The sequence below is a fragment of the Pezoporus occidentalis genome, unplaced genomic scaffold (genome assembly GCF_034315485.1).
Source record: "Pezoporus occidentalis ecotype Australia unplaced genomic scaffold, CSIRO_AGI_Poc_V1 ctg12, whole genome shotgun sequence".
NCBI classification, from domain to species: domain Eukaryota; kingdom Metazoa; phylum Chordata; class Aves; order Psittaciformes; family Psittacidae; genus Pezoporus; species Pezoporus occidentalis.
The window spans coordinates 1,527,044-1,599,132 of NW_026912994.1; the positions used below are offsets into that span (position 1 = coordinate 1,527,044).

At 38.1% G+C, this 72,089-nt stretch overlaps 1 protein-coding gene across 1 annotated transcript; it reads left to right on the top strand.

The window, feature by feature from the left end:
- The first annotated feature begins 46,138 nt into the window (after positions 1-46,138).
- Positions 46,139-49,544, top strand: CXCR4 (C-X-C motif chemokine receptor 4). Its single transcript, XM_062606185.1, has 2 exons — positions 46,139-46,297; positions 47,933-49,544. The coding sequence occupies exons 1-2, from the start codon at positions 46,259-46,261 to the stop codon at positions 48,992-48,994; spliced, it is 1,101 nt and encodes a 366-aa protein (XP_062462169.1). The 5' UTR covers positions 46,139-46,258; the 3' UTR covers positions 48,995-49,544.
- The last annotated feature ends 22,545 nt before the right edge of the window (positions 49,545-72,089 follow it).

A 72,089-nucleotide genomic window follows, 5' to 3' on the forward strand; every position in this document is an offset into this window, starting at 1 on the left:
TCATCTTCCCACTGCCTTTTAGACAAACAGACTGGGTTAATGCATTCAATACCCCAATAATATACAGGTTAATATACAATATCCAAAAATTATTGTAAAGCAGCTTCAAACTCTGTCATCTGTTTTCAGAGCTTTGGTAGCAATCATATATTAGAGGTACATAATTTTAAAACACTAAAAACATTTTAAATAGGCTGCCCAGTTATACTCTCAACTCCCCTGTTACACTGTGATTTCCTCTATGAAAAAGATTTAAAATACATATTAAATGATTAATTTTGCCTCTGCAAAGACGGAGATAACTTGCCGGATTGAGGCACATTGAGAAACTGAGGTGCAGGGTTCCTTTTGTTAACTTCCCTTGTTTTTGTTTCCTAGACAAAGTTCTCCAATGAAAGCACTATCTTCTAAAATGCCAGAGATCTGCAGGCACTAATAGGTCTTAATGACCCTGACCCTCCTCACCTGGGACCAACTCCCCTACCTCTGGGACTAGGGGCTCCACTGAAGTCCAGGCTTCCAGCCCTTATCTGAGCTGTTTCGCAAATATGCTTGTTTCCAGGTCTGCCTCCTAGCTGGACCTTGGATCTCCATGGTAGGCAGCTTGTTGGCTGCACACCTGCTTCAAATGTATGTTATAGATCATCTGTAAGTCCTGTCTTTGGTCTCATCTTCTGGCTCTGACACCATGGTGAGACCCCAGAGGACTGTGTTGACATCACTGAGGGCACTGCCTTCACGTGGGTCACCCTCTTCACCAGGCTCACCTTCCCTTAAGTGGTAGCAGGCCCTTGCTGACACAACACAATAACCTATAAACGTGTTCTGATAGCAGCAGTAATGATTTAGCTTTCAATCTTGGAGAAAAGTAAACCAAAAACGTGAAACTTACTTGGGTTTCCTCTTTATACAACTGAAGGTGAAATCAAGTGTTTTGAAGTCCTACTCAATCCTGTCAACAAAAGTGCCTTCTGTTCCAAGTGATTAAGACAGATTAGCTCCCATAGGTATCATTTCATATGTGCTATAATTATCAAAAGCTGTAAGTTTAACTAAATTATGTCCAAAAAAAGGACATTAGCCTGTTACAGCCCTGAAGGTTTGATCCACCGATCGTTAAAACTCCTCCAGATGAAAATAAAGAGCTGGAATTTTCAAGTCACAAACTTTCATCATATGTAGGATTTCACTGAAAAAAATCATGTGAAAATCAGGCATTCAGGATGAAATTCTGTGGCAGATTCTGTGGTCTCCTGGGTCCTCTGCTTTCTTTTCTGATCCCACAAGTCGAGGATGGCTGGCAGTCACATCCAAAGGTCACTTACCTCAGAAAAAATAACACTCATTTTAACTAAGACACACGCATGATCACCTAAATAAGTTGACTCTATTGACATATATGGAAAAGCACATATGTTATTAAGGGGTGAAGTGAACTTTCATGATTGGAAAAAGAGTCAATTTTGCCTCCTTAAAAAATGCCATTGCATGTCAGCACAGTGCTTATAGAAGATGGAGATTTGTCCCAGCATTTGTTTCTTTTCTTTGAAACAGCATATTTATGCTGCACAGAGCACCTAAAGTTTAAGGATTTGTATTGTCATGTACAATTTGGAGGAGACAAATGAGAGTCAGGTGTCAAATTTTCAGTAAGCAATATTGTATACAACATAATTTTGTCATTTGTTAGCAGAATATTAGTTATTTAATAACTTAATATATCAGCATATGTAATCAATGTGTATGTGTTGACGTACAGATACGCTCCTTAGACATTTTTGTCAGCAAAAATGGTAGGCCTCTATCCATCAATGAAAATCTAAACTCCATTCATGTCAGCAGTCTACATGTGCCACCTAACTGTTCAACTCTGATGGGAAGAGGCTCTTCTCATAAAAGTCACATCCTGCCCCATTATGAACTGTTGTAAAATTAGTCACCCCACTGATTTTAATGGTGTTATTTTTTCATTATGTGACCACCTGAGAGCAGAATTTGCTTCTGTATGACCTCAGAGCATCACTTCATATTGACAGAACTACACTGACTGTTTGCCAAACAAGAAATTGATTTTTAACATTGTTTTAAAGGCCTATGAGATTGTGCATAATTTCATAAGTTATCTATTAAATTGAATTGCTGACTCTAAGCTACTACTATCATTCAATTCTGATCTATTGATCATACAAAAAATGCAGGCTAAAAATATGTGCAACACTTGCTATAAATCTCTATATACCAGACACAAAATGCACTGTTGGTCAAGGTTATGAAAGCTGAATGAATGTACTTCTTTCAGTCTAAAGAACTCTATTCCTGATAACTTTATCCTCACAAGCAAAGACAATTTTGTATCACAGAAACAGAGTCATATTTTATTTTATTAGAAAGTCATTTGGAATGTATTTGTATATGTGATTCTTTGTACATTTGAATGTTGAATTATGATGAGTTGTGTCACTGATAAATTGTTTTCTTTGCAAGGTCCAGCATAGCTTTTACAGACTGATACCACTTTAAGTAAAAAAACACATTTCAACTTCAGAGAAAACAGAGGTACTCTGAAAGATAATTAGATAATCCCCGTAGTATTTTGTTAGTGACATAGACACATGGTAAAGATGACCATATGGTCACATTCATAAATACTATCATTTTACAAAGATTGCCATAGTATTGTGACCCAAAGATGACAAATAGTATTAAAGCATTACAGACAAGCACAGAATTCACTGAAATTACAGGGAAGATCAGCAGAGTAAACACTTCCAGCCTTTCCAGGCTCTCCTGCTAGATTTGTTTAAGTAAGAGAGAACATGGAGACACTAAAAACAAATGGGAGAATTCACAAGACTTGGCAGAACCTCCTTAACTGGACACACCCTAGGCTTCCCCAGTGTCCATTCATATTTACCTAAGCATCAGTAGACGCCTGTTATTTAGTCAATCTTTTGGACTACAGGTTCTTAGTTTACCATCTGTTATCAGCAATGGGCCCAGGAATCCCAAGCCTGTTTGTTTCAAGTAAGTCTCTTCTCTCCAGCACGTTCCCAAGAGCAATCGCCATTCGCAGTTCTAGACAAAATAACAGATTATTACTTGCATTTCTAAGCTTAGTGTTTTCCTCTCTTTAATCTTCCTTAGAGTTCACTCTGACTCTTTAAAGAATCCCGATCTCTTACTCTAAATTTTGACTGGGGATCTGTGAAGGCTCAGTCCCATGCCTACTGTCAGTGCTCACCCATACTGTTGTTTGTGTTCCTCCCTTCCCTGTACCTCATATCCTTGAGTTCCCGTTTGCCCAACAACTCCCTAATAAATCCTAATAGGTGATTTGTACTCCTCATCTGGTAATCCCTGAAGAGTACCATCTCTGTACTTCTTATACTAAAGAACATTTCTGATAATCTGTGTTCAGGCTTTGGTATAAACATTCCACTGTAAGTGCTTGAGCTGGGGAAATGTTCTCATCTTTACCCATGATTTGGATTGCTGCAGGCAGCCATTATCAGGGAGAGAGGGGTCACTTTCTGCTGTTGCTGTGTCTCTGGTCAGACAGCACAATACTTCAGTACCACACACTGGGCCACACTGGTGCCAGGCCTTGGCCAGCAATCCCAGCCCGGAACTGCACCAAGCACCGAACAGGCGACACTGCCCCCCACTTTGCCCCATGTGACAGAGTCCAGAGAACAGCCAGATAAAGAGCAGATCCAAATCATCCAAAATAGGGATGTCTGGGTAGCCAGAAAGAACTGCCTCTGTTTCTACTGATTTTTCTTTATTCTTGCTGATTATTTCCTCCGTCTCTCACTTTTTCTACACCTCAGCTTTGGTCCTCATCCATAGCTGTTAAAACACCCTTCCTTTATTTGTCTCCCTTGCACAATTCCTTTCACTTTCCCCTGTGCAGACTCATGCTTCTAATGGAAAGCTTCATAATTTCCCTCTCAAAAAATCCAGCTTTTTACTTGCACTCAAATTGTTCCTTCAACTTGTATAACGTCTGCCTTGTGTGTATCTTACTTGCTTTGGATGGTCCTTGGAGTATTTGAATCGTGGTTGTGAGCATGACTATAATAATGAAAATAATAATGATAATAGTAATAATAATGATGATGAAAGATGGTTTAATTGCTTATGATAAAGTATTATTCCAATAGACCAAATGAAATGTTACCATCCTATGGTTGTGTTTTACTCCTAAAGAAGACTAGAGCTTGGACAATGTGGCTAAATGTAGACCTAGTTTGCAATTACAAAAAAGGCTGTCAATAACACTCCACAACTGTCACTTTTATTACCTGACTCCCCCTCCCCTAACACTACCTCATTTGTAGCCATGGTGAGATGCCAAATTGCTTTATTTCCAAAGTGTATGACTACATTTTTAAAAAGCCTTTGTGTGCAATATATTCCACAGTGCTTAGTCTCATTAGTATTGCCTCAGCATGCATGGATTCATGACCAGCATCCTTATTTCATAAGGAGGCATCCTTTAAAGAAATGCAGCTAAAGGGTCTATACATCAATGTTATGATGCTGTATTTTTCATGAAATCTGTAAATAAGGTCAACAGGGCAGGGATATACCAGATGACAAAATCCCTAATAGTTTTTGAGGAGCAGGCTGTTTCCCTCTAAAAAGTCAATTTTCTTTTGACCCATGCCTATTAAAAAGCATACTTTGTATAGCAGAGGGAAAGCTCAATTCCAGCAGTTTTCATTGCTTTGGGTAAATACTGTTAAGATGATGTATGCAAGACTATCTGCCCATAGCCAAAGTAAGGTAATGAGGACTCTGGATCATTGTAAGTGGCATTGTTTGACCCTGTATTTTAGGGTCTCAAACATGACGAATTCATGACTAAGATAGTATGGCAAGAGAGAATAAACAGCAGTGTTGGCCTTGTGAAAGCTATAATTTAGAGAGCCAAGAATGCCATTTCTGTTGCTCCACAGGAAAATTTAAAGAGCCTAAGCTTCTTCCAAGACTTTGGACCCAATCCTGATTCCCTAGGATTCACTGACTTCGGTAAATGGAAGGTCAGACTCTATTTCACAATAGAAGGATTTGTAGTTTCTCCTCCCTGCCCCTGTCAGCAGCTAATCAGAACCCATTACAGAAAAAGACATTGAGCTCAGGTCAAAGGTATAAATGGGATCCAGGTCACCAGTGACTGAAAATCACTACAACTGGGCAACTGAGAAGTAAATTGGGGAGTGAAACTAGTTCAACAGCTCTCCACCATACAGAAATCATGACCATAATGAGAGTGGCAAAGAGGGGGAGAAACAAAAACTGATTGAAGAAGAATACAGAGGTGTGAAATACACAAGCAGATATATAGGCAATCAAATTAGTCAGGCAAAAGCAGAGCATAAACCCCAATATAATTCATTATAGTTTATGGCAGAGTAGGGTTCTTGTTTATCTCTCATTCCAACATCCAACAGCAAGCAGATCAGATATTCAGGCAGATATCATTCTTTGTCTTAGCTAGAATGCAAAAAATGAGAAGAGGAAAACTAAATTAACATGAACAAAAGTGAACAAAATTAAAGTGACCAGAAAAGGGCAAAATAAATTAGATGAGATTATTTATAACAAGAAGGATTTAGTTCCACAGTCCATCATACACCTGCTTTCTGTCCCATTCTTACAAAGTTCACTCCCTTCTGTCACTAATGGACTTGCATCCTGTAACTGGCCCCAAAGCACGGGACATTGGAACAACAGACTAACAAAAAAAAATAGGTTAGCATTAATAACAAGAAAGCTTTGTGTTTCTGCTAATGAATTATTACTGAACAGTTGGTCCACAGCAACTTGAGAAGTGGTTTCTTTCAAGACAAAAATGACAGGCCAGTGAACAGTGAAATTATCCTCATCTTTTTTTATTTACAGTTCTTTTTGACAACACTGTTTTTTTCCATCCTAGTCCGAAATTTCTTACTCCTTAAAAATGTACTTACATCTTGTTTCTTTCTTTCAAGATTTTATCTCATGGCTCAGGCTCTGTCTGTTAGCCCATCCAAAACTGTTTACCTTCCTTTTGTTCTGAGATGTAGCCAGGATGTTCCAGGAACCATTCAGGTGGGGAACCCACCTGCTGAGTCTTGGAGCCAGTTTGACTAGCATTTCCTTTCTACACCAAAGAAGCCACATAATCACTTTGTCACTTCCAAGGCACCTCTTTTACTGCAAAGGACTTTCCCTTTTAGAATCCCCCCCCTAATTCCTTAATTGCTGTCTACTAAAGACCACTTGTTTTGCAGTACTGATTAGCCTTGGTGATTATATAATCCTTTGGCAGAGCAAGATTTTTGTATGAAACGTGCATAAGATAAATCTCTCCCCCGTATCTTTGGCAGCAGTATCTTATACTCATCATTGCATTCAGCTGAGTCTATTACCACCAACACCAGCAAATGAATATCGTAGCCTAAACTCAGTCATCAGTACTCTATATTGGAGAAAGACACAGAGAGAATAGTTGACCTACAGAGAAACTATTACTGGCATTAGCAGAAGTTAGACATATTAGTGGCACCATTAAATCCCTCTGCTTTCAGTGGATTTCAGGATTCGAACTGCGACTTGACTATTCAACCATCCCTTGTTCCAAAGAATCATAGGTCTCAGGTTTTCATCCATACCTAACATACTAATTAAATCTTATAATCTCAGCCAGTCAGCTAAGTAATTTTACAAAAGAGATAGCAACTTTAGGCCTGAAGATATCATTCCACTTTTATTCTTGTATGATTATTGCGGTTGGCACACAAAAATTAACTGATTTTCCTAAATAACCTTTTCCTACCTAATCTTTCCACTGTGTGGGATATGACATAGCTTCATATCCAAGAAGGCTATAAAAGTGCCACTTCCATGGCTGAGACTTGAACCCACCTCCATGAACACTTTCTTCATTTTAGCATTGTCTTGTAGTATCTCATTCACCACATTGTAGTTTATGTTTATTAAAGGAATATAGGAATTTATCATTCCTGGTCAATCAGACAAGTGCCAGACAGTTCTCTGTCAGTCCTTCCAGGTATCATCATCTTCTGGGAGAGACTAACCTTAAAGACAATGATAAAGAATAGTCTGTAACTTGTTAATGTTTTTATTCATTTATAACTGTCAATAGCAAAGGAATGTTGGCAAATACAAGTTTACTCTTGCAAGAGTTTTGCTGAAGTTAATATTCCCATGGTGTACAGGCATAATGAAGCAGTAACTTCCAAAGTTACAGTGTTGAACAGACTCAAGAGTCAACTCCTCTGCATATTTTGGATAAGTTTCTCAAAATTAAATCACTTCTTTGAGACTCAGGGTCTGTTTAACAGTCCTTCAGCACCTTTTGAAGTTCATAGGCATCTGCAGTTAAGGAGTCCTAAACAATTCTATTATAAGTTGATCAGAATAAACATGTCTGGGTGTCAAACTCCTGAGCTTTATTTTAAATGAACCTTTGGATAAAAAGCTGTTACACAACTATTAAAGTCAAGTGGAATCCTTTCAAAATGACGTCTGATTGAGATGACTGGGTGTTCAGCTTTTTATCTGTAGGCCAGTAATATAGAAAAAAAAAAAAGTCTTTAGTTTGTATGCCCTTTTTATATTCTAACAAAAAATATTTAAAAGTCTTATCCTGATGGTAGTTCAGTCTTTGTTGGCATTTGGCATTAGATTTCCTAATGTATTTTCTGGAGCCCTTCCAAAGAAGAAAAGAAGAGAGAGAGAAAGAGAGAAGAGGGGGAAGAGAGAGGAGAGAGAAAGAGCAAAAGAGCATTTGATTTATGTTATTTCTTTGTTTTAATCACTTCTCTCTAAAATAACACACAATGAACTACAGGGTTTCAGTGGCAAATGCTGAAATATTATAAGCAGTTCGAATGGCTGGGGATTCTTCTCATCTGTCATGGACTGCAACTGAGCACTCTAACAGAAAAGTGATATTAGTTTCAAACTAAAGATAAATCATCAAGCCAAGTCTTTATCTTTAATCCTACCTACACTGCCCTACCAGTGACCTTCTCATGGCAAGGACAAATCATATTCTATAGCGAATTTGTAAATGTAGTCTTCATACTGGCTCATTTTGATTCTCCTTGTGGGAGAAAAAAAACAATCTCAGATACCTCATACTGAACCCGCCACATTAATATTTCAGACTTTGGCAGTGTTCAGCGTTTCTGCTTCACAGTCTAGCCAGACTACTTTCATATTTAAGATCTGAACTTGTCTACAAGGAGTTTAAGAGGGCTAAGGCACTAGGAACTAATGCCTGTCCCTAAAGCATTCATGAAAGCAGAGGGAAGAATAATGGAAACTCACTCCAGACATGGATAGCAAACATGGAAATACCCTTTCATAGGTAAAAGAATAACTGCAAAGACAACTTCTGCATACATTTAGCATCCTCTTCCAAGGCCTAGATAGGTGCACTTACAAGGAATAGTAAAAATCACTGAACACTGTTACGTGAGGAAAAATCACAGCTGCTTCTCTTTCCTACACAACTGATTCAGGCCAAGCTATATTAATTTTTAAAGTTCTATTCACCCTGCTATAATCTTTGTGTTAAATGACATTCATTATGTATAACCTTCATTTATAAATGAAAACGGTCTGATTAGTTTGTATGCTACTTGTTTGAAAAAGACAGCACTAAACAAACCCAGCAATTAGAACCTATTGGTAGAAGAAAACAGAACTTCCTTCTTATGTTAAGAAAACCGCATCAATGGTCCAGAAAATGGAAGCGAAAAAATGTTCCGCACAGTGGGCTAGTACATGAAAACAAAGTATTTATGATATATTGCCTTGCTTTAAGACATGATTTTTAGAGTAAGAAACAACTGAAGTTTCTCACATATGACAACTAGAAGTCCAGATATGCAAAATATCTGAAAAAAAAGAAAACCCCACAGGCTTAAGGTCCCTATTGTGCCTGAAAACAGAAGCACCCAAAAGTACAGGCTTTTAAAAAAAAATTCTTTATGTGACAAAGTCCAAGGCCAAACAAGATGTTTGTGTTTGAACCTAGGAAAGAACTCAGACTTCCCAGATCCACATCTTAAACAAATGATTTGCCTTTGTTTGCTTCTTCTGAAAATGCTAATTTGCACATACAAATTACTAGTGTGCACCTATGTCCCCATGTATTTGAGATTGCTTTCCCAAAGCTAACTCATGAATCCAAACTTACACGAAAGTCTCCACACAAAAGATAAGTTTCTGAATATAAAGACTCACAATTTCTAATCGGTTTCATTGATGTTCGGTGGTTTTGGTTACCATAGTAACCAGCGCACACAATAAATGGTGTTTTGTTTAATTAGTCATGAGAAGTCTGGGCATGATGAATCAGACTGATTCAGAAACAGTTTCCTTTACTATCCTAATCAAAATAACTTCAGTGTAACTATAGGACAATTCAAATTGGTAAGACAGGATCAGGCCATGAAATTCAGATCTCAGTCCTGTTTTTAAATACTCCTCTCAGAAGCTCACATGAAAGTTTTACTTCTATTTCAAAGACAGGAGTTTATGTAGGATAGAATTTTGTTCAAGGTTCAAACTTTATCTGTCTGTACTGTGGGTAGTTTATATCAGGCTGAAGTCCACCAGAGAAAATAGGTGTTCAGAGCCAAAAAACTCAAAGTAATTTCAGGCTTACATACTAACTGGAAAAAATATGAGAAAATAATTCTTTAATGTTAAATAGGGAAAATGTCCCAGAGTTAATACAAATAAAATTTCATTACTCCCAGTTAATGCTTTAAGGCATTGATGGCTGGATTCTGCTTTGCACCAGTGGAAAAAAAAACACATAATTACTATCTAGTTATACATTTTTAAAGAGAAAAACAAAGATCATGTAAACTAAAGGGCATTGAGAAGGAAGGGGTTTCTGACACAGCCATTCTTAGAAAACAAGTATAAAATTGGCATTCATGTGGCTGGCCCTAAACCAATTGTAGACTTGAAAAGGATTGCCTTGATGTACGAAGATCAAAAAAAAAACCCATTTCTTCAGGTAATAAGATCTCTCTCAGATGGATTTCAGTAATATGAACATGTTTTCTATAGCATGGTAATAAAACTAAAAAAATGCAATAAAACACAACTAGGACTAAGTCAGTCATTCTTGAATTCTTAGAGGAAGGTCAAACAAACTTACAGTTGCTGTTTACAGTTTTTAATGTAACAGTCATACATGAGGAAAAGTTATAAAAACAGTGTGAGTAATAAGACTTGAAATAACTCTGATGTGGTGACCTCATAGCAAGCTTCATCAAGTGGCCTGTGATGTAATCAGAACTCTAACATTTTTTTCCTGAATGTCAGTTTTTAAAGGAGCTTTGGGAATGCGGGTGGAGAAGGAATATAACATAACATTTTTCTTTTTATCTGCTCAGCATATACCGTGTACGTTATTCCCTTCTCTTTTTAATTATACCATGTCGTTCTCTGATCTCCCCTCATGAAGGCACTAAAAAGCCAGTCCGAACATTATATCACAGCCATTGCTTTCATCACAATTACAAGGAAGTGTATTTTTTTTCAAAAAAAAAAAAATAAAAAAAGAAATAAAAAATTAACCGGGTATTTGATCTTAGAATTTCCAAATACCACTGATTTCAATATATTAGCGAATGTCTCATTGCAAGCATTTTATAGATATGTAAGATAAAAACAGAGGCCCAGTGTGAAATAGTGGCAGAATTAGGAATAAGACCCTGCAATTAGTACAGTGTGAACCCTTTCTACCCATTGTGTAGGGTCTTTCATAGCAGTTTATGAATTGTAGGGCAATTGTGTTCAAGGCAGGACAAGTGGAAGTGGGTGTTATCAAATGCCATGCCAAAGCCAAGGACAAAGGAGAAATATATAACCATAAAAAATTATTGTGACTCTCAAATATTCCTTGTGGATAGCACCTTAGTAATCACAGCAGATTGAACTGCTTTATTTTAACATATTTGTAATAGATTGTTTCCAGGGAGAAGCTACATATAATGAAAGACTATGCCCAGCCAGAAAAAAATGCCAAACATTTGCTGTTTTCTGTCTTTTGTTTGAATCCTGCTATAGCTCCCCTTGGTATCAATAGTGTAAGTACAGGGAAACACCTGTTTGTTTACTCATTTCATTTCATTTATCCAGTTCAGTTACAGAACCAAATTTCCACTGCAGTCTTTGCTTTTTACCTAATTTTCCATTTGAGCTGGCAGAAGCTCAAGAAGGTCAAATGATTTGCTCAGGGTCACATAATGAGTCAGAATCTTGAGCCCAGATTAAATCCAGGATACACCCTGGCTCCAGCACACGGGACTTGTCTACTCAGTAAACCACACAAGTTCCAGCTGTTTTGCCTCCTCACATGTTCTGAATATGAGGAAGTTTGTAGACAATCTGTTTCAAGCAGAAATTGGCAGCAGGATTTCTGTAGTCCAATGCTGGGCTTAAACTGGGGTTAAATCAATATCTAGAACTGGGTGCTACCTAGCACTGGTCTTTTAATTTCCTGTTCCTTTCCAACATCTGTGCCTTTTCTTTCTTGTGGTTACCCAAGATATAAGGAATGTTTTTTTTAAGTCTTTGTTATCTTATGTAATCTCAGAAGAGTGAAAAAAGCATTCAAAAAAACCCTATTTAACCACAGAACATTTCCTGCAGCCATTGGAGCTTATGCTTTTATTCATTTGGTACATGGAGAAGCTGCATCACTATTAGGTAAAGTCACAGCACAAAAGAAGCCTAATCTACTTGAATTACAAGCAAGACTCAGTATTTCAATTAATCAACACAAATAGAAATAAAACTTCATGGCAGAGTTAAAGCTCAAACAGGTTACTGAGGATTTTTGAAGGAAAAATTAAGAGTATATATAATTTCTATTTTAGTAAGGTGGGAGCATTAGAAAATTACCACTGCAGTTTGAAGACCTCTAAATTTGAACTTTAATTAGGTAAGGTCTGAAACTTAACCTGCATGGGAGACCACTGTAATACCAAAACAAAAGGGAGGTGGGGAATCCAGTGCTACTCTACCATCAACACAAATTCTGCAGCAGACTAGAGAACTGAGGTAATATTTACAAGATGTGCCCATCTGAGAACAACAATTCTGTTATGTGATACAATACTTACATGTGTCCCATAACAGAATGTAAGTCCTATCCACTAAAGCCAGATATTTGAGCCAGTCTAGCTCTTACCACCTTGAATCTGGAAAAGAGTAGATTTAGATTAGACATAAGGAAAAAGTTCATTACTGTGAGGGTGGTGAGGCACTGGAACAGGTTGCCCAGAGCTCCATTCCTGGCAGTGTTCAAGGCCAGGTTGGACATGCCTTTGAGCAACCTGATGTAGTGGAAGTGTCCCTGCCCTTGGCAAGGGGTAGGAACTGGGTCATCTTTCAGGTCCCTTCCAACCCAAAGCACTCTATGATTCTATGATTATTATGTGACTGTCAGACCCTCAGCTTTGATCCTGACATGCATTTAGTAAAATCTCCTTAAAAAGACATGCAAAGGCAAAGACCTAGAAACACTTCAGTAGCTGTACTCTAGTCCATCCTGAATTCATCAGTTCACCACTGTGACATTCCTCATGCTAACAAAATCCCACATGCAGAAAGAAAACTGGTGGGGGAGTAGGTGCACTTTCCTCCTTGGTGGGGGGTACCTTGCATCCACATTGTAAGTGCAGTTCTGTGCATGGTGCTTGGTGTGCAACTTAACCTTGGTTTCCATTAGTTGTGAAACTGCTTCCTGAATGCCAATAGTGCAGACACTCTAGACTGCACCACTCAAGTACAGCACAGAAAACCCACAGCAGAGAATGCCTCTAGTGCACTAAATATAAATACACCCTATGTGATCCTCCTCTAGAATCAGATCAGAGAGGCTTCTCTTTGTCACCCTTCAAATAAATTATAACAATGCAGCACATTGAGTATGAAGGTGTGACCCTCAGGAACTGATACGATTCAAAATACAGCAACACATTCTCTGAAACAGACTGTCATGAATGTATCAATCAAACATATCCTCCCTTGACATCCAGTAGAATGATGAATAAAGTTCAAGATAATTTATTTTAATCCTATGGTGCTTCCTGGTTTGCTAGCAAGATGTATAAATTTTTTTATTCATCTTTAGGGTAAAGACTGTGATTAACAGCTTCCTTGCTTAGAAACTTCAGAACTTCATCATAATGACAACACTTATTCATCTGCAGTAGGGCAAGAATATTCTGAATTGCAGACACAGGCCTACAAAATTAATTCCCTTCAGAAGGAGAATGTCCTATCTTGCCATCTTGCCATGTTTATGTTGCACTTGTCTGACTTTACTTTCTCTAAAACAATGATGACTGTGCATACCTATGTGTGTCTGCGTACCTCTCTGTGTATGTGTGTGTATGGATACATGTATATGTTTGTATATTAAAAGCTTGACAGATTAATTCACTGTGCGCACACTCTCTCCCAGGGGACATTCTGAGAAAAAAAATAAGCCTTGGATAATAGAATCAATGCATCTGGCTTAATACATAATGGGAAGGGCCTTCAGAAAATAGTATTCATACCTGAGTCTTGCTTGAACAGACCACCACCACTTCCAGACATGGAGAATCCTAACATGGTGATATCCTACATGTGCTGCCAACAAACCCTCTTTCAACAGTTACGAGATAATGTTCAACTTTGTAATTTCTTATAACTTCACACAAACAAAGTTAACTCATAGGAAAACTATTGGAATTTTAAAGTTATGAGCATACAAATAAAAAACTCAGATTTGAGGCTAACAGTGACCAAAATAGTTGGTCTGTTTGTCCAACATAGGCATCTCTTTAGCTGTGATCAGAAACCCTAAATGGAGAGAAAATTCAGTGGAAATTATTCTTATTACATTGCTGGATCTTAATTGTAATCTTCATGCCCTTAAGGGCCATTTACATCGTTAAAGGTCTGCAAAGGTTCCTTAACTGTAAATAAAATCAACACCCAATATTCCAAATACTTTTTTTCCAAAGCAATATTCCAGATACTTTTCTTTTTAAACTAGTAATCATCTCTTCTGGGGAACTGATTACTCAAGCAACAGAAAACAGATGAATACATATTTTCTTTTGCTGCAGAATAAACACTCTTGAGGTTATACAAAAGTTATTCCAACTACGTGCTGACTCAGAAAAGGAAGAACAAGACCGTTTTGATTGCAGTCTGTCTGCTACAGTGTTGCAAACTCTCAGGCTTTTACTGCACCTGACATATCTTCATGTTTTGGTTCAGGCCGCAGCTGATGTAATTCTGGGTCAGCATGTGACCCTTATTGGAGGACAGCTTGCCAGTGTGACTAGGGTGTATCCTGAAGACTCAGAAACAAGAAGTCAAATAAAAAGAACTTCCTAAGTATGGCAGCTTCAGATTCTCATGGTTTAAGCAAATGTCATGATGCCTTGAAGGCTGACTTACAGGCAAGGGGGGAGAAGCTTATACTTGCTGTTGGCAGTGCTGCTATTTTAGAAATAATAGCATCAGAAATCTACTTTGAAAAAATCTAGCTCTCACAGATGGCAGAGAGACAAAGTGCCTTGCCTTCCAGAACCCCCAAAAGAGCACAAAGTGAACAAATCCCCAGATGAGCCCCTGTGGGGACCCTTTCTCTAAAATGCCATCTCACCTGGCATTCTCCACTCTTAGCAGAAATATATCAGGGGAGCTCACACGGACCTTCAAGAGTCATCCTTGCAGAAACTATGGAGTTTCTTTTTAGAGTCAGCATACGGAATTTCCTATTTCCTAATAAAATCTCTCTTGGAAGACCTAGATTTCAGAATTGTGCAGACCCAGCGATATCCCTTCATTTGCCCTTCCTCTTCCAGATAGAAAGGATAATACACATACACAGATGGACAGCCTTACTTACTGATACAGAGTATGCAATTAGACCCACATGATTACTATTTCATCCAAGATTTTACACACAAAATACCCTTTACCTCCAAATGAAATTTCATTAATAGTAACTTTTTATATCATCAAGCTTACAAAGTTCAATAGTTTTGTCTGACAGAAGTTTTCAGTTGTCCTCTAAGTGAAATAATGTAAGTACTTTTAAGTGGCCGAGTTGCGCATCAAGAAACAAGAATTGTAAATAAGGAAGTACTTTGACTAGTGCAGAAGATTGATACAGCACCTGACAGCTTTCATTACGTAAATCTAATTTATTTCAGCAAACAAGTGACTGGAATCATGCATCATTTCTGAACGAGCTGACCCTCAGGTTTACATGGTTGGCTGATATGGGTTTGAAAACAGGAAGCTCCAGCTGTAACATGAGTGACCCAGACAGCAAAAAGCTAGACACCAAACTAAATTGGAAGGCAGGAAGTCAAAGTTCATGCTCATACCACAAACAATACAGAAATAATAAAGTTCCTCTGAGATACATTTGGCAAAGCCAAATGTCATTGTAAGGCATAAAATATAAAATAACTAATATAAATGTTTATAGAAAAACAGAGCAAAGAAATGCTGATAAATTACTAAGTGTTCCAAAAAGCAAATCCGTCTGCATACATTTTCATAAACACTGTATGTACACTCTAAACTGAACACTAACAGGATGCCTAAGTGCCCTAGGCTCTGTTAACTAGTCCATTCAGAAGTCCTGGTTTTTGATTTAGTCTTTGGTTTCCTAAACCTTGATTTTAGTTCCCCCTCAGCTCCCAGGATACTGATAGAGTCTCTGCTCCCTTAGGCTATTTTTCTGGTCCTCTGACACTCCCTCATAAGGCACTTTTTACTTCTCTAGGGACCTGCTTCTCAGCACTTTTGATCTCTACAGTCTTGCATGGGCTCACAGAAAGCTTTAACAACCAACATCCAGAAACTTATCACATCCTGTTTGCATCAGAGCTCCTCAACAATTTCCCCAGCAGCTATACTTGGTCTATTGCTGGTACATTCTGGGGACTACATTTCAACACAAAATCATATAGGCAAGTGTATTTACCTACAGCCAAGTGAAGTTTTCATTTTAGGGACAGAGTAAGTCAGTACAGAAGAAAGCCTAACACATCACATGGGTACTAGCTCTGCAAGCCAAGAATAATGCCACCGAAGCAAAAGAAGTCCTGAGAGATTTACATCTCAGCAACTGGTGGTGGCCTGAGCCATGACCTAGACACCTACACAGGTCCCTAAAAGCAGGAGCTTGAGTCTGCACCAGGGTTACAGCAGTTAGTTACACCTAAACTTTTCTAATTTCACTCTGCAGGAAATAAGGGAAGTTTTAAATTTCATTTTATGCAACTTTAATTTCTCCTGGAATATAATTCTTCCCTAGACTCTCGACAAGGTCTAATCATCTGCTATGTATTCCAGCTTCATTTTATGACTCCTCTGCATCTTTGTGTTCTGTAACCAGCTTCCATTTGCTATGATCTGTCCCAGAGCCTTGCACTCAAAAAAAATTTAAAGGTAATTTCTGCCTCTTTCTCTCCAAGAATAACTCTCATCCCCATTATGTCTATAGAGACAAAAAGGGTTAATACCAACTGCAGCCTATATATCCTAAATAAAATACTTTTTCTCTGCAGAACTAAAGGCATTACAGTCTGCAGAAACAGAATGTAAGATCTGCAGCAGATTGCAGTTGATCTAATGCTTTATTTTACCACACACACAAACAACATTGGTATTTTCCACAAATCTTACTCAGAGAACTTTTTCTCTGAAGTTCCTTTTTCATCTTATTTGCCTTTTTGCTTTTTAACTTCTCCTGTTTATTCCCTTATCTTCTTTATTGCAACAAATCTCAAAAAAATATTATACCCTGTTTAAAGAGTGATACTCTTTCTAAATTCTGTACCAAATCAATGCTCAGCTTACACGTGCACTAATGACCTAGTGAAACCAAGGGGGCTTCAACACATACATACACAGCATGTCTTGTTGACTTAATTTCTGTTTGAGCATGCAGATAAATTCTTTCAAATTGCAACATGAGAAAAAAGCAAACTAAACAGGAAAGACTGAAATAAAGTACAGGAATTTTTTAAAAATTAATTTTTATTGAGTAACTCTCTTCATCTGAATTTTGGCAATTTCTGTGTTAGAAAAAAAAAAAGGTTTTAACATTTGAAACCCTAGGAAAGTAGTATTAATTCATCTGGCAGCTACAAATACTGCAAACCACATGAATCTAGAAGTTTTTTCCAAAAGCTTTCTTTCTGATAATAGTTACTGGATTATGCAGAGGCAATTATTACATGCCACCATGACTATTAACAGTTTTATTCAAAATAGATGTCAAAACACTTCAAGGAAATGCAAAACCTACAATAATACGGAGTGAAATTCCTTTTGTCATCAGTATTTTGTAAATGCAAAATTAAGAAGCTCATAGGATAGGGTCTGCACTTTGAAGATAATCTAGCATTTTGCATTCTGAAATCATGTATCTTAAAATGATGGACCTATTCTTTAAAGGCAATTTTATGGCCACTCTTCATTATTAATTTTGTTAGGATAACTACTGAACCGCATTTTTCTGTGTTGCAATAGCATGAAAGAGAAACACAAGGCAGTAGTAGGCCAATTCTAAGTGTGAGAGAAACTTGTATTTGAATGTACATTGATCTGTAGTGAAATACAGATGTGCAACTCTCTGAAAAACACAGTATTCTTAAGTTGGATATTCAAAGCCTAGCAATCATTTTAGGCTGAGCTTAAAATGTGAAAAAAATTGAAGATCTAGGGGCAGAATTTTGTTCTCCCAGACTAAAACTACATCTATTGCACAGTATTAAGGCAAACAAATATGCTGCAAAATACCTCAGTAAAGTATTCAATGCAACTTTGTTTATCTTCATTAAAGGCTAGCTTTTTATTCTTTAATAAATATAATTAGTAGAGTTTGTGTGGTTTCCGTAAAACATTTCTGATATATTTAGAGTGCTTTAAATCTTTCTTCTACACAATGCCACTTAAGGTAAAAATGTCTACAATCTTGGGGGGAAATAAAAGGAAAAGAATTGTCAAAATGGATAAATGGATTTAGTGATGGGTTCATTTTTACTTACATTTGGTGTTTTTACATTTTGCAACCTAAATTGTGACACAACTTCAATTTGTTTCCTCACGCAAGTAATTTAAGTCGCAATACTGTTTCCTGAATTTGCAATTTCAATTTGCTCATTCTTCTCCTCAGACTCATCTTTCCTCTTCATAGTGAAGGTTTACAGAATAAATATGCCTTATCTGTGTGCCAGATTAGATCAGTGAGAATTAATAAAGAATGTTCTGTACCTTACCTCATTTGGCACAAAGAGATAAGTGTTTAGGAAAGGAAAATAATTATTATCCTCTGTGTTTGATAGTGGTGATTGGTTATGAAACATCACTTCAAGAAAAAGAAAAGGCATTTTGCTAGATTAATTAGGAATCCTAATTCTATTATAGCATTTTAATAATTTTCTAATCATGATTTTGTAATTCTAGAGATCTGTACACACTAAGTGCATAGGACATATAACAAAGGTGAATGTTGTATCAACATTACATTGCAGAGTCTCAGTACTTTATATAAATAGAAATGTTTGATTTCCTCTCATATACAAGCAGAATGGCTTAGATATAATTCGGTGTTACTGTACAGTTAAGGGCAGGCTTTTGTGCATATACATACACACTGAGATACCATATACAGATAGCTACATCCTATAGTATGATGTATTATCTATACTCAGGCATGCTCATACAGTACGGTTTATTGTTTATCCATATCCATGCACATGTATTTACATACACTTACTTTAGACCATTCGTGCCTGTCAGCTTTTGTGATATTTCAAAAAGGCAATGAATATTATTTTTCTATGTCTAATGTACAGCCTACCAAAACAAATCCCATCTTAGCAGCAAGTCCAGTGTGTGCGGCAGATAACTCTACCCGACCACTTGTCGTTACTTCTCACTGTAAGCCTTAGGCCATTCACTGGCAAGAAAAATTCATCTGCACCCAGTCTTTCTACCTCAAAACCCACACCTTGGTATCTGCTAACTCTTACAGGAAAACTCCCACCTCAGCCTTGTTGCATTTGCACTTCTGTACACACTTCCCATGCAGGACAGTGCTAAAAGGGCAGACAGCCCCTTTTGAGATTCTTAAGGAAAATCACACATTTTTTTTTCCACAAGACAGCATGATTTGAACCCAACATCTTCAAACTATAAAAATATGCCTGTCCATCACTTGGACAAACGGAGCAATGCAGTAACTAGCAGATCTGCAAACAAGCTCTTAGTGCATTTTACTGATATGTTACCCAGTCTCTTAAAATGCCACTCTCCATGAACTAGGATCACAGCAGTTCTGATACATGTAGCTTGAAGAACAGTCTCAGGCAAAACGTAAATCTTTAAAAAAAAGTGATTTGCAAGATCCCAGCTGTAGATTTGCCCACTCAAAATAATGGGAATAGGTATTTTTCCATGCACTGACCAACAACAGTTCAAGTTTTACATGTGCATTTGTATAAATCATGATGAGAATTAAATCTGGTGGCATTTTTAATGAGTTGAGCAGTTTTCTCCAATTTTTTCCCTTCATAAAATGAATGAACATCCAAGCACATATATGCACCACTGAAGTTTTTGAAGTTTTTGACCTCAAACATTCTTCCTTATTTTATTTCTCTCTATGTCCTTCCCCATAATGAAAATGTGTCAACATTCAAAAACTAATCCCTGTTAACTATAAAAAACAGCAAAGGTCTTGCTTCTGCTGTTGTATCTGAAATGCAACAGACTATTACTGTGCATATGTATGGCACAAAGCACACTTCACAGCTGCCTTCCCACACAAGACTGCTCTGAAAACAGTCTGAAAAAAGGACTAAGTATTTAACAGCAATGCTTAGGCAACAGGCGCAGTATGTTAGAGGTGAAGCTGCTCTTTTTCAAGGACAGGCAGAAGAGTTTTTATGAGTTATTAAATCAGAACAGATAAGCTCCCCAGCATACAGGACAAGATCAGCTGTGTCCTACAACTCTTCTTCACGTGTGCTGTACCCATCAAAGGAAGAGGAGGCCCAACCTGCCAAGCAAATGTTTTATATTGAGCTGGAGGGTTCCAAATGTCTCACAATGGTGTCAGATAAACAAAAGGAGACACAAGAAGGTGACAGAGAAGCTCTCACTCAAGTGTTGCTTCTGTTTCGAAGATGAGTGACAGACAAACAATTTTCTCCCGTTTAACAACAAAAAGAAATCTCAGATTTCTCAAGCTAGACATCTCTGTGAGGTATCAATGTTGTGCAAAATTTTGTCAAAGATAAGGTATACAAATATATTTTGGGTGTAAAGAGAAAACCAATGAAAATAGCATATATTATACTTCCAGTGGTAACTCTTAATAAAAAAAAAACACAGTACCACAGTAAGAGCATTTCAATAATGTAATTAAATATTAAACCTTACTGCCTACAAAGATTGCCCACTTATCAATTTAATTTCTTTTCTGTGAGAAATAGTTGTATGAAATAGTTATTGATTTGCTAATGAAAATTTGGGGGACATTTAATAAGTGTAATAAATATAAATTTAGTTTCGTGCAAAATTACCATGAAAACATATCTCCCCAGATGAAATGTGAGATGGCAAAATGAAAAACAAGGGACAACTGGCAGGATATCCATTTTTTTCTGTGATTAATACTGATTTACAATACAGTTGAAGAGCTGAACCCACTGCTTGCTTTACAACAGTTACAAGTACTTAAAAGCACCAGCCAGGGCCTGTCTCACTACTTCCATGAGGGAGCAGGGCACGCTGGGGGGCAGCTGGGGACACCCCAGAGCTCCAGACAAGTGTGTGATGGAGGCAAGGACCAATATCAGGCTGGGACATCTGCCCAGAAGCAGACCTGGCCCGGTGGTGCCTGTGGCAGGGCAGGGCAGGGCAGGGCTGTGGCAGGGCTAGAGGCAGGAACCTTCCCGGTGCAAGGTCTGACAGCCTCAGGGGGCTGAAATGGGCTCCTGTGCCACAGGTGGGTGGCAGAGGTCCCGCGGAGGCTGGTGAAGGCCATTAAGGTCTATTAGTGCCTCCTGTGCCCTGACAGTAAGACCCATCATCTACTGAAATAAACAAAATATAGTGATGCTCACCTCTAACAACAAATTTCTATGGCAAAGAGGAGTCAGCAGAGGACAAGACTAACTGTCACGGGAAGATCTGTTTTGATAGATCTACAGACTGCCATTGGAAAAGTTGCTGCACACATTTCTATGCTTGATTTTTAATTTTTAAGTAAATGAATAAAAGGGAGAAGTCAGCCCAGGAAGATCCTGCAGCTCCATCAGAACCTGGGCATGAATGGGAAGTCAGTAAAGGCTGAACTGACAGGAATCAAAAAGCTGTTTTAAATATCACTGGACAAATTAACTTGTTTCTTTTGATGGGTATGACAATTTTCCTAATTTAAAAAATATTCCTAGCTCTTCCCTACTGTTTTATATCTGTTCACTTCAACAAAGTTACTGGAAATTTAAACCCATGTAAGACAGATATCAGACATCAGTGTGAATGTTCTTGCTCTGTAAATCAGCAAATTTCCTTCTCCACAAAAAGTGAGATTTCACAGTCAATTTAAGCTGATCTAAGACTGCACTGCTCCAGAACAGGGCAATCCAACTTCCTTTTATCTCCAGCTGGGTGTTCCCACCACTTCCCTTGTGTGGGCTCTACAGATCATACAGCCAAAGGATAAACAAGACCAGCTCACTGATCCTACTGAAAATACGTAGTTTTCAGCCAGTTTCTAAAGAGTTGAAAGCACCCCTTTCTATGACAATCTACACTTAACCCTCACATAAATTTTTGTAAAGCCTCAGCATTAGACAGAAAGCTAATGGAATAAAAGGAATTTATTAATAACTGAGCAAGAAGTAAGACAGTACAAAAACCTGGCAGGCTATTACAGGCATATACAAATTTTTAAAAGAACAATTTTTATTCCAGTTTTGAAAAGCCCTTAGTCTACACAGACCCTAATGTACAAGAAGTGAACAGTTAAAATGAAACAAGTTACAGCAAAACTGCATTTTTAACCTGGCATTGGAGTTTTTACTTTATAATATTTTTATCATCAGGTAGTTTTTGCTAACCCTGCTTGTAAAGCAATTAGGAAGATCTTCTTTCCCCTTTTCCAGTCTTTCATGTTTGTTAGATTTTATCTGTGGGGTATGGTGATAATAAGCATACAGTTCCTTTGTGATGTTTATTTCTTGCTGCTTCTGGTTTTATCTGTCATCTCGTGTGTGTTGCAACAAGAGAAAGTATATCATTTTTTATGGCAGCTAAAGATACAGCAGTAGAATAATGTGGAAAAAATAGGTTGCTCTAATTAACTTATACCATTATCAAGAGGTTTAATGTTTAGAGAACAGGCAGGTAATATGGATAACTAACATCATCCTAGATAAAAATACATTAATTGCTAATATTGTAAAATAAAGTAAAATAACATTGTAAAATAAAGTAAAAATACTTGGCTGAGTTCTGAGTTTCCAAAAAATCAACAAGCTCAGAAATAAAATCGCTGGTTTTGGCCGTTATATTGCTTATATTTTATAAATGCTTACATTTCATAAACATACTTTTTTAAAAATCTAAATATACACCTTGTAAGGATGGCAACCTATCTGATGAGGTCTATATGCAGGGGGAATCCCCCAGAAAGAGTTATTAAGAGTTTCCAAGTCTCCACATGCAGTCAACAGTTAGTTAAGGTCATCTATGAAGTCTGCTAAACCAAGATTTTTATGGCATAGTTTTCATGATGTAGGCATACAAATTAAGGCAAGTAAACATCTTTATTATAGGAATTGTGGAAAACAATCCAACAGTGACATTTGGTTGATACAGACCTAAACTCAATTTGAACTGGGGACTTAAAAGCCTTAGGCAATCTGTCCCATTACCAGTCTCTGCAATATTTGACTTCTTAATGTGTTATTCTTTTGTAGTGTTATTATTAACTGGATTATTAACAACTACTTGTATGTGTAGCTTTACCTCTGTACACTGAACTGTATTTTTAATACATTAGCACCTGTTTACACCCTAAAAAAATTATCCAGTTTGTATAGATGATAGAAGTCCTATGCACAAAGCAGCACAAAAGAGTGGTTTACTGTCAGTAGGAGTTGCATGCCTAAACCCTATTTAAACATAACTTTTCGTGGTATCCTCCCAGATCAACAGCTGGGCCAAAAAAATACTGCTTTCTTAAGAATGGGCAAGAGTCATCTGCACAAAACCAGGTTAAGTTATTAAAAATGGGATGAGCCTTCTTTTAGGATTATTATGGGCAGACTAGGGTTCTTGGAGATTACTCAGTGGCTCAGTAAACTCAATAAATGTGACAAGATGCTAAAACACTAACAGTTTTGATTCTGACCTTTTCTACTCTTTATCTTTTTGTCTGTTTTTTTCTCATGTAACCTGTTAGGGAAGGAAATATTGCCTTCTTTTATGTTGGGAAATTGCCCAGAACATTGCAGACACTACCCAAACAAAGAGTAACTATAATAATAACAAAAAGAGGAGGAGGAGGAGGTTTATTTGACCCCATACCAGCAGTCCTCTAAAGACTCTTATCAAACTCAATGGAATTGTAGCCCAAATTATTGCTTAAGTAAAATTGCCCATAATTAGTAGCACCAATATAATTAATGCTATCAAAATTTACAACAGGTTGCCATGCAACCAAGATATAACTGAACTTATTTTTTGAGAGCCACATATGATATTTAACATAGCCACTTAAAAATATATAAATACAGCATACCTTTTGTGTAGTCCTGAGATGGAGTTAAAGAGATCTAGAGTTTCCTCTCAGCTCTGCTCCTGACATCATAGTCTTCAATATGATGCCATTAGGATAAATTTCTGTGCCTCCATCTCATAATCTGTAAAACAGAGACAATGGTTTTCTTCTTGAAGCATTTGGGATATATACACATAAAATGCTACAACAGAGTTCAATGCCATTAATACACTTCTCCACTAAATTAGGTCTCAAAGCAAAACCTTTCCCTTTGATCCTGTTTGCTGCAGCATGCCCTCTGCCAGTCCTTAACAACACATTTTAAGTAGTATGTGATAAAAAGGTCAATGTAATGAAATAAACTGCAGATACCTCATTTTCCCTAGATTTAATTACGATTAATCTTCTTCACTGTGATAACATTTTTTAACCTTTATAATTTTACAAAGTGCTTGTACCAGATTCTGTTAGTCCCTCATATTTCATGCTATGTAGTTCCATTTATCTCCCATCTATGAAATATAGCACAAGCATGACATTTCGTATTTCAGAAACTTCAAGCATTACACAAGGAACACTGCCTTCCTGTATCGTTAATACCAACATTATGATTCAGACCCATGGCTTCTAAGTCTTTCTTTTAAAGTTAATTTATTGCAGTAATAAACCAATTTCTTTGCTTGCTTCTAGTATTTTATATAACAGTGGAAAGTTTGAAAAGCATATCAAGACTTCAGTTATCCTCAGATTTTTTAGTACTTCCATGGCCTTATGTACATGATTTTGCCATCAGCTATGAAAATACCAGCCTTGTGACTATTGGTGGGACACCCCACTAAGATTTGTTTAATTTTTGTTGATCCTTATGGGCTTTGGTATATCGGATAGTAAAACAATCTTTTGTATAGTTTTCAGAATCTCTCTTCCCTAATTAAGAGGGATCTTACTATGTGTTACACAGAAGATGCATATTATATATATATTATATATGTAGTCTCTACAGGAAAAATATGCTATAAGTGCATGTATAGAGTACGTGTTAAATAAGCAACAGCTACTGAAAACACTGTCATAAATTAGCAAGTAAATGCAATAGTGCCTTTGGCCAAGGCTATACTTGCTATCTAGCTCTGTTAGTTGTCTGCGGGTCTGTCTCACCTCCTGCTATCCATAAAACTTTTCTTGGGGAAAAGTATCTTCATAGTTCAGCACTTAAGCATGTTTTTGGTTGATGTCCTGGGAAAAAGAGACTTGAATCCACATGACTGTTTCTCCCATGAACCAGCTTTCAGTTTCATTTCTGAGTCTGGACAGTACTGTACTTGGTAATCAAAATAAAAAATTGATGTAAACTGAGTGGAAGTTCCTTTGTTATATTTTATGGTTTTCTCACTGAAAAATGCTAACATTTCAAGCATGTCTCAGATAATATAATAAAAATATTAACAATTCGAAATGCCCATGTGCAGAAGATCTGAGAACACATCACAATCACTGGAAGTTTCCCTGCTTCAGTTGGTACTGGTTCAGACTATGATATGCATGGATTTGAGCTTTTGAAACATCATTTTTTGTTACAAATTGTGACCTTACAGGACAATCAAGACTGGCAGCATTAATGATAATTATAATTGCATTTTTGAAGCCTTTAGTTAAGAAAATAGTTGAACTCAGAATTGCTCACTTTGTATTGAGCATGTTCAGTGGCAGTGTTGCCATGGTAGAGCTATCAAAAGTGGCATAGAAAACTGATTTAAAAAACTGAAAAAAAATCAGTGGAGTTATATTGCCCAAAAGACTCTTTAAATAGAAGGTTTGATTAAATGAAAGTTAGTTAATGGCTGCGAAAAATATCTTTCAAGAAAATACTGAGTCCATAATGAAATAACCTTGCAAGACCCTGAGAAATTTAACCTGTGGAAAACTCAAACAACAGCTATGGATAGATCAAGGTTTCTCAGTCACTCCAGAAGCACAGAAAACAGAAGCAAAACTACTAGTGAAAGAGATTTGAAGGGCACTTGCACCTCTTTTTTACCATAAAGCTAGAGGTTTATTGTTTCTTTGACAAACATTTCAAAACATGTGTTTTACCCATGACTTTTAAGACAAGAAATAAATGAGTTTGGTGTACAGTGTACAGGCTATTTGTCTGCCAGGGAATCCTGCTACTTGGTAGCTTATTTGGCTCAATGCATTAGCAATTTAAGGGCTGTTTGTAATTGTGCATCTGTGGACACAATCCCAGTTGCTTTCTGGGAAATGTTATGCGGAAACATCCTGGCAAAGAGACTGCAGGACTAGTTTAGAAATTAAACTGTAAAATGCAGATCAAGAGCTGGAAATAGGTTTTCAAACCAAATTATTCTGTAGCACTGTGAAACTTGTGTTAAAGGATAAATATAATACAATGCAAATATAAATAATACATTTCTACTAAGACAAAGCTGTTCCATAGATAAAAGTATAAAAGCACATTCCCTAAAAAGGCTGGTTGCTGTTCTCAGGACTTCAGGCCCTTAGGCATACTTTCTTTGAGCACAGTTAATGCATAAAAGACTCTACCTCTTTGCATTGCTTTAATGTTTAAGGCTGTTGCAAAAGACCAAATAAGATATACTTGCATAAAAAATGCATTAAAAATAACTCTGAATTTGTAAATCCAAGCATTCAAAGTTCACAAAATGCCAGAAAATGGAAGAAATCTTGAATTGCTTGTCATACTGGATTTGTTTCTAATCTCATCCTCCCATCTGTTGTACCCAACTCTTATCCATAACAACAACAACAAAAATTATCTACAATTTATGGGAAGATCTATAACCTTAAGGTCATCATACAGAAATGCCATTATGTGGAACCTTGTAAAAGTGTTGTCAGCAGTGCCTCTACTGTACTCTATAGCTGGCATTTCAGCTTGTCCCTTTTGCAACTAATAGTCACTGTAGTAGGAGTTTGAAGTTTAAATCTCTTTAAAGGAGAAAAGCTTCTTTTTCATCCCTTTCTCAAAGCATACAATATGATTGGCAAAGTATCAGGAATAATAAGACAACTGGTTGACGTAAACCCAGGAGGAACAGAGCAGCTTTTGTTCTGATCTCTCATCAAAACCTCGGGAATCTTGCAATAGGAAATGTTGATGGAATGTAGGCTCTTACTCAAAGCTCTTGCATGTTAGGCCTGCAATATCTGCTGTCTCTTACCTGCTTCAATAATTACTGTACACAGTCCCATTTGCTGCCTGTAGCTGAAACACACAGTTAACTATTTAAAATTTTCTTGATGCACAAAATATATTGTTAATTCTCTATTCATGCCTCATTATTCTTGTTGTGCCACTGGAGTTGCTAGCTATTCTGATTGTTAATGCAATAATTGCTATAAAGCATGCAATAAATGAAGCAATCATGAATACTACAGCTCAAAGACCAAAAACCTTAAGAAGAAAACATAGTTTAAAACACTATATACATGAAGACCATAACATTAAACATAAAAAGCCTGTAGGTTGAAAACTAAGGTTGTAAAGTCAACATTACCGAGTCAGATAACAGAAATCTTATGGTTCAAAAGCTATACTATAGTGACCACACAGACAAGCTGAATTATCTTAAGCATTTAAAAAACATATGGTTATGACTTTGCAAGAAAAAAAAACAGAGTAGAAAACTGTAATCCTCAAGGATTTGCTGCAAACAGGCAGCTTTGGCAGGTATACACATGTTTTTGTAAAACTCAACATTTTAAGAAAGTTTTCAGTTATGTAAAAATCAGTGTTACCTCTGGAATTGAATTTCATAGAATCACAGAATCGTAGAATCATAGAATGGTTAGGGTTGGAAAAGACCTTAAGATCATCTAGTTCCAGCCCCCCTGCCATGGGCAGGGACACCTCGTACTAGACTCAATCCAGCCTGGCCTTGAACACCACAAGGTATGGAAGTATTCACAACTTCCTTGGGCAACCCTTCCCAGTGCCTCACCACCCCCACAGTAAAGAACTTCTTCCTTATATGTAACCTAAGTTTCCCCTGTTTAAGTTTGAACCCATTACCCCTTGTCTTACCACTAAGTCCTTAATGAAGAGTCCCTCCCCAGCATCCTTGTAGGCCCCCTTCAGATAAGGTAAGGCTGCTATGAATTTCTTCCTTTTTAAATAAGAGAGAAAAAAAGGAGATTTGCTTGTGGAACTTGCATTAGTTGTATACTCTACTGTGCAAGTACTCTCACCAAATCTGTTTTTAAGTGTGACTTGTCATGTAATTGAAGTTCTCTGAACTTGAGTTACTTTCTTCTGATCAATCCAGTAGCTTCGAAGAGACTACCTACTCCACAAAAACTACTTGAACTGCTGTGCTCTCATTCACACTTCATTGGCTTATGTATGATGTTAAGATCTCTGGGGACTTATTTCACAGGCATGAAATCAGGTGATTTTTGTGAGATTGTGCATGCTGCCTACAACCACACTGAAGGAACTCTAAAGTATCAATCAATTCAGGTTGCAAGCAAAGTTAATGAAAGCACTAGTTATTATTCTGGTTATCTTTGCAATATATATTCATCACTGAAATTCTGCAGGACTCCAAGCAAATGGATCAGTTAGACCATTCACCTCTTTGATAGTCTCCATGCAAGTAAAGAAAAGGCTAGAGCTCAAAATATCTGCTATGACCATGTGGACATGTAGTGCGGTTCAAAGCATTCTTAGTAAGAATGTGGCAGGAAGGCATTATACAGTGAGAACTGGATGTGTTCCCATAAGCAAGCAGATTGGTTTTGAGTAGATGTTTCATATGTCTTTGAAAAACAGATGCAAAAATGCAGCTTTTTGGAAAGAAGAAATGTTATTTTAACAAAGATCTCTGACATAAAATTGATTGTATGAAATTTTGTTTCTACTATAGGTCATAGAAAAAAAATAAAAAATGAATATTTTTAATATAAATTATATGAAATACTCAGCTCAAGATGTAAGTCCGGATCAGTTTTCATGTAAGTCAAAGCCAAACACAGGAAGGTCTTGAGGTAAGAACAAGAAAAAGTCCCAAAGTCATGTGCAGGAGGTTTGGGATCAATTGATGTCAGCACCTGCCTTTTGATTAAGTCAATGAACAGAAGATACTTACCGTGAAACACAGAAACCGGGGTGCCACCTGTGGCAGTTTGATGGTATTTTCTCCTATCCTTTCATACCATGTTCAGGCTTTATTTTTAGAGATGAGCAAGGCCCATGGATCTGCAGTTGTTAAGGATAGGAAAGTAGAACCTGCTCACTGCAGCTTTCTCTCACTTTCAAATCTTTACTTTCAAGAATGCAACAGACCTCCTTTTAGCAAGACTAACGTTAGCAAGATCAAAGTTTTGTTAAAGATCAGAAATAGTTGTTTTCATGCTTATAAAATCAAATCTATTATTTATGGTCTTGCAAGATGTTACTCATTTTTTTCCATTTTAACTTTGCTCTCCCATTTCTGATTTGAGTTGCAATCTCTTAAATTAGAAACATAAAATATAAGCCATCCCTTTTGACTGGTCATTTGCTGTATTTAAGTTGCAGAGCGTTTGTAAAATGGTCACTGGTCACATGTGGTGTAAGCTTTCAAAAAGCTCCATTACAAAAGACGCATATAAACATCGCACTCCAGCACGTTCTTACAGACCTCTGAGAGATACAAACACAGCAACATCCCAAACATTTTAGTGCATCCCAGTTCTATATAAAAATTCGTTCAACAATATAGATGTGTTTATTAGTTACTGGGCATTTAGAAAAAATTTTGGTATAACGTGTAGTTCCTTCTGCTTTCAGAATGAAGTGTTAACTTGGAGGGGATTTTTCAGGATGGAGGACTAAGGAGGAGGAACAAGGGGAGGAACAGGGGGTTACTTGTGGAGCTGCAGTGTTTAGTCACTGGTAGGTGGATACTGCTTTGCAGAGAAATGCCAACTGTAGCAAGAGGAAAAGGAAAATTAATCAAAAACTCAAGTTCACTTCTTTGTTTTCATTCTATTTGCCCATACTTGTACCTACAACACTGATTCACTGATTCCAGCTTATTTGAGAAGCGCTACAGTTATGCCAACTGTATAGTCAAGAGCTTTCAGTCAAACACAGAGAGAGGAACATTGTATAATAAAAGTCAGTTAAACAGTTCCACAGATTAACTGGTGCTGTGTAGCCCAAGGCTATAAAAAATCTTGACTGGGCCAGCAAACTCTCATCCTGCCTATCTTCCTGCCCTAGGGAGCCTTTGTATAAGGCTCATTGTTACACAAAGCAGCTACTTCAGCAAAGGAATCACTTCAGGAATTTAAGCCTTATTTGAGGGGATTATCAGAAGTCTTTGTTTTCATGTTTCTCAGTTTTCAGGGTGTAAGAGAAAAGATGCTAACCCATGGTCCAGTTCATTAAACTATATTCTGGATTCATTGCTATTCATGGCAAGATAGTTCACCATAAACCATAAAATGGAGTTTTACAGAGTATATTAACTCATGCACTGAAAGTTTCCCAAGATCATGTACCTTCTGTTTAAATATAATCTCTGCTGCATCTAGTACTCTTTAAGCATCCTAAATATTACCATAAATACCTGAAGATCTGAATAATATTTGATATTTATATTTATTTAAAGTGTTTGTTTACCCTGTACTTAACTAATGGCCATGTATCAGAACTAGTTACAATGTTCAGGTCGGTGAATTAGAAGTCAAGATTACTGCTTTCCCTGATTGCTCACTGTTTCTTGGAAATAACTGCTAAATTTATGCTAAACCTTTTCTACCTTGATCAGTAAAAGGATTGTTCTTCACCAATTCATTAGAACTTCACTATAGAAATTCATAGACTAATGATCTGAAGTGTCCAATTTACTGTTCCTACATGGGTAACCAATGTTCAGAAGCATATTATATTAAATCTTCAAACCAGTGCAAACCACTGGAAGACCATCACCTGCATGATCAGTCTTCTTCATTCCTCTCATCAGGGGCATTCAGTTAGGTTATTTGTTTGATATGTCCAGTACTCTCCTTCAGTGTCTTTCAAATGAGGGACCAGTTCATCCTGTGTGATCGCAACTTCCCTCGATGACAGCTCTATCCTACAGGAACTATGAAACTGTCAACATCAAGAGCAAAATTTAGGTGTGCAGAAGACAGAAATGGCTCAGCAGCTCTCTCACAAACTCTTTCAATAGAGGTCAACAACCTCAGCATCTATGGGAAAAACTGCAAAACTCAATATTTCTATCAAACAGCCCAAAATAACATGGCTAAAAGTTTCTTGTTGGCTGGAAGTAAAAGAAAAATATTTTGTACACATTACAGTTTCAGAAAATTAATAGATTGTAACATTGCAGACATGGCATAAGACAACAGATCACCTAGATTTAGTAGAGGTAAAAGGTGTACGTGGTCAGCCTTTGAGGAGTAATGCCTTGTAGTAAATGTGAAGCAATATAAGGCAGCTTTGTGTCTGTGACAAGGACAAGCAGACCACAGTAATAATTTCTCCTCCATTCTTAGGCATAGTATTGTCACCATCAACGTAAGGTAATTTGAAGTCATCTTTATCAACAGATTAAACCCAAAGTTTTTGTTGTTTTATTTCAAACAAAACAAAACAACAACAACAAAACAACAACCCACAACAACCTAACTTCAGAAATATTAACTTATCATGCGTATTTCCTAACCCAATTCATATGATATGAGATCATCTAATAATCAAGGTTTTCTTGGATTCAAGTACATGCAGTTATCTTCTTTTTAAAAAGCATTAAGCTGATGCAGTGGCAGTTAAATGGCTTGCCTGGAGTCATCTAGAGCATGAAAGGTAGAGCCATTAATAAAACCCTGGAGTCTCAACTGACAAGTTCTATGTAGCAAGGATTGCAGTGTAGTTCCTCTCTAGGTAAATTAAAATGTTGTGGTTTATGTCAAGAGAAATATGGGAGTTTCTACACTGCATTAGACCCTAATGCATATTAAGCAATATCCTTTGTTTGATGGTCGCCAGCAGTAAAAAAGCAACTCACACACACCCCCACCGCCAAGCTGAAAAATGTTTTGCTTTTCCCCCCATGCCAGCCGTTATATTTTCCATGGATCTCTAAAAATGCATTTTTACATTACTGGTAAACAGATCTAACAGCTTGTCCCACTAATGTTAGTCTTGATCCTAGAAATGTAATCCCACAAGTTCCCATGTATGGGTTCTAATTCCACAATGAACCAGTTTTAGGAACTAAAACATCAGAAAACTAACCCCACCAGGAAAAAATAAAGTGAATAGTCAACTATCCCTTTTGTGCCTGAAACTTACTACTATGGAAGCAGATATTACTGATTGTAACATTCATATAAGCATCTTCTCCTTTCTGGGATCCCTGTACATTTTTAGCTTCAGTGATCTGAAAATTGTAGCAGCACAAACATGTCTGGCCAGTGACCTCCCTTTGCTACTGGTACACAGGCACACCAGCTGTGTGGCTTCCTCAGCCAAAGGAGCAATAGGTCACCCCTATTTTAAGTTCATTGACTGTCCATTTATTTTAGTCTTGTAAAATTAGAAGATAATAAACTCACCCTCTGTTTTCTTTAGGCCATTCATTATTTTATAATTTACCTCCCTGTTATTCATGTTTGTTCAAAACCTAACAGTGTGAGCCTTTTATGCCCATGCTCCTGCCCTGAAATAGTCTCATTACCCAGTCCTAGCTACCTCGCCTGACAGGGACAACCAAGGAAATATATGTTGCTGATTTCAAAATGCACTGCATTTACTTTTAGCATTTTCATTTATTTTCCTAAATGCAAGTCTGCACTTCAAGACTTTGATGCTGTATCACTTTCTTGTTCGTGAGTTAATTTCTTGCGAAGTTGATACACAACATAACAATTCTTATGAAGTAAGTAGTATCTACTATCTGTTCTTTACTGATATAAATGGCAGACACAACGTGAACTGGAAAAGAAAGTCTGACCTAGAAAAATACAAGCATATCAATTAAAACATACTGTCTGTCCCTTACTAAATTATACATATCTAAATCTTTTAGAAGCATGCCTTTTCAAATAACTCTGGGGAGTTGTAGTTGCTTACCAAGATTTTCATTTCTAGGTCACTTGTTAAATCTACCCCAGGTCAGCACTGACTGAAAATTATTACTGTCTGGCAGCTGTTTTGTAGTCTACATAAAATGAATTAGTGGTTTCATTCCACTTCCTAATGGGCAACTGGCCCCATCTTACACTTCGACCTAAATGACACCTGTTGACTACTACAGGGAAAGAACTAAAAAACCTCTTTTTATTCTGTAGATAGGTCCTCATGGTTAGCAATGAGGCTGGTGGGACCCTCAGGGGGTTCCACTATGGCAAAACCCTGCAAAAAATAAAGGCCTTCATCTATAGAACTCCTGTAATCTGAACAGATGAAATGCTTGTTTGGTGTGCTCTTGGGGTGATTATTTTGGTCCTTGGAGGATCTTTGTCATGTGTTTTAATGGGGAATAATCTACAGGCTGTCCACTGTTGCAGCTGAAAGAGAGCTATCCCCTCCACAACATTTCACAGGTCAAAGGAGAGAAAATGCGTGCATGCGTGTACATGTACTTTCATATGCATGCAAGAAACCAGAGTAAAGATATCCTGTTTAACAGTAGGAGAAAGAAAATTGCAATATGAAAGAAACTAAAATACATTTAAAATGTTTTAATAATTACATGGTAGATAAACAAATAGAGATTTTCTGTTTAACCGCAAAAGACGAAAATTATATCATGATCTATATTTGACTTCTACTCATTCTGCTCTGCCTGCAGTAGCATTAAAGCAGGTTTTTTCCTGTCTTGAAAGGCCCCAGACTTACACTTTCACAAGCATTGCAGTCCTTCCTTTGTAGAAAGAACAAATGCACCAACATGTAGAATTAAAGAACTTTGTGTTTATTTGTATTAAACTTTATTTCTGTGAGAAATATTTTAAAGTAAGTCCATTTTTTTCTCTATTTCCTCTTGTCTCTTTTCCTTGGATGATAAATAAGTCTCCGTGAATCTGGTATGATCCCTGTCCTTACAGAGCTAGGACAAATTTCCCCCAAGGCCCCCATTTTCCTCTGCATTTTCATTTGTCATTCTGCTCAGCCTGCAGCAATTCAAACAGACCTGCTCCTTGACTGAGAAATCTTCACCTCTTCCTGTCCACCAGGATAAGGTTGCTTTTCTATGGTTTTGTGTCAACTGAAAATATAAAAGAGGGACTATCAACTTCATCTGTCACCATCCTTTCATGCTTTTGTCCCCCAGTGACCCTCCTGTCTCTGTTCCTATTTGTTTGCTTCTTCCAAACTTTTCGTTCATCTCTCCTTCTTTGCTTCTCCTTCTTTTCTTCACTGTTTAACCTAACTTTTCCCAAAGCAGCCCTAAAGCCACAAATAAGAAGTTGTTAACTTCAAGGTGATTTCTTCACCTTGAAAACAACACCAAGACCCAGGCTGTGCTCAGCTCCATACTCCTTTCACAATTTACCACATTACTTTTTTGAAAAGCTAGATGTTTAAGTTAGACTGGATCCTAGGGAGATTACATATCTGTTACTAGCACTTGCAAGTAAATAATTGAGCTTATATTGATCCTTCTGCTGTTTCATGTATATTTTCTGTCAGACAAGCTACTCTTGGATGATTGCACACAGGACTTCATTTTATTATGACATCTACAACTATTGTATATACAGTCTTCTTTTTACGTTTCCCTTTTATCCTTTACCACTAAGCTAACTGCCTTTTTGTTTTATTCTGCGGGCCCTGCTCACAAGCTATCTCTCTAAGAAGGAATTTATTTGAATGGAAAGTGTAATGAATATTACAAGGAATCACAGGCAAATTTACCAGTGTTTTGTTACCCAGAACTAATTGTCTTTTCAGGGGCTTTAGAACAAAGAATGGGCATGAAGCCAGTTAAATACTCACTGCCATTTCTTGTCCATCTGTCCCTGATTGCAGTGTTAGAAATTGCAGAAGTTTTTCCTTGCAATCAACTAGACATTATCTAAAAGTAGAGACAACCTGTTGCTTTTTATTATATTACTTCTATTTCATTGTGTGAAATTTATAAAATCAGACACAAATGCACATTCAAATTCTACAGAGCGTTTAATACTGAAAGACCTATTCTGGTATCATCCAAGCTACCATTCCAACAACCAAAAAAATCCAAAAACTTTCAAATGGATTTGTGATTGTGGTTGTATTCCCTAATATCTAACATAATGCACTTATTTTGCTCCTACTTGCCTCTTTTTGCCTTTGATTGCTACCTTTCTCATAGGAAACCACCTTCCACTGGCAGTAAGTCAGATGATGAAAATGCTCTTCTGTCTCTTTATTCATAAGATTTGAATTGTTTGTGTTTGATTATTATTCAGACTAACACTTTGGTTACGACCGGCCCTTCTTGTATATTCTGTAAAACAGTGGTGTTTCAGGACTGACTGAATTCATGATTTTGATTGTGTTTTTATGACAAACAGCAGTACAGAACATGACTTGTATTATATGCTACTCTAAGATCCATATTTTAAAGATACAAATACTTACACTTGATACAAGCTGTAGAGTTGTTGTATGGTCAACAGAGATCTGCTCACCAGCCCGGGCATAGATCAGACACTAAAATCTGATATTAGTGGCTGAAAATTGTTTCTCTCATAAAGGAAAATTGGGATTTTCTAAAATACTCAATACTACCTCATCTTCAGGCATTGGAAGGGTACTTTCTCAGCAGTTATTTCCATCTCACACAAAATTGATCTTGTTACCCTAATAGCACCTGAAATCCTAAAGAAAGAGACAGAAATCCTTTTGAATTTAACAAAAAAGCATAGTATAAAAGTTACGCAAATACTTAGATTCTGTGATCATCAGGTAGATGATATTTCATCTTTACAGAAATTGCAGCTACCAAAAGAACACAATTTCAAATCAGAACATAGGATAATGGGAGTGAACTAGGGTCAACAAGTACCAACAAAACTGTCAAAGAAGTCAACTGCTTAAAATTCCTTTACTGGGGAACTGTTCCTAAAGCTTGTTTCTCTGACAGTTAAAAGCTTTTTCATGCTTTTACAATGTGTATTCAACATGATATTACATCCATTCATTTCTGTGTTAATACTAGTCCAAGTATTTCTTTTCCATTTCAGATGTCTACTATCTTGCTTCATTGTCCCTTTCAACATTCATTTTGTGAACTAAGGAAAAGAAGCTCTTTCAATCTCCTCTCACTGGAACAGCTCTCCATTCCACACTTCACCCCAATAATCCTTCTCTGCACCTATTCCATTTGAATTATTTTTTCTTGTTAAGAATTATAAAAAATATTTCGGAAGACACCTTTCCAGTGCTCTGTAGTACTTCCTTCTCGCTTCAGTACACCATACTTGATACATTCAGTAAACAAGGCCATCTGTTTCTCAGCTGTATATGAGAAATTCAGACTCATCCTACAACTAATATATTTATGTTTGTCTCCATTCTATCACACCTGAGGATATTCCTGTTTCAACAGTGACACCTCATTTTCCACTAGTAGTACATTTCAGTAGCTTAATACTTTTTGTCCCAAAGCTAATGCAAAATAATAAGTGTAACTGATTCCAACAAGGAACTTTTAACAGCTCTACTGATTGCCTTCCTGCAGCATATTTCCCTTTCAGTGTCATCATTGTTATTTCCCTTTATGAACTTCCTCATTAATATTAGATATACTGTATTAATTCCCACAGAGTCTATCTTAACAAACTAAGCTCGTCAGCACTCAAATAGCATCATATGAAATGCTATTACTGAAGTCCAGACAAGAGGAATTTACTCTATTTCCTTTGCAGAAAATTACCAATGAAAGCTATTAAGAAGCCTTACTACACCATACCTTTAAAAATCCAACTTCCTTTTTTGTCTATTTTCCATCTACTTCCACACTTTGAAATATTCTTCCCACCAGAGGTTGCTCTAAAGCTCTGCATAATAATAAGACAACTAAACCAGTAGTAGCCCATGCTATTCTTTTTAAACATAGGCCAACAGTCATATGACTTTGTCCTGGTTTTGATAGATTTATTAGAAACTGTTTCATGACTTCTCATTTAGCACTTCTTTCAGAATTTGATGGAGCTGATATGGTTTGTCTGATCTGATCACATGGCACTTCTTGAGCTTTGCTTCTACATCCACTAGGGCAGTTTCCATTTATATATACCCATTCATTGTTGTTTTTACTAGGTATGTTCACCTTTGTGCACTTATTCAACATCTCCAATGTTTTTGGAAGGTGAGAAAAATCTTTAATAATAAGTTTCTCCCCTTAGCTGAATTACACTGCTCCTTCAACTAGACTTAGATCCTCTATGTCAAAGCAGCAGAGGAGGATTGACAGGCTACTTCAAGGAAAATAAGCATTCCACTTTTCATTAAAATACATTTAGAAATTTTTCTAAGACTGACTTTGAAACTGAATTTTCTAATGCCTAAGTGCATTTTTACAAACTTTGGGAATTGAAAAGTCTCTTCACAAATTCAATAAAACATGATATATTTTGCATTGGATATGTTGATAAAGTGGTTTCTTTGTTTGTTTTCAGTTTTAAACCACACAACACTCAATCCTTCCCAAAAGACTTTATTTTGGTGGAATAATCGGTAACTTTGCTTTAACATCTTCTTTGCTTAGAAGAGGGAATAAAAAACACAGCTTTCAAACCACAGAGCAACCGTTGAAAACTTAAAACCACAATACCCAAGAACAGACTGAGCCTATGATTACCTAACACAAAATGTGGTTTAAACTGGGCATCATACCAAGCTTTTCACAGAAACCCAAGGGGAAAATGGAGTATCAGTATCCATGGTTACAGTGACCCTTGTTGGCACCTGAAGAGATCTTTCTAGAAAAAGACAGGTAGAAACACTTATCAGGGTCCTCAGAAGTAGCAAGGCTTCTTCCTGTTTTTATAAGTTAAAAAAAAAAAAAAAAGATAAGTTAAAAAAAAAAGATAAAATAGCACTTGGTACAGAGAGTCCTGAACACAAACTGTAACCTAGAATTATTTTTAGAATTCCCCTCCTGTATGTTTTTCACAATATTCACTCAGCACTGAAAAATAACCTCAGAAATATGGAACCTTCTACTAAAATAATGGCAAATTCCTAGAAAAATAAATTCATTTCTAAAGGCAGCGTTGCAAAACTGAAGTCCTTCTTCCCAAGTTCAGTTGCACTGAACTCGTGAAAGAAGGAACAGGTCATAGGCTGCAATTTTTAATGTAAAATATTTGAAGTGTAAATTAAACTCGATTGGAACCATCATTGAGGCTTCTACATTCCTGTGCTTCAGCCATAACTTGGTAGGTAATGATATAGTTAAACACAGATGACAGTTTGTCTGAATAGCATTTTTTTTACTTCTTCACTCACAACTCACCTACTTTCTGGCTTTATATATGTTTGGGGAAGATTTAATGCAGGCTGATGCATAACTAGGTGTACTGAAGCATGAACAAACATACACATGAACAAATATTCATGACAGTTAATTTTCTAGATGCTTCTCCTATGTGTGCTATAACCTTGTGAGCCAGCGAAAAAAGAGAGCTGAATCATAGAATCATAGTATACTTAGGGTCGGAAAGGACCTTAAGATCATCAAGGTCCAACCCCACTGCCATGGGCAGGGACACCTCACACTAAACCACGTCACCCAAGGCTCTGTCCAATCTCGCCTTCAACACAGCCAGGGATGGAGCATTCATGAAGTTGTGAAGTTCCTGGGCAACCCATTCCAGTGCCTCACCACCCTAACAGGAAAGAACTTCTTCCTTATATCCAATCTAATCTTCCTCTGCTTAAGTTTTAACCCATTACCCCTTGTCCTGTCACTACAGTCCCTAATGAAGAGTCCCTCCCCAGCATCCTTGTAGGCACCCTTCAGATACTGGAAGGCTGCTATGAGGTCTCCACGCAGCCTTCTCCAGGCTGAACAGCCCCAACTTTCTCAGCCTGTCTTCATATGGGAGTTTGGATGGTAAATTCCTCTCTCCCTGGCCAGGAGGAACACAGCTATTTCATGTTAAGGTCTACGTACAAGGCAAATGCAGGTCTTGTGAAAAAGGCAGGAAGATATTCTTAATCCCCCTTATTTTCTAGGATATGCATCTTGTATTTTTTATGTTCCTTAAGGATCCTGCCTCACCTTCTCTTGTACAGGTAAGAGCTCCACAGTTCCTCGTAAAGATTGTCACTAAATCACCCAACTGTATTGATCTGACCTGGATGAGGCATTAACACGCTATCACTTTTCTGTCTGATCAGCTAGAGCATATGCCATGATGTTTGTGAAGTCTTCTTTCCAGCCATTATGGAAATGATGTGGGTGATACCTGGTTCAGCATAAGGTTTATCCAAAGTTGCCTGCTCCACTTTCTAAAATTGAATTTGAACCTGCAAGATGAAACCTCTAGAAAGTTCAGTTGTAAGAGATTAGCTCTTTGTACCATGTGGCTGGAGCACTCTTGATGCTGTAAAAGATACACTGAAAACTGGATTTAACTCTCCATTAAATCAGAAATAGAGATTCAAAATTCCAATCATTTCTTTAAGCAGTTCTCAGGCTTTCATAGAGGTTGGTCACCTAATGACTAAGAAGAAATCATATCATGTGACCTCAGTGATTGTTTACAAAGATTAGGCCCCAAATCCTACCTACCAAATTTTCAAAGCTTGAAGAGCAAATATCACTATTCATAACCAACCAGCTCAAAAATCATGAGTGTAATACCATCTCATTTCACTGGCAATTAATGAACAGAGAAAGGAACGTTCCAGCCATAAATATTCCTACAGCTCTCTATTGACATCCTCATGGTTGACTATGTATAAATGGATATAGCAGGCTGTATACGTGTATTTACTCATGGCATTTCAGCTAGCACTGTATATAAAGGGCTTGACTGCAGCACTGAATATTTGGCCGCATTTAACTTTTTTTTGTTGTTGTTGTTGTTTTGGACATGCTGGGTCATATTTTCAACAGACATCAAACTGATGCACAGCTACTGAGTAAATGCTATCAATTATATTACCTAAGTAGGAAACACTGATTCAGAAATGTAAAGCCAGTTTTACTCCTGTACCTCCTGACAGAAAAAAAGCCATATCTCAACAGCATATGGCAAACCTGGCTTCCAAAAGTTAAAAAAAAAAAAAAAAAAATAAAATTGGAATTCTGAAGTGAAGTTTTAGGGAAATAGTGGGAATAAAAGAAAGAAACTATGGGAATGCATGTCACTGAATTTGAGTGACCTCCCTACTTGCTGAACAACAGATTCAGTCACCAGTTTTGAGAGGAAGCAGAGACAGGAGCAATCTCTGGCATGCAGATTCAAAAACAAGTATCCAAGCTGAGGTTCAGCACCCATATGTACAGTCTTTACTTCAAAGCTGTTGCAATAAAACTAAAACACTTGTGAGCTTCAGACTGATAAACTGAGCTAAATAGGAAGAGTTGTTGCTCCTACTCTGCTTTTAGTGTCACTTTTTTAGACACAGAAAAAGTGGGCAAATGAGCTAAAGAAAATATTTCAAGAATCTCAGAATCGTATGTGAGAAAATGGTATCTACTACCACGTCCAAAAAAAGAAATAGAAGAAATGTGTGAAAATTATAAAGAAAACATATCACATGCTAGCATACTTTGCTACAATCCAAGCACACAGTCCCACAGATGCCATTTCAACAAAAGGTTGATCAAAAACTGTCAGGGCAGAAACAAAACATCAAAATGCTATTTCCATTGTGTAGAGCAAACAGGCTTAATATACACAAATGTAAGTGGATGTATTTTGATCCAGGTAACTCTGGACACCGCCAGTAGCAGAAGTATACGTGCATGGTCCATGGATGGATCTATTTTGTGTCATAGAATAATTCATGTTGGAAACAGCCTTTGGGTTCAAAGCTAGACCAGATCACACAGGTTCAGTCTGTTAATCTCCAAGTAGCTATGTTCTGTTTACTGGCAGGAGCAGCAATGCACAGTGTCGAATATAACTGTATCTTTAAAGCTGTGTATTAAGAAATCATGACATTGTAAAAACGCATAAATGTATAAATGAATATGTGAACAAGATTTTCTAATTTTACCTATATGCCCTTAAGACAGGAATGTAGCGTGCTCTTAGCATGGGTCCACAGTAGCATATCCCATCCTTAGTAATCCAAACTGAACTGCAAGCAAGATTCTAATGGAATTTTGCAGCATAAAAGGACATCATAACAAATACAACTCATAGCTAAACAGAAATCTATCTGAATGATATGAAAGCCCAAATCCTACCTGGTTATAGTAAAGAAATTACTCATAATATTATTTGATAGGATTTAGCTTGTTTTCATAATTCTGATCTAATTCTGAAAAAAAAAAACCAACAAAAAACCAAACTTCAACATGTCTCCAGAACTGCTCTGCTATATAAAACTGTCAGCTTCAGTGATATGCGAATGAAGACATGTTTGTTGAAAGGATTAACAAAGTTGTTCAAAGCATCTTTTTAGTCTACTCTGCTTCCAAACAAACAATAAACTGCCTGCATGCAGTGAGATTTGCTAACCCATAAACATAGCCAAATGGAGGAAGAAGATCAGAACCTTAATGAGTTTGGCCTCTTTGAATTTTAGCTGATCAGTGTCACCAATAATTTCAACAGGCTCTAAAATAAGCACTTTCTGTCTTCAAAGTGCCTTGCAAGCATCAACCAATTAATCCCTACAACTCTCCACTGAGGTAGGTAAGTAGGTATTGTTATCCCCATTTTACAGTTGGGTGAACACAGTCAGAAGGGTTAAGTGATTTGCTGCAGGCCACAGATGGAGGTGGGATCAAAACACAAGAGTCACTATGAATCCTTTTAGAAGACAGCAGTTTTTTTCCTTCTGACTTTCCTGTGCTGACTTTAAATATCTTGGCCTTGTGACAATCATAAAGGAAACAACATAAATTCTTCTTGCTAAAAGCAAGGAACCTTAAAGAAATCTGTCTTTTATGCCAGTGTTGATAACATTTCAGCTGCCTTATACTGATGCGAGGCTTTTCCTTTAATTTTGTTCTGATATTCAAGTATCATTCCTTTCATACAGGGATTTATTCCTGTGGTAATGTAACATGCTACTAGTTGAAAGATAGCTGCTCCTTTGCAGATTTTGTTTTGTCTTGCTGCTTTCGAGCCAGTAAGTTTAGGTGGCACCCTGCCCATAAGGTAGGCAGACACTCTGTCCATGATCATGGTAACAGTTGGTAGGCTTGTTCCAGGCAGAAAGAAATGGAGCCGCGGAGCTTTGAGAACCAGGAGCAAAGCAAGCCATTAACTGAAACCCAACTCCAGCAAACCACTTGTAACCATTCTAACAGGCGTAAGATTGATACCTTTCCCACTTCAACAGAAAGATCAGATGGAAAAGGCAGAGTATATCCTTTTCCTCTCTCTGTATACGACTCCGGGCCACTTGAAGACCCATTTGTCATTAAGTCAAGCCAGTGCATGGTAATAAACATTTGAGTTTTATACAGAAACCACTTTTCATCTGGTGGCAAGCAAATCCACAACATCAGCTCCCCAGAGTATTTTTTAGAATAGAAAAAGCCACAACTCAAAGGTAATGTCTTGCAAATCCTGAGCACATTTTCTGTTATTTTTGTAGAAGACACTCCCCCCACTTTCAGAAACCTTCCAGTACAGGAATTGACACATACAGAGAAAATCACTGAACATTAGAAACTTATTAATTCCCTGATAGATAGTACAGTAATTTCAGCCATATTGCTGGCTATGTATTTTTAAGACACCATCATCTATGTTTCTGATAGGATAGCTCCATTAATGCTAAAAAAGGAATAACACACCATTGTAATTAATACACTACAGTGGTATTTATGTATTACATAAACCAGGCATCATACCTCGTTTGTGTTAGGTGTCACCCACAGACAATGGTGTCATCAAACTTTTATTGGACAGAAGTTTACTTTATGCAATTTATTTTTCTATTCTTGTGGATACTGAATCAAAAGGGTATTTTTCCATTAGAAAGATTTATTAGAAACTACTCTGCTCTTCCATGACCAGCACTTCTGTCTCTCTTCAGAAGACAAAAAATACTGGTTAATGATTCACAACACGAGGAGTGGTACTGTTAGCATAACAGTTTAAGACCACGTAGGAATTTGAATTTCAGAGAGCATGTTTTCAGTAACAGAAATATGGATTACACGGGTTCAGAAGGGTCTGATTCTCACAGTAATTCTGTTACCAGAAAAACGTGTAATACAAAACATAAGCTTGGAAATTGCTATTTGCTAGCTCTGTCTTAAGCAAGTTTGTAGCTCACTCTTAATTACAGGCTCTGAAGGAACAGCCTTCTTCTTTTATCACTTTGGAAATCATTAACTTGCCCTCAATGGTCCTGCATGCAACAAAGGAAGTTTTCACATGGATTTTCTAATAGGAGAAACAAAAGAGATTGTAGATAACAAAATAGCAGTGTGAATGACAGTTTTAGAAGACCTTCATCCAAACACATTTCAGTGACATCTCCTCAGATAGGGTATCAGTCCCCAAATTTCCTACCACTCAGCCTTAACACGCTTCAGGGCTAATCCATGGAACTATGTCATTCCTTAGTTCTGGATTTCTTATGTTTTCTCTGGACACAAACAGCTGAGTCACTGTCCCATATCCCATTAATTAATGGAATCTATTTTCATGTAATGCACTTTGCTATTACAGGTCTACCTGCACCTGAAAACCAAGGTGTGATAAAACTGACTACTTGGGCTGTAATTATACTTGCAGTTCTGTGCATCAATACCCTACATGTCAATGCACTCCATGCTACACATTCCAATAAACAACAAACTCTCTAACTTGTCAAATAGCTGTAGAGTTCATGTATATATATATATATATATATATATATTTTTTTTTTTTTTCTCATCTGCAACCATTGCCACAACCTACCTGCAGTACAATCATATTTTAATGTCCTGCATTGCATACATAGAGAAGGAGCAGTGTTTAATCTTCTATGCCCCTCGAAGATGAGAATAAGCTCTCCATAAAAATACATCTGTCATCTATATGAATTTCTAGCAAGGTAGCAAAGTCATTTTCTCTAAAAGGCCACCTCTCATATATGCAGCTCCATGGCCTGATTAGTTTTTTAGTACCTACTCAATATGCGTATTTCTGAAAAACATTTTTTTTTTTGCAAGTTCAATAGGCTGGAGAGCCTTTCTAGCAACATACCCTTGCTGAAAACCGCACAGCAATTGCTGGTGTCATGAGCTGCACATCCTCCATAAGTGAAAACGTGAAAGATTATTATATAGACATGATCCTACTCATCCATATGTAAAAAACCCTCATCTGCTTATTTATCTGCCTGGTCATAAATGATGATCAATATGGCTGGGCTGCACATTACTTGGGGCATGTATTTTCATATTTGTATGTCTAAAAAGTAGTGAACACATCACTAGGTTCTATGGAAAACAAGGAACAAATAGCAATACTTAGGATGTTGTCACAGTTGCTTTTAAAGAAGTTCAGGAGGGTAGAATTATGGTAACATAAGGTTTGGATTAGTATCTGACAATGTGGATTCAGTAGGAGTTACTTTCTTTCTGCAGAATTCTAGCATGTTATCCCTCTCAAATTTTTGTGGATAGAAACTCAAAGCAGATACTGAATTTTCTGAAGACTGCTAATTCCTGAGTTACAATCAATTAAAGTATCAATCAACTTCTATGTGATATTCTAGACCTGCTAACAAAATATGAATTACTATCAAATTAAGATGTAGTTGAAGTACATAATTGCATGATAGGTTATACCTTATATAACATGTTTTTAACACAGAAGAAAGATAATCAGTGCTATTAATCATAACCAAACTCATACTCACTGCAGTGTATGAGAAGGAGTTCTAAAGCTTTTAGGGGAAGAGGAAGTCTCATCAAATACCTGGCAATAATCTTTGCATCTAAAACTGGTGGCTAATTTGGAGCACAGAAACTGGTAATACAGGCAGTTAAGAATAAAACTATTGTCAAACTTTCATTTTATTCATCCCTTCCAGGGTAATTTGAGCATATCGTTATTACATAAAGAATGCCCTTCTCCCTCCTTCTTCTTTCCATTCTAAATTTCAACTGTAAAGGGTAAATCTATGTAGCTGAACCAATTCTTCCCAATATAGTTATGTGCTATGGTGTGAGTTGTGAGATTGAGGAGGGGACAAAGGTGATATTCATTATTCTGTTTTATTTTTCTTTATATTTGGGTTGGTTTTCCCCTTCACATGAAAAAAAAGCCCACAAAAAAAAAAAAAACAAAAACAAAAACCAAAAAACAGAACAACCAACAAAACACCAAAAAACCTCAAATGATTTACCAAGCAAACAGCGTTCCTGATATTAGTGGGCAAATAAAGAGCTCTGTTTACTATTTTTAGATGAAAAGACACTGATCATGCAAATCCCTAGTTTTATATTAAGTTGGCAGCATCATTATTTTGGCAACGGTTTATTTTCTTCCCGATTTCTATTGTTTCCTTAACAGATTTCCTGCAGTGTTCCAAAGCCTTTTGGAATAATGACCCATCGTCATATCTCAGACATGCTGATGAAGCACCTACAGCTCCTCACCAGACTTCTCACCCAAGGCCACAAACGCCAGAGGAGTTCAGTGGGCAGCCTGCAGCCTACTCACGTTGCAGCCCCTGAAAGGTCTGTATAACCTCTCTTCCCTGGGTAGGTACCATCCCCTTCTTCCTGCCTCTCCCACTAAACTGTGAGCACTGACTTTATATTTCGAAGGGTGTGCAGGACTTTTGTTCCACCATCACAATCCCTGGGCCGGTGGCTTCACTTAGGGCTCGTCTCGGGTACCCACGGCAACGCAGGGCCTGGCAACACACTTCAGAGAATTTTCTTGAGGGGAAATTCAAAACCCTGCTTGCATGAACACATCAATCGAAGGGCGGCAAACGCCCCTGTGAGGAGCAACGCCCCCGCGGGCACTCGGGGCAAGTGCAGGTCCCATGCCCTGGGGCGGCAGACAAAGACCGGTCCGAGGCGCCCGCCGGAGCACGGGTGCGCGGTGACACCAGCCGGGGAGGAGCCAGCCACGGGCTGCCCCGGGGCGGGGGGGGGCAGCGGGGGGGACTTATAAGAGTCGCGTCCCGCCACAGGAGCCGGGGCGTGTGTTTGGTCCAGCTGCGAGAGCAGCCGCTCGGAGAGGCGCAGCGGCAACAACAACAACCCGAGAGCCCAGAACCGTTAGATGGCTCAGAGCATGGACAACGGCCTCGACAGCCTGGATGTAAGTGCCGGGAGCCGAGCCGGCGGGCGGGACCGCGGCTGCTGGCTGCTCGACGCCGCTGCTCCGCGGGAGCGGCAGCCTCCGCGCCCCGCCGCTCCCGCACATGTGCACGCTGTTTGCAAACAAAGGTGCCCTCGGCAGGGACCGCGGGCGTCGGCGGGCGGGGATCGCCCCGCGGCGCGAGGGGAGCGGGTGACGGGAGTCGCGGAGCCGGACGCCGCCTCTCGCCTTCCAGCCCTCGTAAAGGCGGGGGTCCGTGGTGTGCGAACGGTCAGGGCTCGGCCCAGAACTCGTGCCTCTGCTGCAGCGCTTCTGACCTTGCTACGACTGCAACCGCTGCTGGACCCCTGCTTCTTTGCTCGGGCTTCGCTGCTTGGCCGTCAGCTGAAATGACATGCGGCGTCTCTGTGCGCTGAAACACTCCGGTAGAAGGGTTAGAGACACGGGAACGATAAGGGAGGGGGGAAACCAGCGATGAAGTTTGGAGTCATCTTGACTCCAGGGAATGGCATCCCTCTGCCCGGTGCCCGTCCTGAACGCGGGCACTGTGGGGCCGCGAGCGGCGTCCCCTCGGGACGAAACAGCCATCTCCCCATCTTCTGAGGGCAGCTGTTCTGCCACGGGGCTTTCAGAGTAGTTGGGAGCAAACCGGAGATCTCGGGCAAGTCTCAGCTTTAATCCACAGTGATGCCCGAGCGGAGCTGTTGCCCCGCGTGTGCGGATCCTCGGGCTGCATCCCGCACGGAGGTCAGGAGTTTTTGGCACGCGTGGAAACTACAGTCTGAAAACCAGAGGAACTGTACATAGCCAGGTGGCACTCGCCCGCCTGCATTGCTTTTTAGCGCGGTAGCCAAAACCGTTGGTGGTTTCCTGATGTGCTTTCATGCCTTCACCAGAATTTCGCTTCCTTTTTCCACTGCCGTACTTAGTTAAGCCCGCTCTGCCCCTGCCCTGCACCGCTAAGGGCGGGCAACGCTCCCATCGGGATGGCCCTCCATGGGGTTTTGAGCTCCCCTGCCTAGGGTCACCTCTTTTCTTTATGGGCTTTGGGGACTTTTTTTCCCTGGCTCTGTGTGAGAAGCTGTCAATTGCTTCTCAGCAGGGAATTCTTTATTACATCAGCCAAGGGTACCTTCTCCGTTTTTTCTTGATCCCATCGCCTTAATGAGAAGGGGCTTTGGAGCAGCAGCATTTATTTCTCACTGATGTTTTTTATAGCTCTCTCTTGTAAGAGTTAAAACGTCCTGGGTAATATTCTGTGCAGACTAACCTCTTGCATCTGGCACTTCTGGGCTTTTCCATTTGTAGTATGTGTCTGATTAGAGTACTGAACTGTCCAGAAACAACAATATTTCTGGGAATAGCCATTACTTCTCTTTTACATGTCATCTCCTGCCCTTAGTTACAAGATCTTGCTCCTTAGAGAAAGACAAAGGAAGTTTTTTAACTTATTATTTGCTGTATATTTTAAATATATGTGTGTGTGTATATATATAAACCATGTTTTTCCATCTGGTTTTCAAAAAGTTTGCCTAATCATGATGATGGAGACTTCTCAGGCAACTCTAAACATACTGTCATAGTATGCTTTTGCAAATGAACTAACATCTAATATTTTATTTTCTTGTATTTTAGCTGTCCTCTGGGTTAATAATTGAATTTTCTGATAATGGCACGGATGAGGTTGGTTCAGGTGACTATGGAGACTATGGAGAGCCATGCTTTCAGCATGAAAATGCCGATTTCAACCGGATCTTCTTGCCAACAATCTATTCCATCATCTTCCTAACGGGAATAATCGGCAATGGATTGGTTATTGTTGTTATGGGCTACCAGAAGAAACAAAGAAGCATGACTGATAAATACAGGCTGCACCTCTCTGTGGCTGACCTCCTTTTCGTCATCACCTTGCCATTCTGGTCTGTGGATGCAGCCATTAGCTGGTACTTTGGGAATGTTCTGTGTAAGGCAGTTCATGTCATTTACACAGTCAATCTCTATAGCAGTGTCTTGATTTTGGCTTTTATAAGTTTAGATCGTTACCTGGCAATAGTCCATGCTACCAACAGCCAACGACCACGAAAGCTGTTGGCTGAGAGGGTGGTGTATGTGGGTGTTTGGCTACCAGCTGTGCTTTTGACAGTGCCTGATATAATTTTTGCCAGTACTAGTGAAGTAGAAGGAAAATACCTGTGTGATCGCATGTACCCTCATGAAAACTGGCTGATTTCTTTCAGATTTCAGCATATCTTGGTAGGACTTGTCTTGCCTGGTCTAATAATCCTGACTTGCTACTGTATTATAATATCTAAGCTGTCACATTCGAAAGGCCACCAGAAGCGCAAAGCCTTGAAGACAACTGTTATCCTCATCCTTGCCTTCTTTGCCTGCTGGCTGCCATATTATATTGGCATCAGCATTGACACATTCATCTTGCTAGGAGTCATCAGACACCGTTGCAGCTTGGAGACAATAGTGCATAAATGGATCTCTATTACCGAAGCTCTGGCATTCTTCCACTGTTGCCTGAATCCAATTCTGTATGCCTTCCTGGGTGCCAAGTTCAAAACATCAGCACAAAATGCCTTAACATCAGTTAGCAGAGGATCAAGCCTCAAGATTCTTTCAAAAAGCAAACGTGGGGGACATTCTTCTGTTTCTACAGAGTCTGAGTCTTCAAGCTTCCATTCCAGCTAACGCTGCTCCTTGCCATCAAAATAGACACTTTAAAGTTGCGCAAGACTTCAGAAAAATAAGACTGACCATAATGTACAGATTTATTTACAGTTGGGATTTTATTTTGTTTCTTTTAGTCTCTGTGAAGTTTAATTGACTTATTTATATATAAAAAAACCTTTCATATTGATGACAAACTGTCTAGGCAGGTCCTGCGGACAAGTGGTTAGTTCATGAAAGTTTTAGTGCTGGTTTGTATGTATAGATACGTGAACTAAACACTTCTGGATTGTAGCAAAGTGAGTGTTAAAAGCTTAGAAAATATTTCTCTGTTGTTTATATGTAAATGTTTTCAGTGTTGCTGTTAAATTCTTAAAAAGTTGGCTGGATATTTTTACCTTACTACAAGATGTTTGGTTTACAATAGCTTAACTCTGCTGTAGAAATGGCACTTATAACCAAAGCCTTTTCTGTTATATGCTAGGGGTTTTTTCCCCCCATTCTCAGTAATTGATGGTTTGCAAAACTTTCTGTTCAAGGTAAATAAAAGTATATGACAAAAAATTCTTGAGTGGTATTTGTATTTCTGGTTAAATGTTCTCAATGCTTTTATTTACAATTCTCAATGCACAAGAATTTCTTTGAAAATTGATGGTTTTTGCATGAAAACCAGGAAAATTAGTTTCAGGACATACGGATTATTCAGTTGACACCTGTGAGTTCTAAGTAATTTGTTTTTTCACCAGAATACATTTGATCTAATTAACATTATCTTTAGAATGACTTAAACTACCATTTTAAACAGAAACTTTTTGAGGGCAAAACATGAAATGAAAACCAATCTAAGCAATTGCTAAAATTTACAGCCTCTTAGGAATCTTAACTAAAATTACTTCCTGTGACCAACTTTTATGCCGTGAATATAAAGTCAATCCTATATTTCTTCTGCCTTTCACTGTGCTTCCAAATTTTTCACGTTAGTAGTAATCAAAAGTAGTTGAATCAAAGCCATTCTGCTATTTGATGTTTTATTTGGACTAGAAATTAGGTAATTGGTGTATCTCCCCTGTGAAAGATAATTTTTTTCTCTATAGAGCTTTCCCTATCCTGTCTACATCCAGATTTTGTTAAGATAATATAATCTTAACATTCTTTTTGAAAATCCAGGATGTGTACCAGTTCTCACCAGGGTTTTTTTGTTTCTTTTTCTTATTTTTTTTTTAAACCAGAATCAGCCAGATTAGAATTTCCAGTTGTTGTTAAAGTTAGTCGTATGTTGCTAGTATAGTGCATTCACAAGTAATGAATACCCCAGAGAACAGAGCCATGGAGAATACTCATATGTTCCCATATTAAAAAAACAAACAAACAAGCAAAAAAACAACAACCCAAACAACTTACTGATTTAGAAATAATTAACAGTTTGGAAGGCAAAAAGAAAAAAAACTACTAGTCACACAGAACTGGAATAAGCAACATGGGTATTGCAATGATATTACCCAGAAAGAATGTGCTTGGAGTACGGCACCCTAGTGATTTTGAAGCATGTACTGCTGTACTAAACTGTGTATTAAATTGGGATGGTTTATTTTAGATCTTTTCATAAATATTAGACCTTTTGGTTTTCAACTTCCCTCCCCTGAAAGGAGACTGCAACCCTGGTTACATCCTGCACACTTTCCTTCGCAATGAAGTAGCAGTCATCTGATTTTGTGTTGAGCTGATTCAGTTGCTGAACCAACACAAAATTAATCTGACAGGAAAAAAAAATAACTATCCAGCAATTTAGTGACTTGAACCCATCAAGCTCTACAAAAGTGCAAGACCTAGTAACTTTGAGCCAGGCACAGGGAGAGAAAAGTGAGATAAAAGGAAGAGGAAGCAGGTACCCCCTTTTAGCAATTAAACTTTCAGCTGTTACCTCTAATATGTATCTTCACTCAACATAAATTAACAACAGAAAAGATGCACTCTCAAGAAACAAAAGGTCTCACTTTCATCAGGTTGTTCCTCATTAACAGAGTGGAGAAATTAGGAAAACATAGTATAGGGGCAGAACTTCTTAAGTGGTTTATTTTTGCTGTTCATTTGTGTGTTTTCTTAATTTAGTGAGGCTTTCCCCCGTGAAGAATTTGTTGTTTTAAATGATTCTGATTTTCACCCAGCCCAATCAATCACTGTGATTTAATTGCACTTATAAAATACTTATTGGCTATCAACACACTGTTGCTTATTTGTTGAGGAAATGTTTAGAGCCCTTTAGCATTAACTTAGCTTTTATTTCCCATTATACTCCACTCAGCCAACTGTTACCTCAAGCAGAGATTTAGCAGGAAAGAGTAAAACAGAATAAACTCAGCAGTCCATGTTACTGCCAAAGACCACTAAAAGGACACTAACCAAGCAACAGAAAGCATTTGCTTAGAAAATAAATTAGCAAAATTAAAACATAACCCTTGGCCCAGAGGGATGAGACCTACATTAATTGCATGAAACTGCCATTGTTTTCAGTAGAATTAGTGAAACTGGACAGAAGAACTTGTTAAAAAGGAGTTCCAAGATCATTATGGCTTTGCTCCAGCAAGGAATGCGAGTCAAAAGCAAATTTTTTTTTTTTTAAATAATTTTATTTAAAATTTATTTTACTATAATATGTATTTGTACTGTCTACAAAGCAAATACTTGCAAATTGAATTAAGTTGTCATAAGGGAACATAGTAAGAAATTACGAATTCAGTTCTGTCCTTTTACCTCAGAGCAAATAAGGCAGATTTCTTCTAAAGCCACTGAGCTACTCCAAATATACCATGTTTGTAAAAAAAATATTAATTTATTCCCCTTTAAAAAAAATCACCTTTAAGCTGATTTTTCTTGAGGCTATGACTTTTACATCTTTGTGAGTCAGAAGTAGTCCCAGTAAATGCATTTCTTACAATGTAAGTTAAGTAACAAAGGTGAATAGACCTAATCTTGTAATTTATACATAGGACAAGTCCACATACATCAAGAACTTTCCAAAGTTTTTGAAGAGACTTTCCAAATATTTTTCCAAATTATTCCTCTCCAGTATACAGAACGATCATTAACAACATTCTTCAAGATACACTCAAGGCATAGTCTCAGCCTTTTCCTCATGTAATAAAATAATAGCTGTGCCCAAGTAATTTTAAGCATGCAACTCAAGATACGGAACAGAAAACAAATGTGAGTATTCGTTACAAAACAGTTAAAAGTGTTACATGGTAATTTAAAAGGTTTATAATCTATTTACAAAGACTCTTTCTACAGAATTCAGGCACTAAATATTTTGCCATGGTTGTTAGAAAGTGCTAACAGCAATGCTGGACCAAACCAGGAATATTCACCTAATACTATAATGCACATGTTTTCAGTGTTTAAGATTAGTTAGAAATCCTTTGGACCACGCAAGGCTAAACCAAGAACAGAATATGTACGTGAACTTACTTTTGCTTCCTCTGAAATGCTGTTTGGAAGTAAAGTCAGAATACTTAAAGCAGTGGGATAAAATGACACTATAATCCATTATTTTATGGTATATTTTTACTCTACCTAATCAGGTTGTACAGAGTCCACATTAGAGGAGCATGTGAAAAGACGAAGGGAGGTAATGGGGGTGTTGGAGCTAATGTATGCAGGCTATAGAGGGCAGTGAATAAGGTGGAGTTCCATGTCTTTTCTTGGCTAGTCTTATGACACAATCATTATACAGGGGTTTGAACTTCTATGCATATATATATAAATCAAAACAAAATCACCACGAAAATAAAAAGGAAGTAGCAGTAATAACATGAAGCCATTCATACAAGTGAATGGTTTATCTTACGATGGTTGAGCTCTAGTTGGACAATGTACAAAGTGACCACCTCTAGATGTTTGGTTGAAAAGCCCATTTTTCACATTGTTTTGGAAAGGAAACAGCATGACGAGGAAGCACTTCCTTGATCCAGGCATGCCTCCAAAATCCCTTAACAATGGAGTATTCTCATATTCCCATAGTACTGAAACTTAGGAAACACTTAAGCAGATAGAACACTAGAGTTTTTGCCGAAAGGATGCCACTCCCTCACTTTATGTTTTGAAAGCACTCTTTTACAGACTCTTTCACAGCCATAAATCATGTCTCAATTGAGCATTGGGATTATTCCTTACAGAGAAGGCACAGATTTCTTAAGATTTTTTTCTCTCTAGGCAACAAATTTTCTGCCACTCTTTTAATTTTCTCTGAAAATCTTTACTCTTTAACAGGATGAAGTTTAAACATCAGCTCTGTTACTATCTAGTTCTAACAGGACACACAGTAAAACAATGCTATGCTTATTGTTTTTTAAAACATATTTTTATAGCAGCTGACTATAGGTGTACTTTGTGTTTATTTGTATATATTTTTAACATAAATGTATCTACATATATGTAAGGATGTAGATTATAAGCGCCATTTTCAGTTGTTGAAAGAGGTGATCCAGGGTTCAGCACAGCTGCTACTGACTTCAGAGGAGTCAGGATTCATTACAGATGTAACGGGTATTGATTAAAATTACCATTTTCTTAAAAGGACAGGCAGCTTCAGTGACAAACTCTCACTGAATTCTGAGGCAGCTGGGTACCTAGAGAACTATTCTTCCTAAAGTGTGTAACCTTATAGCCCAAATCAACTACAAATGATGATTACGAGTTCCTCTGATTTCAGCTGCAGTCAGAGGTCTACAAGAAATTAAATCTTTCTGTATGGAGCAGGTGGAATTGTTCTGATGAACATAACAGAAATAAATTTTCAGCAAAATGGTTTTCCCTTACTGAAAGCATGCAAGCTTCGCATACCCGACTATCAACAGTCTGACAGTAATTTGTCTGAAGTGGCACAGTGTTTGAAAGAAATACGTCAACATTTAAAATACCCTTATCTTCTGGTATTCACACCAGCAACAGATTCTCACCACACAGACATGTCAAACTAAGTAGAAATTATGAGGTATTTTTTGAAAGGTTACATTGTGAAGAGTTTTTTGGTGCCTGTTTTGGTTTGGGTTTGGTTTGGATTTTTTTGCTGTGGATGCTGCCTTTTGTTTCTACTACCCTTTTCTCAAACCTTCTCTATTTTACTTGACATTTCCTTCAAAAATATACCATTATAGATTTTTTTAATGGCTCTATTCTGTTAAGACTACACACAACACCCTGGACAAGTAAGAAAAACTAAAGAGACTGCTCAAATGAAAAATATAGCCTTCACCACAGTTTCTATGTCTTCTCATGTGCATTTCCCTTCCAACATATGCTTTTCTTTAACCAAAAGGTAAATTACTTCTAAATCTTATGAAAAGTTTCAACTCAGATGTTGGGTTTATTCTCAAGTTTCTTGAAGTGCAATCACAGCACACGTTTGGTTACTTTCTTGGATCTTTTCTATTCAGTACTCTTGGATAGAAGTGATCTCCCCAAGAGAGGTCTGAATACAAAAAGATGAGGGGACTCGTTACCTGCTTGCCAGTGTCATTGCTGATGCCAATGCAGCTACAAGAACATAGGCTGTCCATAAATTTGCTGTCCCTACTGATACCCTCTGCAAGGCTACAATAAGACCAGACAGCAATAATTATCACCAGTAATACTCCTGATATATCACCTTGCCAAAGGTGAGCATGATACTCATCAACACACATAATGCAAAATAAACCTGAAAAGTTCAGATAGAACATCTTTCCTTAACTTTCCTCTCACAACTACTCAACCTTTTATTGGACATCCCACTTGCCATCTTTCTTTTGGTTATTCCTTTTCAATACTGTGCCCTCTTAGGCTAATATTTGCCTCTTTTTTTTCCCCCCCTTTCTTTAGGGATAATATGTAATATTTAAAATTTCTTTAAAAACACGCATTCTGCCAAGTCTGTCTACGTGAGTTCACCAAGGACAGAAATGTTAGTATGCTTGATAGTAGAAGATAAAATTGACACCTTAGTTTCCACAGATCAACTCCATCTCTAAAATCTGTGGAAAGGAAAAGAATATTTCCAGGTTTTTATAGGCATGTTTTAATGTGACAACAATAGATCTGTTTTGCCACTATTAGGTTCATTGCTAGCCTGAAATCTATTATTTCAGCTCCTCTGGGGAGGAATTACATCTCATATAAGTGACTGTTGGACCTCAGTACAGGAATGCATTGGTAAGAGAAGCTCGAGTCTAACATGAATAAACAGGAAAAAGGGATTATTGTACAAGGGCATGGTTTCATGTTAGATTTAACTTGACAACAAAGTAGATATAATGAGTTCCTGCTCTCCCTTACTCCTTAGTATTTACTGCCTTCCTTTAAGGTCATGCCCCCCACCCATCTTTGCTTGCTCTCTTTCTCCACAACCCCATTGTGGTGATTCTTCATCAGTGGTATCCTGTGTGGCACTGGGCATTACTGTGCTGGCACAAGGCAACTGAGCTGATCTACTAATCAGCAGGACCAGAAAGGATAGTCTCACGCCTCACTATCAGAAAGGATAGTCCCCTTCCTTCTTTCCTTTACTATTGCATACCCCTAAACCTCTGCTGCTCATGTGTTGCCTTGGCAAGCCAGTTCAGGGTTCAGCTCTTGAAGACTGGAGTTTCACAGGAATTTGAAGCAATCTAACTTCCTCTACTGGGAAGCTCTTCAGCTGCCCTCCCTCCCTCCCTCTTCTAATCCTTTCATTTGATATCTTCAATACTCTGGTTCCTAGCCCTGTGGACTGTCTCCTGCTGTGCATTATCTATTGAATCAGTCACACTTTTTTTTGAACAGACTTAACTGATTAAATAGATAGACAGTGTCTCTTTTTTCTTTTCCTTATTTATTTTATTCCGTTTTAATGAAGTTAGTCAGCTCAGAAAGAATGGCTGACTACATCCAAGGTGAAAAACTAAACAGTCAGGCACATTGGCTCATTGAAGAAAGAAAAGTTGTAACACAGACTTTTTTGCACTTTCAGCAGCAGTGAGCTCTTAATTTGAATCCCTGTATTTTCGAAGTCCACTAGCCACAGAAAATGAACCAACAAAATAAAGCAAATAAATTTCAGCCAACATAATTAAGTGAATTGGCTCCCTAAGAAGTCAAAAAATAGAGCAATTGCAAGAGTGAGGGTGGAATCATGCACCTGGGAACTGTGGGATGAGTAAAGAAGTGGGACCCTCTCTTTTGGAAGCAGCAAGTTAGACTGGTTTAGCTATCTTGTCAAAACTTCCTTAGGTAAACACCCAAATTGTTAAATAAACATAAACCAGTTCTCAGGTAGAGGGTAAGAGGTTGAATAGGTACAGAGAGAACAGATGCCTCTCTTTAAGAAAAGTGAGTTGTGCTTCCTCCATAACCAAAATATGATTACCTGTTGACTATATGGCCATGGTCCTGCAGAGGACTTTGACTGAAACAAGGCTCAAGAAAGAGGACTCAAACAGCAGTATTTTAAACTAAGATCTGTAATAGCATGATTACTCATGCTGTTGTAATGGATTACAACCTATATTGCTCATCAGATTTAATGTTACTATTTGTGAAGACACACTGTAAATCTATATTCATATCTATAGTCCACAGGACTTTTTGAATGTGGTGGATGTTTGTGTGATTGTTAAAAGCAGAATCCTCAAAAAGTAGAGAGCAGGTTTTCTCCTATTTGACTATCATTAAAAATATATACATTTATTTAGTTTAAGTATTATGCTGTGACTCTCTCCTTACAATTAACCTGTCAATTAAGGAAAGAAGAAATTGCTTCTTCGTATGAAATCTCCTTAGGAAAAAACTTTAGATCCTGCCTCAAATGCAAACTTAGTTTCACTGAAGAAATGTAGTCAGCCCAGTTGTGTTGAAGCCAAACTGAACATGCTCAGATTGTATATCTGAATGTGTGGAGCTATATGTCTCTCCTAATATTCTGCAATGAATGGGAGAGCCTGGCAACTTCATGAATATTCAGAGTAGTGTACACCAATCCAACAGTCAAACCATACTTCAGCTGGAGAATAAACAGTCACTAGAGATACAAATCCTTGAATCTACTCACTCTAGCTTCTTCCTACAAGCTAATATAGAGGGACTATGAAGAAATTTTGCCCCCTCATCAAGAACTTTGTGGGTGCTCTAATAAAAACTGTGGCAGATGAAGGATACAGATCCTTTTTCTGTGGTATTTAAGAACCACCCTGATACCCAGGTGTTTGAAAGAGATCCTGTTCATTCATTCACTAGTTTCCATAACAATTAAAAATCAGAACAAAGATTTTTGTATCTCTTTAGAATACTTTCAGTTTCTAAACGTGATCCATTTTAAAATCCTCTGTTCTTAGTACCACACATTTTACGTCTACTCTTTCAGTTCCTGGCCAAACTGAGGCCCATTATGCCCTCTGTAAGCCATGCCCTACAAGGAAAATGAAAGTACATCTACCTGAACTGGAACATGGTATTGAAAAGCTGAGCTGACAGTGATACCATTTGGTGGTATTAACCAAGTTCAGAAATCAGTGCAGTCAGAGAAGCAGCTATGATTACCTGTCCCTTTATCCATCTTGACTGTTCTGACCACTGGGCTATAGAATTAATCTCTTTCTGACTCAGTGAATATTTATTTATGCAAAGTTAAACATTTTCAGAAGGACTCACAAGACAAAAGCACCCCATCAAATACAACAGCACGGCGATTAACAGCACTCCCAGGAGGGAGTGCCGCTCTCAGCCTGCAACAGAGCTCTTGCACCGACAGCCCTTGACAAGGGACATTGTTTTTGCAAGAGGGCTCCTCCCCCTGCTCTTCATTGTTTTGTATAGGAGTAAGTGTGCGTTTAAAAAAGCATAGGAGTAAGCACTGTCTTTTGAAAAAAGCTGAGAAGTGCTTTGTTTATGACTTCTGCTGGGGGGTTAGGCAGATCATCCTTTGTCATTTGGCACTGCCAAGTCTGAAATGGTTCTGTATATTAGTAGCACTAGATATTTAGGTGCTTAAATCTGCTAGAAATCGACAAAAGCTGTTTAAGACTTCTGTTTAGATTTATGTGTCCATGTAATTTGTAGAAATGCAAATTCGTCTTGTAAATCTAGCTGCCAGCAAGTGAAGTCTAGAACACTACAGAACTCTGTACCCCATTAACAAAACAGAGCTGTAGATGATATTCATACATCAGTAATTCAAGCTCCACACAGAAAGAATGCAGCTACATGTTTCCCTCCTTACTCTTAACAAACTCCATAAATGAATGGACAGCTCATCCTAATGAGCTCTTCAGCCACCAAGGTACACTTAATCCTGAATCAGCAGAACCTAATAATAATTCTCAGCTGCTTGAAATGGAATTATGTTTTGATGACTGGACTTAAACCAACCAAAGGTCAGTAGAAATAAAAAATGCTGTCAGCTCAGGAAGTAATGATATATTCTTACCTCTGCAGGTCAATAATCTCTTTCAATACCTAAGAGGTCATGTCAATCACAATGTCTCTCAGTTTTATGAATGCAACCATAAGCCCCTTTTAAATCAGATTACAAATGATTATTATAGAATCATAGAATCGTCAGGGTTGGCAAGGACCTTAAGATCATCTAGTTCCAACCCCCCTGCCATGGGCAGGGACATCTTACTCTAAATCATATCACCCAAGGCCTCGTCCAACCTGGCCTTGAACACTGCCAGGGACGGAGCATTCACAACCTCCCTGGGAAACCTATTCCAGTGCCTCACCACCCTCACAGGAAAGAATTTCCTTCTTATATCCAACCTAAACTTCCCCTGTTTAAGTTTTAACCCATTACCCCTTGTCCTGTCACTACAGTCCCTAATGAAGAGTCCATCCCCAGGATCCTTATAGCCCCCCTTCAGATACTGGAAGGCTGCTATGAGGTCTCCATGCAGCCTTCTCTTCTCCAGGCTGAACAGCCCCAACTTTCTCAGCCTGTCTTCCTACGGGAGGTGCTCCAGTCCCCTCATCATCCCCGTGGCCCTTCTCTGGACTTGTTCCAACACTTCCATGTCCTTTTTATGTTGAGGACACCAGAACTGCACACAACACTCCAGGTGAGGTCTCACAAGAGCAGAGTAGAGGGGCAGGATCACCTCCTTGGACCTGCTGGTCACGCTCCTTTTGATGCAGTCCAGGATACGGTTGGCTTTCTGGGCTGCAAGTGCACACTGCCAGCTCATGTTCATTTTCTCATCAACCAACACCCCCAAGTCCTTCTCCACAGGGCTGCTCTGAATCTCTTCTCTGCCCAACCTGTCGCTCTGCCTGGGATTGCTCCGACCCAGGTGTGTAGGACCTTGCACTTGGCATGGTTAAACCTCATGAGGTTGGCATCAGCCCACCTCAGAGGAGTGTCAAGGTCCCTCTGGATGGCTTTCCTTCCCTCCAGCGTATCAACCGAACCACACAGCTTGGTGTCATCGGCAAACTTGCTGAGGGCGCACTCAATCCCACTGTCCATGTCAGCAACAAAGATGTTGAACAAGACCGGTCCCAACACCGATCCCTGAGGGACACCACTCGTTACTGGTCTCCAGGCGGACATTGAGCCATTGACCACAACTCTTTGCGTGCGGCCATCCAGCCAGTTCTTTATTCATGGAGTGGCCCACCTATCAAATTGATGTCGCTCCAATTTAGAGACAAGGACGTCATGTGGGACAGTGTCGAATGCTTTACACAAGTCCAGGTAGATGACATCAACTGCTCTACCCCCGTCCATCAGTTCTGTAGCCCCATCATAGAAGGCCACCAAATTGGTCAGGCAGGATTTCCCCTTAGTGAAGCCATGCAGGCTGTCACCAAGCACCTTGTTGTTTTTCATGTGCCTTAGCATGCCTTCCAGGAGAATCTGCTCCAAGATTTTGCCAGGCACAGAGGTGAGACTGACTGGGCTGTAATTCCGTGGGTCATCCATTTTCCCCTTCTTGAAAATGGGGGTTATATTTCCCTTTTTCCAGTCATCGGGAACTTCACCTGACTGCCATGATTTCTCAAATATGATGGCCAGCGGCTTAGCAACTTCATTTGCCAGCTCCTTCAGGACCTGCAGATGGATCTCATCAGGACCCATGGACTTGTGCACGTTCAGATTTTTAAGATGGTCTCGAACCAGTTCCTCTCCTACAGTGGGCACAAGGTCTTCATTCTCACAGTCCCTGCATCTGCCTTCCAAGACTTGGATGGTGCGGTTAGAGCCTTTGCTAGTGAAGACCGAGGCAAAGAAGTCATTCAGAACCTCAGCCTTCTCCAAATCCAGGGTAGCCAGTTCTCCCGAGAGCTTCCTGAGGGGGCCTACATTCTCCCTAGTCTGTTTTTTATTTGCTATGTACTTGTAGAATCCCTTCCTGTTATCTTTAATACCTCTAGCTAAGTTTAATTCTAGCTGAGCCTTAGCTTTCCTAACCTGGTCCCTAGCTTCTCGGACAACATCCCTGTACTCTTCCCGTGCCGCCTGTCCTTGCTTCCATTTATTATAAGCTTCTTTTTTCATTTGAATTTTCCTCAGGAGCTCCTTATCCATCCAAGGAGGTCTCCTGGCCCTCCTGCTGCACTTCCTTCTAGTTGGGATGCAACACTCCTGAGCTTGCAGCAGGTGATCCTTGAATAACAACCAACAGTCTTGGGCCCCCCTGCCCTCTGGGGCTGTATCCCATGGAACCTTCCGAAGCAGGTTCCTGAAGAGGCCAAAGTCTGCTCTTTTGAAGTCCAGGGCACTGAGCTTGCTGCACGCTCTTCTCACTGTGCTGAGGATCTCAAATTCGACCATCTCGTGATCGCTGCATCCAAGGCTGCCCTGGAGCGTCACATTTCCAACGAGCCCTTCCCTGTTGGTGAGCACAAGGTCAAGCATGGCACCTCTCCTTGTCGGCTCCTCTATTACTTGCAGAAGTAATTGAGGAACCTCCTGGATTGCTTGTGCCAGGCCAAATTATAACTCTGAATCAAAGGAAAGGGCCACGGTTTTCTCTAATTGGAAAGACTAATTTAATTATAATTCTTTTCTTTCCAGATGCATTGTATTTTTTCCATTACATTACAATAGATAGGGTTTATGGAAAAGAAACAGTTGTTTACAACTTGGAAAGGATGAGAAATGAGTTCACATATGCTGGTGTAGCCATACTTCAGCCACACTCCTACCGTCCGTTTTTGTGCTGCAGGTATCTTCATATACAGCACACGATGGCTTCACTTCTAATTTAAAGTAGCTGAGAAGACTGTGTAACTGGACAGTTTATGCTGTTCTAACTTTTTTAAAAGATTTTTTTTTTCCATCTAAAATAGACAACTGATAAAACCATCAGAAGTAGAAATCTGATAATTCAACATTTACAAGTCAATGGGCACAAAGTGAAACTAGTTAATGTATTTGCTATCCTAGTGTGATTTTGCACTGAATTAACATAAACTGATATAGCCTTCAACGTGAATTTTGTCAACAAACTCACCTTGCATTATTAAAATCACTGTTGCATCTAAATTATATTTGTTTGTAAAAGATAAATTGCTTTCCAAATATTAAATAGTCCAAATCTATATTCTGTGTAGCTTTGCTGAATCCAGTGTTAAATTATTTATTAGATATCAAATGAATAACATCTGTGTAAGAAGGCTGACATATGTTAGGACCTTTGACTTTGATATACAAAAAACTGTCTGCTGAGTTAGGCATCTCTCTGTAAATTAATTAGATAAACATGAATATAGCATGTATATTCTTCTAAGTCATTGTTTCCCTAGAGATGAGGATAATGTTTATACAAAGAACCCAAGACTGAAAGTATGAATGGATCCCTTTTGTCTTTGACTTAATGAGATAACATTTTATGCCTTAACTTTTAGTGGATGGCTTTCACAGTTTGAGGATTTTACAGTCTAAAGTTAATTTTTCTCTCTTGAACTGTTTCAGAGACTCTGTCAGTATCACAGAAAGTTACACTACTATAATTACCTAGATCTTGTTTCATTAGTAAAAGTTTTGTAGCCAAGGCCTCAAGTAAGAACACTGTTCTGAAAAGATGTATCATTTGTCTTCTTCATTCATATATGCAAGCACGCAGGCATATACACATAAATCCAACTGATTATACCTTGGGTCATAATCTTATATTTTGATAGGAAAACTTCAATTTCATGTATCTCCATGGCTGTACTTTTGAGTTGAAACCCTTCTAGAACTTGTCTCGCTAACTGCTTGCCATTCCACTATGTAATAAAAAATCATTTTGCCAAGCACTCCCTAGAAAGCAGAGCCTACTACCTATACAGAGGTATTTCCTTTTTCTCAGCTAGATACAATATATAGTATTTTATCAATTTTTAGCACGGGAAGGGTCACAGTTATTCTTGTGAAAGTGCAGTCTTCTCTCCACAATTTTTTTTCCCCTTTAGAGGTCCCTCAGCAGAAATCCTGTTCTGATTTACGATTGTTACAACTTTACAATAGAAAAAGAGTAGTTTATAGGCAAGTATGCAAGGCCATAAATTGTACCCATTTTCACTACTAAAAAGGTATGATCTTATTGCAAATAAGGCTGCATATAGCAGTATATCCAAGGAAACTAAAGAGGTTGACATGTGCCAAGAGCATCAAGTAGCATTCTTTGCCTGAGCAGGGCCTATAGTGACATGCATGCAAAAGAACTCTCGCTTTTTTCAAAAAGCAATCCTGAATAAAAACTCTTCTCATTCAAGATAGAAGCCTTAAGGAACATCCTGCATGTTAACAAACATCTTCAGATAATGCCTAGTTTGATGCTCATTTCCTAGTTATTCACAGACTCTCTTAAATGGAGCTCTTTCATTTCTGCAGCTTAGCCTAAGGAAATCCTGCAAGAACAATGTGTGACTGAAATACACACAGGTTTCCCAAATGGTAGCAAGACCCATTGATGCTGCTTCAGATAGCACCAAGACAGCAAGTTATAATACAAGCTAAACAAGAAAGGGTCTCGTTTGTATAGATTTGATTTGGGTTCGAGCTTTCTTCCTTTCAATTTGTAGTACATTATGTAAAGTGTCCTTCAGTGACCAAGATATTTAGCTGCCAAACTACATCACTTTTTTTCGCAAGTATTTCAGTAGATAAAATATCAAAAACACCTATACAATTGCCTACTCTCCAAATAAGCACTCCCACTTACTCTTCTTGGTAAAGTAAACTGGAATCTCCTTCAGAAGCTGAAGGTCTGGTAACAGAAGAGAAGCTTTACTCTATTTCTAAAATCAAACACCATGGCAATGACATGGCTTTATTATAAAAGGTTGATTTTTTTTTTCCATAGAAGATGCTTGGTTTAATGCTCCTAGAGTCTGTACAACCTGTACACATTTACGGAAAAACTGCAGCACTGAGGATGTTACAACTTTCCTGGGACTATCTCTGTAAATGAGGGAAAATCCTTAGGATCCCTGGATTATCCAGCTTTCCTGATGAGGTTTATCAACAGTGTATAAGTGATTCCAGTCCAAGTGATTCCAATATGTCCATTGTACAATAGATTTAGATCATTAATTTCAAGACAGTTAACTTTCCAAGACAGACTAGTTTTGGATCTCAAAGAGAAGTAGCTCATTATCCCACAAAATTTCTGATACAAAAAACGTTCCTCCTTCTTCTTTATTTCTACAGCATTATCTAGTCTTTTTCCCAGTCATAGTCTAGTTAAAGGTGTTGCTAGTACTTTTCCTAGTCAGGGCATCCCTAATGATTTTTTATGCCATTGTGTTTTTTCTTATTGCCCTTACTGCACAGGGCACAAAAAGGGCAGACAGTATTTTTGCATTCACAGCAGGTATTATATAGCACCACATACGTGTTAGTGGATATACCTGATTATCTGTCTTCCCCAGAAGATCATATTGATCAGACAAGCAACTCCTAAACCACCTTAAATCTAGATTACTTTTTCCATTTTATCTGTAAAAACACATTATTTCTCTGTTGAGATACTCACATCACGTGGTTCTAGGAAAGTGGTATTTTGACTGAAGAAAAAACAGAAAGCAGAGCATGACTAACATGCACACACGAGACATACTAAAATAAAATAGAAAAGATTTTCAATAACAAAAAAAGGAAAGTATTGCTATCACTTAACTCTAGCCACAGAGAAATGAAAAACAGTAGTCCATACAATAAATTATTCCAGAGGTTTTATATACAGGCAAATAGTGTTATGAATTCAGATATGATATATCATTTAGAAGTAAAAGCAAGGTATAGTGAAGATTATATGCATAAAATGGATCCTATTATAACTTTTTTAATTATTAATAATCAAGCTTTTGAGACAGGACAGAATGGTCCAATGAAAGTACCACTCTCCTGCAACCTTAAAAAAGGAAAGGCAGAACTAAGGTACAATGTTTCTCTTTAGCGCATCTCACATTACCCAGTCAACCCAGCTACCATACACTCACTCATCCTTTTCAACAGAAATGAAGAACGTTAGACTAGAACTTTACTCAAACACCTGCTAAAATCAGTGGAGACTCTCCCTAGATTGATATGCTTTGGATCAGGATATTAATGCAGGATCTCTTGCATGCTGTTTTTCTCAATTCTTTTCTACTGCCATCATAGCTACCTAAGTAATTCTGATTAATTTTTGTGTCAGATAGTTCGGGCTTTTTCAGAAGAGTCATTACAGTGGGGCCTGTGTGGTTAGCTGATGTGCTGAGCAAGAGTGATATATTGCAAAGTGAAGTATGAGGCTAAAAAGCTCATACAATGAGTTTCCCAGAAAACAGCTGGAAAACACTATGTTTGCTCTTTGCATTTTTACACATAAAAATGCTTTTGAGAATATTTGTTCAAACACTAAAATGACTCCAACTACAAACTCAACCTCAAAATCTCACATCTCCAGTTATAAGCCAGCTACATTTACAAAATGCAACACTCATTTAACCAACAGGCACTTCTAAGCACATCTTTGGATGTTGTTTTGTTATAGTGGAGCTATTTTTCTTAAGTAAAAAATAAAGTGGCATCTGTATGTAATTTCCATGCTCACTTGGCACCACTACCTCCTTTTGATGACAGTCTGTACTGTTTCCCTTTCTTCTTCTAGTCACTCCAGCTGCAGAACCCAGATGTCAAACCCAGGAATGTATTTCTTCCCAGCAGTGATATGTGATTCTGTTGTTGGCACCTCTGCTTGTGGCTGTTCTGAAGATGTCTGTATGCAGCTTCGGTGTGCAGCTCCCTAAATTTAAACTGCAGACAGTGCATTTTTATTTATATGCTAAAAATTTTTTCAGTCACCTTACTTATGGAAACTGAATATTGTACATTAATCAAATATACAAACATGCAGATTCCGTTATTTACTATAATGGTTTCACAAGAACTGTCATGCTTCTGTAACAAGAGAGTGGAAGGCAAGAAGAAAGCTTCCTAAACTGCTAATGAGACATCAAAAGTAGTTACATAATTTCAATTAAAGAAAAGATAAATATAAACCAATCAAAGGCTGGATGGGGAGAGTAAAGAATAAGATAGAAAGGAAAAGGTGAAAAATAAATGTATTAAGAACAGACAGCAAAGAGAGGAAGGGAGAATAAAGTATGTTACAGCTGTCTAAAAACATTCTGCCACATGTCTCTAAAAAGTGAAGTTCTTTTAAAAAGAACCAAGGGAAAAAACTTCCTTCCAATTAATACATTTTTGGAATTTTCTCTTTTTCTTTCTCATAGCTTTATGTTTTCTTGGGAACTTTGTGCTGCAGTATTTGATTCTCCATCACATAGACAAGGTATTTGTCTCCAAGGGGCTTTGCTGTAGCTTACGGAAGTACAACAACTGGTCTGGAGTACTAAATGAGTCAAAAAGCTTGCAACCTCCCACAAGCACCTGATAGCACCTGTGTGCTTAGTCTGCTATAGTCTATGTCACAAATTAATTTTCCTGTTTACAGATCCTTTAAGGAAAGTGCATTCCTCTCCCCCTGCATTAATTCTTCTGTATAATAAACATAATTTTGAGACATCTTTTATTTAACACAAATAAACATTATGAGTTGCGTTACACGGATGCACATATACTATCAAGACAAAAGAGTGGCATATTAACAAACCTCTTAGTCAAGAAATTAACTGATATACTAGACTAAAACAGCTAACTCACAGGATAAGGATTCGATGAGAAAATCAACATGAGCCAGCAGTGTGCACTCACAGCCCAGAAAACCAACCGTATCCTGGGCTGCATCAAAAGGAGCGTGACCAGCAGGTCCAAGGAGGTGATCCTGCCCCTCTACTCTGCTCTCATGAGACCTCACTTGGAGTATTGTGTGCAGTTCTGGTGTCCTCAACATAAAAAGGACATGTAACTGTTGGAACAAGTCCAGAGAAGGGCCACAAGGATGATCAGGGGACTGGAGCACCTCCCGTACAAAGATAGGCTGAGAAAGTTGGGGCTGTTCAGCCTGGAGAAGAGAAGGATGCGTGGAGACCTCATAGCAGCCTTCCAGTATCTGAAGGGGGTTATAGGGATGATTGGGATGGACTCTTCATTAGGGACTGTAGTGATAGGACAAGGGGTAATGGGTTAAAACTCAAGCAGGGGAAGTTTAGGTTGGATATAAGGAGGAAATTCTTTCCTGTGAGGGTGGTGAGGCACTGGAATGGGTTGCCCAGGGAGGTTGTGAATGCTCCATCGCTCGTGGTGTTCAAGGTCAGGCTGGACAGAGCCTTGGGTGTCATGATTTAGTGTGAGGTGTCCCTGCCCATGGCAGGGGGGTTGGAACTTGATGATCTTAAGGTCCTTTCCAACCCTAACTGTTCTATAATTCTATGATAAGAGAAGGGAGAGTAATGGCTGAATACATTGATGAGATAAAGGTGTGGTAAGTGATGAGGAACCCCAGTCAGGTAGATACACAGACTGGAGAGTTCAGAGATAAGAAAATACTAATACTTAGCAACATTTGTATTTTCTTGAGAGCCCACCTGTTTTCTATCCTGATATATCTGTTGGACGTTGAACACTGAAGTGATAAACTGCATATAATTCTTGTTTTAGAAATTAAGAACTATGACCAAAGGCTTAAAGATTCAAATAAAAAGTGAGAATTAGCTTGAAAACTAGGACTACAAAATGTTTACAAGGATTCAGCCATTGTAACTCTAGAAACACAGAGATTCATGAAACTAGAAGTGCCTTTTTTTTTTAACAGCTTTAAAAAATGGCTATGTAGAGAGACTGGGTTTGTGAGCTCTGTTAGAAAGGATGAAGCAATCTTATGAGAAAGCACAGAAAGCAGCTATAAAGTTCTGCTTCAGATCTAGAGCTAATTGAAAAGCTAATGAAGCTGAATCTGGAGCTAAATGAAAAGCTAATGAAGCTGAGACTGATGGCCAAGTGCATTCCTGTAGTGAGACTTTTGCATGATAGCTAACCTCCTACTTTGAACAATGGAAGTCAGGGTTTTTTAATTTATTTAGACTTACTTGGGCTGTCCAGAGTCACAAAATCACAGAATTATGGAATAGTTTGGGTTGGAAGGGACCTTAAAGATCATCCAGTTCCAACCCCTTCCACTAGACCAGGTTGCTCAAAGCCCTGTCCAACCTGACCTTGAACATGCCAAGGATGGGATTTCCCAGGACAATCTTTCTAGTACCCCACCACCTTCACAGTGAAATTTCTTTCTAATCTAAATCTACCCTCTTTCAGATTAAAGCCATTCCCCCTTGTAAAAAGTCCCTCTCCAGGTTTCTTGTTGGCCTCTTTAGGTACTTGGAAAGTTGCTCTAAGGTCTTTCCAGAGCCTTCTGTTTTCAAGGCTGAACAAGCCCAACTCTCTCAGTGTGTCTTCACAGGAGAGGTGCCCCAGCCCTCTGGTCATCTTTGTGGCCTTCCTCTGGACTAGCAACTGTGTCTCACTTTCAGCACCAGTAATTTCAGCGCCTTTAAAAGAAATGTTTGTGTATACACCCTCAATCACTAGCCATTTCTGAAAATGTTTTATCAACAATTTAGGAATATACAAAAGCCACAATTACAATAGTTATCACAGCCAAGACTAAAACATAGCTACGGACTGTGGAAGCATACAGTGTCCATAGTTAACAGCATAGTGATGATGACAGGCAGACTATTCAACAAGACAGGGAACCAGTATGAAAAGGCCAGTATGAGAAGACAAATTTAAATATTTTGGTCCTGAAAAAAGGAAGGTGAAAAAAAATAACAATGTTAAGAGTACTGTCAGGACCAGAAATAGAGAGATAAAAGACATTTTATCCCAGGAGAAAATGTACCACAGACTTCAATCATGACCAGTACATTATACTTACCTCAAAAATATTTTACTTCAGCAGCATGCAAATTTCTAATTACTTTTATAGTTCTCCCTACAAATAAATTTATGGATACTAGGTGTTGTTTGGAGTTTATGATCAAAGCGTTAGAAACAAACAGTTACACTTGTGTGAAAACTGAAAATGTTAGCATACAAACAGAAAAAGGAAAGCATGTCTTTAATTAGCTATTTTACATATAAAAGTTAAAAATGTGACACCTTATCACAAGTAAGATTAGAGACGGCATACAGAGACAATGCATTTAGAAGTGCTAAGGGCATTATCACATTCTTCCATTTACTATAATTTTTTAATACATAAACATTTCACACAACTGGGAGAATGCAAAGTGAAAACAAGCTTGCCTACATGGACCTGGCTAACCTCCATACAGAGAACACAGCACTCTGGGAATATAGATGTCCATTAGATATCTTTCATAACAGCTGAAAGGAGTCTAGGTCCTACCAGAGAAGAACCAGCATGCAACAAACGTAAGATCAATTGGCATACAACCTTCAGGTGCAGGTGGAGATAGCGTGAAGGCAAGTCTGGAAACTAAGATAAGGTTTTGCATGCCTCCTTGAAGATCTGGAAAAAAATCAGGAATAGAACAACTTTGGCCAACCCTACCTTATTATAGTTAGTTTGTTTGCATTGTGCTTTATCTTCCAGATGATCATCACACAGAGCTGAAGATCTGAGATACTTTTCCCCTCAGCAGCTGGAATATGCATAACAAGAAACCAAAAGACAGTCTGAGTCTGCCAAAGAAAGAATGTTTTTTCTTTTAGGAGGGAAAAGAGAAGGGAAGGAGATGACTTTCAAGTAACCCTCAAATCCTGGAAGAAGACTTTGAGAATTGCTCCACAGCTCTCATCTGCAATTCATCAGATTTCAGCAGCACAGGTTGCATGGTAAGGTGTCTAAGATTCTTGAGAGAATAGTCAAGGCATCCTGGTATTGAACAAGTCAGTTTCAATGTCAAAACATTTACAGGCAGAGAAAAGCAGATCCCAAGCTAATTTTGTATGTTAATCAAAATGTATCAGTGGTACTATCTGTTGTTACTATTATAACCCCTCATAAAAAGGTGAAAAGTATTACAAAATTCATAGTAAACCTCTATGTAGACTGCTATCCTCAGGGAAGACCTTGTGTCAATAGACTTTCCAAATGCTAGAGCAAAGAGAAGTGTACACAGCTGATGACCTAGGCAGTGACTGAAGATAACATTCCCTTGCTAACAGTGTGTGGCTTTTCACTACCTAATGAAAAATGTTGACTCCTAGCAATTTTGTGTTCATCATGTCCACTGGAGGTGCACAATTCAAAGTCATATTTATATGCTTGGAATGAAAACTTTCAAGGGAAGGGAATGGTTCCCAAAGCTTAGTATGTCTTCTGTGACATGAAAGAACAAGACTCCACCTTTTGAAGGATAGATCCCAACATTTGGAATTGATTCCAGGCACATAAAATCTGGTAGAAATAAAATCAAAATGGGTTGCAGACCACATCATGGTCTGCACTTCAGAAGAGACTGATATATGTTGACCATTAGTCTTGAAGAGTTCAGAAGTGCAAAATAGACTGTGGAGTTTGTAAAATATTTCACTTGCTGGCTACCAAGTTAAGGACAGAAAACAACTTAGTATGAGCAACTACCACCGCAAGAACCTCTCATATTGACCGTCAAGGTAGTAGAAAGACTGAACTGCACAATCCCCTGCAAACAGTGATACTGGGCTCCAACAAAGTGAAGACATTTCCTATTAAATGGGTTATAATGTGGAAATAAGACTAAGAGAGAAAAGTGAGTTAACCCTTTGAAATAATGTTATTATTATCATTATTGTTCTGAGCATGAATTTGGTAACAGCATTCAACAAAAGTCTGAGATGGCTCCATAACCTCTTTCCTTCTTTTGATTCTAGAAAATGAATACTGTATATTTACTATATATATATATCTTTGATATAAAAAAGAAGACATTCTGTGACTCCATTATATGAGCAGCTACCTTATTCAGAGGGTCTACTGTGAAGACAACAACTGTGGAGCATAAAGATTCAAGTAAATACAGTGGAAAAGCAGGCTATATTTTACATATCTTACATGAGATAGTGGAAGAAGTTACAACATTTGATAATCAGATTAGAAATGTATCCCTTCAAAATTCCATAAATGTATTTTTGAGAATTTGATCTGCCATTGGATTGTCCAAATAAAACCAGTCTGGCATGGGAAACTGTGTGGGTAGAGCAAAATGGGGAAGGTAAAAAATGATTTTAGGACAAAGCTACAATTAAAAAAATGGAAACAACTGGAAGTGCCTAAAAGGGAAACATCACTATCACAGCAAACAAAATAGTGACCAAAAAAAAACAAAACAACCTAGTATGCTGGTTTTTTCTTTACTTTTTATTATGCCCTCAGAAAAGATTACCCAAGCACTTTTTCTGCTGACAGTCAAGCATTATATAATTAGACATAGTCAAGTAAATTTGGTCTGTGAAAATACAATGAGATTTTCTTCCTCTTTCAGCAACTTATTCCAGCCAATTGAATACCCACATTGAGGAAGGAACACTGCATATTGCTAATATGCACAGATTTCAGGTCTGAGTGTCTATTTCAGTCACTAATTCAGAACTGTGAAGAGACCTGCATTTCCCTAACTCCAGATCTGGACTTGTAATGCCACGTAAGTCGTAACATGCTATTTTATTTTTTGCAGTAGATAGTTAAATAAATTACTTTAAATAAAAGCAGAACCAATATGTTGATTTCTTTTACACAGCTTTCAAATGTAGCATTCTACAGAACAGAAATAGAAAATTAATATATAAGTAGTAATTAGCTGGTCAGCAAATGAAGGAATATTCATATTGTCAGTGTTCAAAACTGAACTCTTCTTGCAACATCTTTGTGACAATGACCATTTGACAGTGTTAGAGAAATAGTTCATGCTGTTTCACAGTACAACCTTGTGATGAGTTGCATTTGGCAAAATTTACGACTACGGAATTAAGAAAAACAAGCACTTCTTGCTTGAGAGAAATTTTAGTGAGCATGACAAAATTAATAGTTTTAGGTAAATTATCAGGTGAAATATAAGAAGCTAAAACCACTATGAATACCACAAACCAATTTATATTCACTAAGATTTTGTCTACAGTCTGTTCTGTAGCTGAGACTAACAGGTTTTCTAGACTTTTTTGGCAATGAAAACAACGTCTGTATGGCAGATGTCTGGTGGAAAGAGAGACAAAAGCAATGTGATAGAAGTAATCATATGCCAGATGTCCAGAGCAAGCAATTAACCAAAATAAAACTGATAGGAGATCCAAATCTTGAGATACTGGTTACCCTTAGCCACTTATACCCTATCAACACTGACAGAGGTGAGACTAGTATGAATTTTAAAAGTACAACCTTCTGTGTAGGTCAGTAGCTTTCCTCTTATAAGAAGTATCCGATGGCAATCACTCGAAAGGTTGCTATCATTCAGTTGCAGCTGATCAAAATACATTTCTGTACAGAAACTTTCAGATTTTTCCTCAAAAGGTCAAACTCTTCTACATAAGGGAAAAGTAATTTTATACTCAAAAAAAATCCTGTATTATATAATATAGTGCAGGAAAAAGAAATTACTAATTCCTTACTGAAAATGCAGTGTTTAAGGACTGTCAGTTGGTTTAGTGCTTAGTTTCTTGATGAGAACAAATGGAAATACAGGAAATTCCATTTAACCATAAGAAAGAAACATTTTACACTGTGAATGTGGTAAC

Coding starts and splice junctions, on each gene's coding strand:
- CXCR4 (XM_062606185.1), top strand. CDS start 46,259: ATGGCTCAGAGCATGGACAACGGCCTCGACAGCCTGGAT. Junction 46,298..47,932: donor ACGGCCTCGACAGCCTGGAT/GTAAGTGCCGGG, acceptor CTTGTATTTTAG/CTGTCCTCTGGGTTAATAAT.